The following is a 65184-nucleotide window of genomic DNA, read 5'->3' as shown; positions in this document are numbered from 1 at the left end:
CTAATCACAGACTCATAGTAACCCTAGCATGTTGTACTGATTAATTGTTCGAATTAAAGTGTTTATCTAACAAATTGTCAATTCACTAATTATAATGTTGTATTGATTAATTGTTCGATTTAAAGTGTTTGTCTAATTAACAAATTGTCAATTTACTAATCAAAACCCTAATCACAAATCCATAGTAACCCTGGCATGTTGTGGAACCCTATTTACAGATTTACTTATAACCTTAATTACAAATGTTTATGAACACTGACACCGACTTGTATGGATTATTTTTCAACTTATTTACAAATCAATATAAACCATAATTTTTTTCCCACAAAATAATTGCAATTTCAGTGAATATCGAAATGTTGAGAACATCATAAAAAGTAAATGAATAATGGTCAGAACATGTCACAACATGTACTAAATTAAAAAAAAAAACTTGGAAAATATGTCAAAATTAATCCGAAACTAAAAACAAAATATTCCAATAACATGTTGTCTTAAAATTATTTTATCCAGAATGTCATATGAAGCAATATCTTTTGTAGAAAAAAAAACATCAATAGGTCAAGTTGTTATCCGAATCGTTATCTGAATTGTCGGTTGGGTATCTACTTATTTTATGTGGACTATTGTACATGTTTAAAGTAAACGATATTCTTGCAATTACTGATTATTCCTACAAAAAAGAAAAAAAAAACAGTTACATAAATAATGTTGGTACTCATATATGTTCAGCAAAACCAAATGAATTGTTAATCTCATTCGAGCATAAATTATTGCTCACATTACTCAATGGTGCGTTGAATTCCTTGCCCAATAACATTAATATGCACACGTATAATCCATAGTCATACCTTTTGGTATTTAATTGTGAGTTTGTACTATACTGAAAAGTATGAAGGAAATTCACATTGTCTTAAGCTTACGTATTTGGTTGAATGGGTACTCAATCTGCCTTTTTCATAATGCGCTTGTGTTGAATTGAATTAATTCGTCTTTACCTCTCCGATGTCCCATTTCAACAACATTTTTTATAGTCTTTTTACTTGCATTATTAAGGAAACGATTAATTATAAATGTACGGTTGTCAACAGAGTAACGTGTCAACAGTAACAGAACCGTACATAGAGTTATGTCGTAATTACCAAATTTGTCACAATGTTCATCCGATGCGTATCTGATTTTGTTGTAGGTAGAGAATCACAAATAGACACCGTATGTGTGTTAATATCTATCATCACACAAAACCAATGATCCAAATTGTCATTAATTGGTATGTGACATTCTTAACAGCGACTAAGGAACAAATGAAAGTTTTATCCTTTGAAAAATATTTGTCAACCATATCTTCAACGCTCCAGCTTGTGTCTTCCATCATCATTTGTTGAAATACAAAACAATTTACATATTTTTAGTTTATTTAATTTCGTATTTGAAATGAGATGTAAATAAAAATCACGTTACTAAATTATTTTCAGCAAATACGTACGAAAAATTTACTAGACAAGTACCAATAAGTACGATTGTCTTCTTTTTCAACCATTTGCAGCGTCCGCATATACGACACACAACGATTACCTAAATAAGGTAAACAAATATAGTAATTAAAGATGCTTTATCAACTCGATAAAAAAAAAACAAATAAGGGGTTGTCTAGGGTCCGAGAGGGGTTGTACTACTCGGACCCAAACGATTGAAAATCAACCAATAAAAATGTGACACGTATGATTTGTACGAACCCCACAAAAAAAGTACGATACCTACCTTATAAGTGAAATTACATAAAAACCCTATAACTAAAAATTAAGTAACAATTAATAATAATTAATAATTAGGGTCATGACAAGGGACTTAAATGCACATTGGTCCACATAAACAACAATCTTTCAAATAAACCCATCACCATGTCTTTACTCTAAAATAGCCTCCATAATATATTTTTTATCAATTTCATCCATTATACTCTAACTTCCTTAATATTACACATTGACCCCGAATTGAAACAAATATATCACATTAACCCCCATTTTAATATTTTTTTGAAAAAATATTTTTTTTTTAGAAAATTAATTTTTTTCTGAAATTTTTTTTTCCGCAGATTCCGGCGTTGACCTGGCGGGCGTTGTCCGGCATTGAATTTTTTTTTTTGAAAACCTTTTTTTTTCTGAATTTTTTTTTTCCGGCCAGTCAACCGCAGTTGACCGCCGCTCTCCGACGTTGACTTTTTTTTTTTTAATTTCGTTTTTGAAAAAAAAATTCTTAGATAAAAAATATTTTAATTAATATTACTATATTGCCTACTAAATTACTGTTTCATACAGTAATATTACTGTTTTAGACAATAATATTATTGTTTCGGACAGTAATATTATGAATATTATTTCCCGAACCGTAATATTACTAATATTACTGTCCCAAACAGTGACATTATTGCTTGAGACAGTAATATTACGGTCGAAGACAATAATATTACAGTCGAAGACAACAATAATGCAGGCCAAGACGATAAAATTAATTAATACAGTAATATTATTGTCTCAGACAGTTAAATTACTGTTGGAGACAGTAATTTTGAGTCAAGACAGGTATATTAATTAAAATATTTTTTTAAGAAAAAAAAAAAATTCAAAAATAAAAGTCAATTAACAGTTAAATTATTGTATCCGAAAGCTAAATTACTGTAGCCAAGACAGTAATATTAATTAAAATATTTTTTTTAAGAAAAAAAAAAGTCAATTAACAGTTAAATTACTGTCTCCGACAGTTAAATAACTGTGGAGACAGTAATTTAGCAGTCAAGATAGTAATATTAATTAATATGTTTTTTTAAGAAAAAAAAGGTTAATTAACATTAAATTACTCTATCCGACAGTTAAATAACTGCTGAAGACAATAATTTAACAGCCAATACATTAATATTAGTTAAAATAGTTTTTTTAGAAAAAACAAAATTAAAAGAAAAAAAAAATCAAAGCCGGAGACCCTGCGATTGAGCTACCGGAAAAGAATTTCAGACAAAAAAAAAAGTTTTGAAAAAAAAAAAGAGTTAACGCCGGAGACCGTGGGTCTCTGGCGGTCTCCGGTGGTGGCGAGTCAAAATTGGGGTCAAAATTGAAATTATGGTAAAAAAATGGTTAATTGGTGAAATTGGGCTAAATTAGTTAGTCGAGGTATGATCGTGGAATTTTTTTTTTATTTGGGGGGCAAAGTTAAAAAATGACCAAAGTTAGGGGCAAAGTACAGTTAACCCTACTTTTAATTCTCTGGTTTAATAATGTAAGGTTAATAAAGTAATTTTACATGAAGTACGATGGAGTACGACCTTTGTACGATGTATTTTTACTGGGTTCGTACTTTAATTTATAAATTCATAGGTTCGTACTGGATCGTACTAGTTCGTACTTTAAATCAACGACTATAAATTTTTACTAAATATTTTCTACGCACCAGATTAAATCGTTTGGGTCCGAGTAGTACAACCCCTCTCGGACCCTAGACAACCCCAACAAATAATGTTCGACTTACGACCCCACTAATGTTAGCTGCAGGGAGCAAGATCAACAGTTGTTGCCTATTAATACACCATTTGCCAAAATCCAAAACAATCTGACCACTGTACAAAATAATAGTACATTTCTTTAGCGCCAATGAAATAGGATGTAAGATTATTATATTATTACAATAAGAATTACCCTCACCTCACATCAGAATGTGTGGCGAAAAGTTTTTTAATAATTGTTTCCCTATCTATAGGTTTTTTTGGTACAGAAGACTCGGATTGGTCGTCGTTTCCAACGTAAAGTACCTCACCACCATTAATATTGTCATCATCCCTAATCAGATCAACTGTGTCCGAGGCATCAACACTTTTGTTAGCACTTTTATTGTCACTGCCGTTGACATTCAAAACCTTTGGCAATAGCGATTCGTTTCTAGACAAACTTATTGATTTGGACAAAGTCCACCCCCTTTCCTCACCGTTTTGCTTTGTGGATTTCGAAGTATATCCCCGATTATTGAGAGATGGAGTGTGATCCAATTTCCGGGATTGTCCAATCAGCAAATTTGGCAGTGTCTCGCGAAATTCTACCATTTACGGGATCTTAGTTGGACTTTGTGGATATCCGCAGCAATGGTACTAAATTCCCCAACTTCCCCACTCGTGATGTCGTACCACTACTCGATAATATTGCTTGCATGTCCTTCCTCAACTGTAAAGATGGGGCCCATTTTGGCAGGCCTGGGCTGGGCCTAAGGAAGTGGGCTAGAAGAGGAAACACGAGCTGCGCCGGAGGAGTTTGTACGAATTGTTGGCCCAAATTAGGCCTTAGCTCGTATAACAAGGCGCGAACTGCATGGGAAGACTCGAAGAAGAAGGAAAGAAGATATATTATACAAGAAAAGGAGATAAAATCGAATAAGTTATAAAGGAAACATTTAATTTAGAGATAATTGGCTGATTAAATGCTTCTGGATAAGAGGAAAATATCTAGAATATTAACTCACCTATATAAACACATGTAAAAACTCTCATTAGCCTTACGTTTTTAATACATCAATAATATATTTCTTTACTTTTTCTCTACGAACTTTATTTTATTCTTTATACATCTAGCCACCGTTGCCCGATCCGGCTAGTAGTGGATTTTTCGGCAACGCTCAAAGTAGGGATTCATAGAAGGTCTTGAGGGTGCGAAATTCAAGCACCATCAAGTGGCGCCGTCTGTGGGAAATCGAATCAAGTTGAGACATTGAGTGCTAAAATTATCACGGTTGAAACGAAGCGCATATTGTTACCGATCGTCGACAAGTATTTCTATTTTTAAATTTTTGTTAGAACTAATTTGCATAATATTTAAAGGGTTTCTTACTTCTCACAATGTTAGGGTTTTGGAATCCCCATATATCCTTATTCATATTCTACGAAATTTTTTATGATGTATATTTTATGCCATAATTGTGTATTAGATATTATAACTGGAGTATGCGACGTGAGCATATTTTTTCTTATTTGCTAGCAGATTCCAATATTATGAATATTTAATATTTTAATATTTTTCGGTAGAGTAATTGTTGATTATATTATTTATGTGAATTGTATGAAGAATGAACAAGAGAGGAATTCTTCCCCTTTGCATATTTTAATATCTTCTCATTGACATATTTTGGTTATACTATTTATTATTCCACTTGTTCTGCATATTATCTCTGTTAATTGTTTCACTTTTTAATGGGTTGCCCTGATTTATTTGTTATTTGATTATCAATTTCCTTGCCCAAGATGATTGTTTCTATAAACTTTAAATATAAATTATATATTAAACAAGGGTTGTTTCATTATTATTTTTACTAACATTTGCAATTATCTTGCAATAGGGTTTATTAGACTTTGTCAATGCATGTGTCTTAGTGCATGAAATAATTAAATTATACAAGGAGAGATTTCTATTATTTGATCAATAATTATTTTAATCAGCCGGGTGATACCAACTGATGATAATTAATTCTTCTATCTACCTAGTGCTCTTTTGAACAGGAAATTAGTCGTGATGGATAATCCACAGAGAGTGAAGGAGCTATTTCGCTATAGTCTTTAGCTACGACCTCGAGGCTCAATTTTTTGTAGCTCGCATTAATTCTATAGAGCTCGCATCAATCCCTTAAGTTTCGAACTCATGAAAGCTCGTTTCGCCATATGCACAAGATAAGTTTTTCCTTTAGCCTCAATATTCTGCAGAAATTCTTATAAAATTCTTTCTACATTTAAGTTTGAAATTTGCATGATATGTGTCCTCAATTATTAAAGAAGATTGCATTAAACAAGAACTATATGCCGAATAGCTTATGTGATACCTATCTTAAACAAAATTATAAATTAAATCGGTTGCTCGCTATACGACTCAATACTAACCCTTATAGCATGGATCTATTGAAACTTGAATTTATTATCGATCTCACATTACTAGGGCGAGTATGCTTCAATGTGACTTCTTATGAGGTCGCATTTGAGTTTGGTAACCCCCGTTTCTTTAAGGATACTCACATTTGTCTTTTTAAAATTACAATAAACTACAATAAATGCCTATTTCTCTCAAGGATTCTCCTGTCATGAAACCTAATGAAGCATTGCTATAAATTATTGATTATACCATCCTTTCAGAATTTTACTTCACTATCTTAGTACACGACTCCACGAATTTGAATTTGTTCGCTGATGCTTGAATTTATTTATGCTCGCCTTTATTGAAGTCCAAATTATCTAAAAGTGTCTCGGAAAGTTATTATATGCTCGCATATGTCTCTAAAAGTTTGCAGTTATCTGTCAAAATTAAATTCTTGAAGAATAAATTCTTTTGATTCAATTTATCTGAAGCGCAATCATCTATTAGATGTCATCATGCATGAGCTCGCATATGTATCTTCATTATATGTTTTATATTAAAAAAAATATGAGTTCGCTAAGAGTTGAAAGACCCCTGCGGCTTCGGCCCAAAAGATAGTTGAAAGTGTTTAAAAGGGTTGGAAGATCCCTGCGGCTTCGGCCGAAAAGGTAGTTGAAAGTGTTTGATAAGGGTTGGAAGATCCCCGCGGCTTCGGCCCAAAATGTAGTTGAAAGTGTTTGATATGGGTTGGAAGATCCCCGCGGCTTCGGCCCAAAAGGTAGTTGAAAGTGTTTGATAAGGGCTGGAAGATCCCCGCGGCTTCGGCCAAAAAGGTAGTTGAAAGTGTTTAGAAGGGTTGGAAGATCCCCACGGCTTCGGCTTGAAAAGTAGTTGAAAGTGTTTAAAAGGGTTGAAAGATCCCCGTGGCTTCGGCCCGAAAGGTAGTTGAAAGTATTTGAGAAGGGTTGGAAGATTCCCGAGGCTTTGGCCCAAAAGGTAGTTGTGTTCGCCCAATAAGTCAGTTATGAACGTTCGCACAGTTGAGCTCATTACGCTTGTTTGAACAACATATTAACCACTTATGGTTATGAAAATCAAACAAAAATAAAAACAATAATACTTCAACAATAGCGTGTTTCGAAAACAAACATAAAACGTAAAGGCTCCGCGAAGAGCGGAAACAAATAACTTAAGCTAAAAGCAAGCGAAAATAAAACTGATGGTCGATTTCTGACTTTTCATATTCTCAAGCGAACCACTTCGCTAGATTCACTGGAGAATCGGGAGGAGTAGATGATGCGGCCCATTTTGGCAGGCTTGGTCTGGGCCCAAGGAAGTGGGCTAGAAGAGGAAACACGAGCTGCGCCGGAGGAGTTTGTACGAATTGGTGGCCCAAATTAGGCCTTAGCTCGTATGACAAGGCGCTAACTGCATGGGAAGACTCGAAGAAGAAGGAAAAAAATATCTTATACAAAGAAATGAGATAAAATGGGATAAGTTAATAAGGAAACGTGTAATTTAGAGATAATTGGCTGATTAAATGCCTCTTGATAAGAGGAAATATCAAGAATATTAACTCACCTATATAAACTAATGTAAAAACCCTATTAGGCTTACGTTTGTAATACATCAATAATATATTTCTTTACTTTTTCTCTACAAACTTGATTTTATGATTTATACATCTAGTCACCGTTGTCCGATCCGGCTAGTGGTGGATTCTCCGCCAACGCTCAAAGTAAGGTTTCGGAGAAGATCTTGAGGGTGCGAAATTCGAGAACCATCAGTGAAACTTGTTGTTCGAGTAACGTTATCCGCGAAGTCAAGATTGATGGCGTCGTTGCAATTTTAGTAGCCTGATTTGCGTTGCTCGTTAGGGATGACCCTGATTTTGTACAACTATTGAACGCATAGATGTGTGATGTACGAACACCGTGCAATTGATTTTCAAAGTCCTTGTTGTCCTTAATCTTGGTTGAATTAGCCGGAATTGATGATTCAATGAAATTCATTTTAGTTGTCTCAAACGTCGTAAGCTAAAATTGAAATTTTGGTATGCATAATAATTTAGTTATTGATGAAACATTTTATGAACATTGTCATCTAAATATTTTATGTCAAAGTTATAATGTTTTTACCATTGCACTGTTGTAACCGTCATTTGACATCAACTTTCGCACAGTGATTTGGATCGCACCTTCAACAAGTATTGTATGAATGTGACTTCTTTGATAAGATTTAAGGATTATTTTGAACTGCTAGTACGTACTCTTCTCAAGTAAATCGCCTTCATCATTGTCAATTGATGTTAGTATTGTAAATCATTGTTTGAACTTGATATGAAGAATTAAACGTAAAAACAATAATATTATCTACAGCAGATATGCACATCCACCAACAAATTGTGTCTTTGCATTATTTCTCCATTCATGTATTCCACATTTTATTTTCTCAATAACTAAGGAAACCCAATTCATTTTAGGTGTTTCAATAATATATTAAACTAGATTGTGGTAATGGGACGGAATGTCATATTGGTTACATGGGTAAAGAAAAGCACCGAACAAAAAGATGAAGTACAAAATCTTAAAAAAATTGTCACTACCGATGTCTTTAGACTCAGCCAAATGGGACATGAGATCTGTCTTATCCAATTTGGAAATGCCATTACCCTTTTTTTGGAAGAGTTTACTATACATGATGGTGCCAGACTTGATTGATGTAAGGTGATATATTTTATCGCCTTCATATGGAATTCCAACAGCCTCGTGCACTGCGTAATCATCGAACTGAATTTTTGTTTCCAACAAATTCATAGAATTGGTTTCAAGGCAGTAGTTGTGTACAATATACTCCAACAAATCACGGTTCATTTCATCGCAATCTCTAATTCTCGCCAAAGTTCCAAATCCTAACTCGTCTATTATCGCCAACTAAGATTCATTAGATTTACTCGGACCAACTTTGTCAATGAACACCTTGTACCAAATTTTTTCGTCGGCGTCCACGAAAATAGGTGTACAATTTATGGCAAATTATCCGTATAATTTAACAAAATTGGTAATACTAACATATAAATTCACTATGCATTTACCGTAAATTGTTTGAGGAAGTCATCCATATGGCAGTAGAACGCATCAACACCTCTTTTAACAAATTTCAATTTTCTATTCTGTATGACATCGTACGCAAATAAAAAACAATGGCACTTTACAAATAAGCCCATCAATGGGTACTTATTCATAAAGAGATCCAGACTATAAACTTCTTTATAAAAAAATTCCACACATGGTCCAGAGGTTTGTAAAAGACTAAAATAGCCCCTCACATGTTAATATGCTCCAATTTCATCATTTAATTTAATATAACCTCAATTTGACCCTAAATTTTACAAATTATTCAATTTTGACCCAAAATACAATTTTATGGACAATTTCGTCCGTCACGGCCCTTAACTGCAGGTCTCCGACGTTGACTTTGTTTTTCCTTCTTCTTCCTGATTTTTCCGCCGGTCTCTGACGTTGACTTTTTCGAATTTTTTTTTCCTGATTTTTCCAGCATCGGTTTCCGGCGTTGAATTTTTTTAACATCTTTTTGCCCCCGTTTAAACAACAATATTGTTGTGGTTGACAGTAATATTAACTATATTACTGTTAAACACGATAAAATTAACCATACTACGATTTAACATAGTAATATTGCTATATTAATCTCTAGCACAGTAGTATTAACACATCAAAAGTCATTATTATTGTGTAATAGAGTAATATTAATATGTTGAACGTTCAACAAAGGTAAACATAATAAAAATCGAAAATAATTAATATTACTGTGGTTGACAGTAGTATTACTATAACAACAGTAATATTACCGTCAAGACAGTAATATTATTGTGTTTACAGTCATATTATAATAAATGACAGAAATATTATTACGTTACTCCATCAGTAACTCAAGCAAAACAAAAAAAACCCAAAAAAAAAGTTAATATTGATGTGGTTGACAGTAATATTATTTTTTTTATAGTTATTTTACTGTTAACGAGAGTAATATAATTACGTTGAATTGTCAACAAATCAAACAAAATGAAAAAAAACCCAAAAAATAATAATATTGTCGTTGACTTTAATTGTACTGTCAACGACAGTACAATTACGTTAATGTACTGTCAGTGACAGTATAATTACTATTATTTTCAGTACAATTACGGTCGACGTTTAGCAGCGAGCGTAAAAAAATGGATAAAAATTTTATCAGAAAAAAAAATCACAAAAAAAAGTCAACACCGGAATCTGACGGTGGAAAAAACAAATTAGAAAAAAAAAATTAAATAAAACAAAAAAAAAAGAAAAAAAAAGTCAATGCCAGAATCCGACGTTGGAAAAAATAGACCAGAAAAATAGAATTAAAAGTCAACTCATGAGACCGGCGACAAAAAAACAATTTTTTAAGAAAAGAATGATTAAAAAAAATCAAAATTGATTAAATTGGGGTTACAATATAATTAAGAATTAGGTGTAAAGGGTTGGGGGTAATTTTGTCATATACATTAATTTTTCCTTTATTTATAATAAATATTAAAGAGATGAGTTTATTCGCGAAATAGATATATCCCCTAAAGCTAGAATAATAAAGATGGTTGGTCAGAGATTTATGCACAAAAACCCCATAAGAAAAACAGACAACATTTAAAAAAAGTATGTGAATATACTTGTCATTATAACATCAAAGAAAAACATTGAACTAGAAACAGACACTCACCACGTTGGAGGTATTTGAGCATTCAATCTTCCTCTTTCCTGATGTTCATTTATCCCTCCACAATTTGTAAATTAATTAATACATATGATAAAACATAGAAACAACAAACTGTATGCAACTACTACTGACTTAAACATGTCTAATTTGCAGTGGTCTGACAATTAAAAATAATTTACATATTCGCAACTGTAACACCCCGCGTTTCCGATACCCGGTTTTCGTATTTTTCCTCTCGTCTTCTTTGCATGAATATGTGTTGTATGTGCGAATTTAATTAATTGCTTTTCAATTTGCTATATCTGCTATTTATGTGAATTTATGTGAACTAATGTGCATTATATGTCTACATGAATATTTTTGATTTTATTCTCTATTTGCGCAACTAAAATGTATTTCATGTGTTTAATATAATTGAACACGTGAAATTATGTGATCTACGTGGATTTAGTTTTAGTAAAATAAGAATTTACTTTCTCACACTAGAAAGTTTATATGCTTAATTGATAGTAATTTCCCCTCTTTAAATTGGCTAGGATTGTATGTGTTGCATGCATACACTTATTCCATGTGCATTTTCACTTGACTTTTCATTTAGCATTATTTTTAAGATAACTTAAATGAAATTTCCTAGAAGTCCCTCTAGATTATTTCAAGTTACTCCTAATTGCAAAAAGACCCCTCTTCATACTTACTCATTAAGAATACAAGCCTCTTCAATTCTATAAATACCACCCTCTCCTCTTCATTTCCTCACACCAAAAATCAGCTAAGTCTCCTTCTCCTTCCCCCTCTCCATCGATCAAAATAGCCCCAAGTAGAAGAAGAAATCTCTTCTTCTAATTCAAGCATTCCCCATTAAATCTCTTCATTATTCTTCTTCTTCTCGTTTTTCTTTCATAAAATTCCTAGCTAGTATAGTTCTTCATCTCCAAAAGAATATTCTTCAACCAAGGAAGGGATTCTCTAGTGGGTTTCAATATACACAAAGCCCTTCAAATTCTCACAGACCCTAAGGTAAGAATCATGGAATTCTTGCTACATCAAGCTAACATCAATAGTATTTCCTTCTCTTCTCTTTTGAAAAACTTCCCTTCTTGATTGTTTGAAGAATCGAAAGCTTATGAAAGAAAGTGCTCATAGTATATTATATGTTTAGTCTCATGCATGTTAAGATCCATGCTTGAATCCTTGATATTTGATGAGAAAAACGATGATGTTTTGATATGTTTAATTTCATGTTTAAAGCTTTGCATGTGAGAATCTAACTCTTGATTCTTGATTCTTGAAAGAAGATCGAAAATTGGTGAGAAACTCGTAATTTGATGATGATATGCTATGAAATTTATTATCCTTATGTTTCTATTCATTGCATGTCAATATTATTGATTTAATAGTTTTGATCTTATATGTTTAAGGTTTGGATTTGAGGCATCTAAGTTGATTGAGTCTAGAATCTTGACATAGATGGTTATGTGTAAAATTTACAAATTCATAGGTATGGATTTTAACCCATGTTTCACCAATGAGTTTATTTACGAAAACTACGAAATTTTATATAATAATAGATCTCTCTGTTATGGTCATATTGATATGTGATTTGTAATTTTTAGAGTAGAAATAAATAAGTTATGAATTAGTTACTGAAACTGTACAAAACCAGAGTTAGTTTAGAATTAGTATTGAAATCTAATGTTTTCCTCTTTCAAATTTATTGATTCCTCTTGGAACGAAACCGCCACTTAGAGAACTCATTTGAGATAATATTGGGTAGTGTTTGATAAAGTATAATTTATAGAAAATGTTTGAAGTCCCCTCCCATGTTCTGCGTTTTAAACTGCACTATTGTACCATTTTACTTATTTATCCTAATTTCATAAGGATTTTCTTAAACTGTTTTTCTGGGGTATATGGGACGTCTAATAGTATATGTTGTTAAAATTGCAAAATGTTTTAATGAACGATTAAAGAGTAATGAATTTTTAAAGTCACTCCCTCTGTTCAGATTTCAAAACTGTACCACCTTAGAAATTTATTTATATCTTATATTCGGATAATGATTTTTATAAACTGTTTCTCATTGATTTTAAAGACATATAAAGGAGTATGTTGTAAAAATTTCAAATGATTTTGATTTGTGGTGCAAGAGAAATGATTTTTCAAAGTTCGGATTTCATAACTGTTTGATTTTCTTAAGATGACTATTTTTATCGAAGTATTATTTTCGATAATGGTTCTAATATCCACAGTAGGACAAATAGGTTAGTAATGAAGGTGAAAACTCTAATTTATGTCCTAATAATCTAAGTTTAGGCATCTTGTTGCATGCTAAGAAAGAATTAGAGTCTACTGGCCTAGAACTGTGTTATATGAATCAAGAGTAAGATTTAGAAATATGATTAATTGATTTCTATGATGAGTTAGAATACTTGATTGTTTTCATATATTATTTGTTATGATATGTGACACTTTTGAAATAAAGGTGTATATAATAAGTGATTAGCGTAAAGTAATTTCGTATGTGATAATTTTCATAATTCATGATATGAGTGATATTGATTTGCTATGAATGACATGGTTATATGATTATGTGATTATAATATGGTGCTATTATGTGATATTAAATGTTTATGTGTACTTATGAAATGTAATGTGAAACAAAAGTGTTATGTTCTATATGATTATGTGTTCAATGATTTGATTAAGGATGTGAAGTATAATTGTTGTGGTATTTGTTACTTTATGCTTGTTTATGTGAAAATGAACATAGATAGATCATGTAAGCATTATGTGATTCATTAGTAAGTCTACGATGCATAAATCACGATTTTTCAAAGTTAAAAATGTTTGGAAATTGGTTGTGGATCTAGGTGAATAAGTATGGGATACGGGGGGCTAGCATTTCGTTAGTGGTTGATAGTTGGGGTCCACATAGGGGCCTGTCCACATAGGGACTGATTCACATAGGAATCGGGATTATAAACCACTAATTCGGCTATAGTAAAGTTATAGCCGTGACTATATTCCGGTTAGTGGTTGATAGTTGGTGTCTACATAGGGACCTGTCCACATAGGGAGTGATTCACATAGGAATCGGGATTATAAACCACTAACTTGGCTATAGTAAAGTTATAGTCGTGACTATAGTAAAGTTATAGATCACAAGCTCCAAAATACACGGCTTATTGTCGAACTCCACGATTGTTTTTCCAAACGGGCCCAATGTTTTCCAAAATACACGGCTTATGTTTTATTGCATATTAAAGTAAAGAAAAAAAAGGGTGTTAAGTACCCGACTTTTGCATATTAAAATAAAGAAAAGAAGGGTGTTAAGTACCCGACTTTTGAAAGAAATGAAAGGGTGTTAAGTATCCTTGAAAGATTCAAATGAAAGGTAAAGGTAAGGTATAGTAAGTGTAAGCTTGAATGATCATAAGTTTATTATGTGTTTGTGTATGTCTATATATATGTGTGTATATATAAATTATGTCTAAAGACTTTTTCAAAACCTTGTTATTACTTCCGGATTCTTACTGAGTCTTTTTAAAGGCTCATATAGATGTTATCTTGGTGTAGGTAACTCATGAACCGAATCCGAGAAGCAAAGTTGAACCAAGTTCGGGGAAAACCGAGGGATCGAGCCGTATGGAATTTATGTGGATTTTAATAAACTTCCGTTTTGGTACTTAAATATTTTAGTGGATTGTAATCCGTAGTACTTGAATATGTTACCGGGAAATGATTTTAACCCTTATGTATAATATAATGTTTTCCGACTAGTCTTGGTATAATATATATATATATATATATATATATATATATATATATATATATATATATATATATATATATATATATATATATATATATATATATATATATATATATATATATATATATATATATATATATGGGGCTGGCAATCGGGCCATTTGAGTCTAGCTTGGGTCGGCTCACGCTCACATACCATCGGGCCTCATTAGTATAGGCTCAAGCTCGGACATGTAATTTTTCGGGTTTCGGGTTTATATCGGGCCCCATTACTATATAATTGTAATGAGTAAAAAAATTTATAAAAATAAGTGATGAACAAGATTTACTTCCAATGAAGACAATCCAAAAAAAAACCTAAACGATCTTTGCATGTTATTTCAAAATGTTGATAATAAGACTGGAAAAAAAAAAAAAAAAGATTAGTAACTCTTATTATTGGAAACGTTTTATATTATCAAATCTCGCTGATATGTTGCATTTGATTCATATTTAACTTATTGCCACCGCCACTACTTAATTCCTTTTATTTTGACTTTTTTCTTTACAAAATCAAATAATCTTATACATTCATAACTTGTATGTTGATCTATGACATTCTAATAATAAATATATTATATATTATTATTATTATCCAAATCGGTCGGGCCTTATTCTGGTTGAGCCATAGTAAGCTCAAACTCGGCTCATGAATAAATCGGGTTTAGTAAAATGGCTCAAACTCGGCCCGACAAACTAAAAAGTAAGCTCGACTCAAATATAATCAGGCCGAGCCATCGGGCTTCGGTTAGGCCCGGCTCAATTGCCGGACCTATATATAGATATATTCAGAAATAAAATCGGATCGGAAATCTGAATTTCCAATAACTTTATATGTGATTCCAATTCCGTTCCAAAAATAATCGAAAAAATAGGAAATCACAATATCAGAAATAGCAATGAAAAAAATGGTTCAATTCGGATATTATTTTATCGGAAGTGACGGAATTCAGAAATTCCGTTCCGATTTCCACCCCTATTATTTATAATTAATGTTTATATTTATACAAAATATATTACAAATTCAGTTATATTGCAAATAGTGTTTAAAAATACATTTAAAATAAGGAAATGTTAAGATGAATACATAATATTAGGGAATTCAAAAAGGTGTAATCATTATAATTTTGGGTAAATCGACGGTAAATCTGCACAAATATTTTCATCTCTAGATAATCGTGCAAATCTTATCAAATACTACTCCCAATCTTCTTCAACCGTCCCTCTTACAGCATAATCTAACCCCAAACTCTAGTCTTTTCCTCTTCTAAATAAAAATCTTACCCATTAACCCTAGTTGTATTCTATAAATCTCTCTCCCACTGTCTTCGTCTCCCATTTTTAATCTTGATTTTCTACACAAATTCAGACGTTCATATCCACGGTCAAATCCTTGATCTCCACATTAAAAAAATGACTGGAAAATATGATCTGACCAACGATTGTGCATAAAGCAGCAAGAAACTCAAGATGACATATGAGTCCCTGTTTCGGATTCTTACAATGAAATAATGTTCGACGATTTCCTTACAACACTGACGTGGCTGGTGAGTTTCTCTACTTTAGTCCGAGGGTAAAGGTTTTGGGGGAGACTTGGCCGGGTGAATTTTTTGATCAAAAGGCCGATAGACGATGACAATTTCATAGATTGGGGTGTCAAACAACTGTTAAAGGATAGGCGCTTATGGGTACTGTCAGGATAGCGAATATCCGACCAGATTTAGGTTTGAGATAAACCTTGTCCGTGAGTTCTATGCCAATCTGGAGAGGGCTGTTGGGGACCAGTTATCTTGCCTTTCTGGACAAGTTTATGTTTGTGGCAAAGTGTACGAGTTCACCCTTAGTTGCTCTTTAAGTTGTTGAATAAGATATTTGGCACGCATGATAAAGACGCATTGAGATCAAAAGTATCTCACGAGGATTTCACAAAGGTCATGACTGAAGAAGATCAAGCAATAGCATGTGGTTGGTCTAAAGTGTACTCATCTCACGAAGCTATATGCCATATTGCATGAGATAGGATGTTCGAACAGGTTCCTGAAGTTGACTTCCAATCTCGTCAGTGGATCAAGCTCATTTCCTATATGCTGTCAGATGCGGAATTGAAATCAATATCGGCGAATTTACTTTTCGCTGGATATTGGAACAGACGGAGCGTGTTTCTGATGTTCTAATATTTCCTATTCTAATATTTATTTGCTTTGTGAGCAGAAATACGTTGTGAGCAGCAATGCAACTTGTAACAGTGTTCCCGCTAAGCCTATCGTGATTCCGAGTCCGAAGACTGCATTCCATGCAATGTTGCAGAGACAGTTGGATGTAAGGCGTGATGAAGTCGATATATATATATATATATATATATATATATATATATATATATATATATGGATTAAAATTATGATATATGATAAAGGTTAAAGTTTAGTGAGTGTATTAAATATAATGTAAATTTTTGTCATATTGTATAGTTCATAATTGAGTTTATTTGGATATTATGTAATGTTTTAAATTTAGTTGTTATTATTACTACTAATAGCATAGTATATAGAAGGTGCTCATGCGTTATAAGTAGGGCTGAAATGGCTCGGATTGAAATTAGCATTTTCGGAAAATTTCTAAAAAAATTAGAAAGTACAAAATCAATCACAATTCCAATTCCAAAATTTTCGATATTCAAAACGTCATTCCAATTCCACAAGGCCCTGAAATTTCGGAGTTTCGGAAAAAAATCGGAAATCACCAGTGGCGGATATATATATATATATATATATATATATATATATATATATATATATATATATATATATATATATATATATATATATATATATATATATATATATATATATATATATATATATATATATATATATATTGATGATACTAGAAATAGATCACCTTAAGTAGTTACGATAGAGAGAGTTGGAAGAGCAAAGTGGATCACTGCATACGTGTTAGATGGCTCTGAGATACCTGCGAACAGAGAACACGTGAACTAGGCCGGGGGTTGATCCGGCTGAAACCTCTCCGACGCACAAGTCATACGTGCGGATTGTAGAAATAGTTCAGAGAATATGGGGCCGCGCATTTGATGGAGGAGAGAGGGTATGGGGCCGCGGTTTAATGGATGAGAGAGGGTATGTGGCCGCGCGTTTAATGGAGGAGAAAGGGTATGGGGCCGCGCGGGCATTACATGCGCGGGAGAAGGAGTGAGGGCGCGTGCACTGCACGCACGAAGAGAGAGAGAGAGAGAGAGAGAGAGAGAGAGAGAGAGAGAGAGAGAGAGAGAGAGAGAGAGAGAGAGAGAGAGAGAGAGAGAGAGATGTTTGGCGTGTGCGATGCACACGCGAAGAGAGAATATGCGCTTTAAAGCAATGCGCGTGAGATACACACGCGAACTGGGCAAGCCCTTTTTTTCTCCTTTTTCCTGCGCATTCGCACGGACCGAGGTGAGTGTTTTGGAAAATCGCGCGTGCTGTGCGTGCTTTTGTTTTTTTTTTTTTAATTATATATTTTTTGTTTATTTTCTTTTTCTTCTTTTTTTTTTCTAAATAGCACGTGGCCCAAGGGGGGCGGAATTGTAGGTTCTTCATTTTTTCTTCATACTTGGAGTATATGGGTTTGCCCACTACTATTTCATTTAACGTTTATATTGTATGAAATTGTCATTGGTTTGACGCGTTGCTTGTATGTGTTTACATTTAGCATTATGCATGATTTACTTGATGAGGGGATTAGTCTCTCAAGATTTTTTTTATGGGGATCGTGCCCCTTGTCAGACCTCATGGGTCGTAAGTATGTTAGGACTGTGGCCACGTTTTAAATATATAACCCAATGAAGATAAATAGAGATGTTTATTAAATCAAGTTGGCCAGACTATATAGATTATCATAACATCTCTAAGTGTTCCCAAGGTTAATGTTGACTTGAGCTAATAATTATGTAGTGGTAGAGCAATAACGAGTGTAAGGGAAATAACTTGCTTTAGTCATTGCTTGAAAATGTGAAGGTTACAAGCCTACTAGAGGCGAATGTAACTAAACAAGTAGGGAGTGAATCGCTCAAAATAAATAAACTTGTACTAAGTAGATGATGTAGGTGTTTCGTCCAATTGATGTAGAGAGGTGATAGGATGCATCATCCTTAAGGTAGGATAGCCCCCCAGTTTAGGATGATAAGATCACTAACAATGTTATGGGCTCGAGAGACTCCAAGTGTCATTGACATCATTGGAAGTCCAGAGATGTAGAAGGAGATTGTCAATGAGATGTGGACGATTGTCGTCGGCCATCTTGTCACCGGGTGTTGAAGTGATCTTCATCTCTTTTCCTTTTGGGACGAGGGAGGGCCGAAGCCTCTTCGATGTGCACGTGTTTCTCAGCATGACTTAGTAGCTCTTCCACAGTGGTTGGAGGGCTTCCTGCAATAGATCCCTTGAATCTACCTTCCTTCAAGTTTTGTTGAATGATTCCGGAGAGCATGCTTCCTCCATGTGAGGAGCATCGTGAGTTGCCTCGACAAATCGTTGAATGTAGTTGCGTAGGGTTTCGCCCTCTCTCTGGGTGATAGTGAAGAGGTACCCCGGAGTCTTAGCGTACTCTTTGTTGATAGAGAAATTGTGGGTGAAGCGATCCGTTAGTTGGGAGGAGCTTCAACTGACCCAATGGGCAAGGAGTTGAACCAGCTCAATGTTTGTTCGGAGAGCGTTGTGCGAAACATCTTGCTTATCGCCGCGTCAGTTAGGCCATATAGACCTGCCATAGCGTAGAACCTTTCAAAGTGCTCATGTGGTCGCTAGTTCCATCGAACTGCGGTAGACTCGAGACTTTTACCCGTTGAGGTAGTATCTCATTGATTATTGCGACAATGAAGGGACTGCGCCTTATTGAAGGTATTGCCCTTCTACCAATGGGATTACTTATGTGGGGAAGGTGATTTTAGCAAGATACCTGTTTGTTAATTTAATCCTCTCCACCATTGCGTGGAGGAGATCGTTGGCAAGAGGCGTTGCCTCTTGAAGGTAAACGTGGGTCTTGTCATCCAGTTCGTGTATCTTGGCGATGAGTAGATTGTTGCATTCAAGATGCGCTGGTGGTGGAGGTTGTTGTGGCAGGGGTGGAGATGCAAGGGGAGTGTTGCCTCCTGTTGTGGCGATGTATTGTGCCACTGCTTTAGTGGCAGCATGAGCTGAAGATTCCGCAATCATGTGTTGGAGGGGCTCTTCGTTATCTGCACCGTTCGAGAAGCTGGGAGTGGTGGATCCTGCGGGGGATTTATCTGGACCTCATGAGGTGGATCCTGATTACGAGGTGGATCCTGATTACGAGGAGGAAGTGGCAAGCCAGAGTCTCAACGAGGTGAGAGGTTGTTAGTGTTGGGAATCGGACACGTGTACGCAGCGGAAAACAAAATTTTTATGCGAATTTAAACAAATTTAAATCACATAATCACATGCCCGATAATTGTAAACAATTAATTGCGTACCTTTGCGCTTCTAGCGAAATTAAAAACAACATACATGCTATTTATTTAATCGACACTAAATCAATCAGCATGCTCGTATTAAATCAATTAACATGCTCGCAGTAAATTACGAAATTCAGATAATCACATAAGACATGCAAATTCATACAACTAACTACGATACGAACATACATATTTAATCTTAATTAAATCAAATATCGAACGACTACGGATTCTAAACTTTACCTCTTGAAGCGTGAAGTAGGCGCACGAAACGAAGCAAGATTGCCACGGAAATAGATCCGTGCAATCTGGGAGCGACGACGGCGAAGCGGCGGCGGCGAAAGCGTGAACAATGGCGGCGCGTGAGGTTCACGCGCTGTCTTCAGGCGGCGCGTAGGACCGCGTGCGTCGTTGGCTCGGTGGCTGCTCCTCGATTCTTCGATTCTTCGATCTTCCTCTTCTCCGATTTCACCTCGTATACTTCGATCTACTAAAACGTGGCACTAAACACGAAATAATTAGAATAAAACGGAAGAAACAAAAAGAGAAAAGAACTAACAAGACGATCGGCCAAGGGGAGGCCGATTCCGGCGAGTTGACGGCCGTGGTGGCCGCGGGAGAGATCGGCCGAGAGAGGGATGAACGGCTAGGTTTTGTATTAGGGTTGTGTGTATGTGCAAGATCTATAAATCAAGTATTTATAGTGTCTTCCATAAAAGCCCTAACGAGCTTAAGTTGGACCGGGCCCAACAACTTAAGTTCGTTAGTTCTTTACTTGCTCGTTTCTCTCAATTCAATGATCTGAAAATTGTAACTATTAAATTTTCGGAATCATTATAATGTCCTCGTCATTAAGAGTGCCAATTCTCGATTTCCAACTTTCTAAAAGTGGAAACCTTAATTCAGTGCACTTTCTAAATTTGGAAACTTCCCGATTTACATAGTCCACTAAGATGTTCGCCTATTCTTTTCCTTTTCTTATTCTCATTGATAATTCCAAATTACGAATTTTGGACCCAATCATATTGACTTTCAATCATTCAAAGATAAAACATTTTTATCACTGACCGTTTATTCAAAGATCTAATGTGCACGAGCAGTGTAACCCTCGATGGTTCAGGTGTAAGCTAGTCGTGGGCCCACAACCCTTTGTGGTCAAAACTCGTCCCTTAGAGTTACGATTAAGATGAATCTCGTTTCACCTTAATCACCCAACGAATCAATATTGGCGTCTAGCAACTACGCGTCATGATTCCCTAGATATAAATGAAGTGCCTGCAAGAAATTTTTGATATAGTTAGCGTACAGTACGATCCCTTCGATTCATATATCCCGATTGAACTAGATGCATTGGTTCATCGAGACCTCCTTAGTAGTTCAATGACCGTGCGGTCGTTCTAAGTGTTGTAATCGTTACATGCATGACTTAGAGAATGGAATTTTCTAATCATCACTTAGTCAGCTCTGGGCAAAGACTTAGAGATTACAAACTATGGGAACGCACAGGACATCCAAGACTATTCTTGCGATCGAATTCCCAACTATAGTGCACAGACTTCCCACTAGATTTTGGACTGCACGAACACTGGCCCTTGGGATGTCCTCGGTGGAACTCAGGGACAGGTCACGATACAACATGTCTTCTAGTGAAGTCACGGTGATGTCTAGGTCATAAGGACTAATGGTATACAACTATACCATAAATATCTCTACTCGATTATTAAGAACCACTTAGAGATTTCTAGGGTGAGGGAGTTCAGTGAACTCTTCAACTTACGAGCACCCACTTATACATGTCGATATCACAATACCGTTTACTGATGAGATGCAGTACACATATACTAAGTGCTAGTCTCTTAATGGGAAAGGTCGATATCCTCATTGGTGGCGTAACCCTTCGACTAGGAACACGTTTAATAGTTATAATACTAAAGTAAATATCTCACGATCCTAACGATCAATTGCTAGTACTTGTTATAACTGTAAGGACTATATCTATGCTTGTGACAAAGGGACAAAGATATAAAATGCCAAGGTGTTTTTATCTTTCACACGAAAAAGGTTTGTTTATTACAATAATAAATGGAAAGACCATAGTCACAAGTTGGCTTGTTGGTCACCTACTCTAACAGTTAGCATTGGCATGTTCTCTCTAAGTAGATGACTCAGGGACATCATGCGCGCTACGTGATCTTGTATGCCCTCTCACAGACGGCGTCATTATGATGATGCTAGAAATAGATCACCTTAAGTAGTTGAGATAGAGGGAGTTGGGAGAGCAAAGTGGATCACTGCTCACGTGCTAGATGACCCTGAGATACCTACGAACAGAAAACACGTGAACTAGGCCGGAGGTTGATCCGACGGAAACCCCTCCGACGCTCAAGTCAGACGTGCGGATTGTAGAAATAGTTGAGGGAATATGACTCGTAGTATTATTCAGATAATAGGGTATACCTTTAATAAATGAACTATATCGTTATTTATACCTTGTCGATTGGGTTGTCATTAATTTGTTCGGCTCAAACCTTATTTGAAGGTGATTGGCCTTTCGTAGTAGTGTTCTTCTAAATTGGACTCGTGGCCTAGTATGTAAAGAAATAGTAGGCTACTTTGGTTGACCCAATTAGGCATATCATTCATATATATATATATATATATATATATATATATATATATATATATATATATATATATATATATATATATTGGATATGTAGGTACAAGTAAATCTTGTGATTTATTTTGGTTTCAATTTTAGGAGGACTTTTGAATCTGAACAAGTGTTGTTTGGATTCTTGTTATTAATTTTTTTTGCATTATGTATGTTATTATTGATTTGCAGATACAAGTAAATCATCTGATTTATTTTGGGTTCAATTTTGAGAATCATATTTGAATCTGAACAATATTATTTTGATTCTTGATATTATACTTTTAGCATTATGTACCTTATTGTTGAATTTGAAGGTATAAGTAAATCATCTTATTTACTTTATGTTAAATTTGATGAGAATTTTGAATCTTAACAATTTTGTTTCAATTCTTGTGATTTGATTTTTGTATCGTATATGTTATTATTGAATATGCATGTACAAACTAGTCGTGATTAGTTTGGGTTCAATTTTGAATCTATTCCACGTTTTTTTGGATTCATATAATTGGATTTCTATAATAGGATTGTTATTAAGTATATAATTTTTTGTGTATATATTGTGACTTGTAAAAAAAACTTTGTTTTCATATTTTATATAGATAATCTGGTTATGCTTTATTCTATTTTTTTTTTCATTTTGTTGTCTTAAGTTGCAATTATAATATCATTTTTTTATATACATTTTTATTTTTCCAACTTCAGTCTTTTACTAAAATCCCGTAGATTAGAATTCCCTAGGCTTTGATTCCTTAGTATTTAAGACTATGAAGTTAATATAAAAATGCATAATTTGATACCACTCATTTACTTCTATAAAAAAACAAATTTAATTCGTGATTAACGTCAAGTTAATGCAGCATGAGCAAGTGGAGGGTGGATCTATTCATTAAATGAAACAAAAAATTTACTTTATTTGAAAAATTATTTCATCAAACCCTAGTGCAGTAACCAAATAAATCCACTGTAAAAACCTTAATGCAGCATTATCTAATAAAACCAGTGTAAAAGGCATGTCTTATAGTGAACCAAAAGGAAATCAATTTTAATACAAATGTCTTACAGTAAATTAAATGATGCTTAATGAGTGGTTTATTTTATTTTAGGTACAACTTGACGATTTGGAAGTTCCAGGGACGAAACAAGCCAAAAAAGGTCAAAAGCGGGCAAAAACGGAAGAAAACAAAATATGCTGAAAATTGGCTGAAAAGTGCCCGCGCGGCCGTGCCAAATTTAGCCTATTTTTGGCACGGCCGTGCCAACTGCAGAAGTTGGGCAGAAGGTTTCGGCGATTCTCGTGCGCCCGTGTGAGAATTACACTGATTTTCGCGCGGCCGCGCCAAAACACGTTGGAGACAATTTTGGACTTTTAATCACACAAGGAAACCTAGAATCATCTACCAAGTTAGGACATCTATTTAAGGGTAAACCAAGCACGGATTAAAAAACTTTGAACACAATCTTGGAGGGAGAGAACGAAGAATCGAAGACGGAGAATTGACAAATCTTCATCATAATTCTTCATTTATCTATCTTTTCTTAATCTATGTCTTTTTATATTTTTATTATGTTTTTCGTAGCGAACATGAGTAGCTAAGTTTTTAATCAAGGATTTTGTTGGAACCCTATGTGGGGATGGTGAACCCATTTTCTTGAGATTATGCAATTATGATTTTATGATTATTTCTTATACTTGTTATGATTGTTAGTGCATGAACTTGATCAATTTATGTGCTTTATCTGTGATTATGGAGATTGACTCGACAGAGCTATTTTGATAATTAGACGGTAAGTATAAGAACCTTCGAGTAGTTTTCACCGGATGAGTGTGTCAATTGCATGTGGTGTCGTAAACATACAGATATCACCTTAGGTAGCCATTTACGAGACTTGTTAGTTAATGCTTTATTCATAATTTGGTTGCATAGACATATAGTGAACCGTTTATGAATAATAGACTCATAATACACGCGACAACAGGTTATGAGTAAATTAGTGTCTCGGGTTAATAATCATGAATCATATATTTCATAATTGAGGGGTTTTAGGTGAGCAATTCTTGCATAGGGGGAAGATAAAATCCTAAGTCCGTTTTTTTATTGATATTTTCTCGTGTTTTATTGCTTTGATAATTAGTTTAATTAGATTTGACAACTTTGCGTAGGCTGGATAAAAATCATAATTGTTAGAGTTTGGTACTTAGGATTAGATAATTTGAGTATTTCATGTGGGATCGACATCCGACTCTCACGGGTCCACTTTTACTACTTGTTTGCGATACGTACACTTGCGTGTTAGGCATTTAGCCCCAACAAGTTTTTAGCGCCGTTGCCGGGGAATACGGCTAAATATATCTATTTTATTTAATTATTTTATTTTCTTATTTTATTTTTTATTTTTGTTTTAGGTACTTTTTATGCGAAGATGACACGACACGAACTTGCTACCTCTTGATCCCGAAATTGAGCGAACGTTTAGGCATGCCAAGAGAAATCAACGGTTAGCTCAAAACGTTCCCGCAACAATGGAAGAAGAGATTAATCGTAGGGGAGATGACCAAGGGCGCCTACCGAATGCGGCAGGAAATATCGTCAACAAGCAAGAGCAACTTCAGCTAATTAATCCACCACCTCGTCAACGAGCATTGCATTAGTACACCGTTCCAACACTCAATGAGTTTCAATCAAGCATCCAACAGCCCCCCATTGAAGCCAGCAATTTCAAAATTCGAACGTGACTCCTTACTATGCTCCAAAACAATGGGTTGTTCAGCAGATTGGCTCATGAAGATCCACATCTCCACTTGGTCAACTTTCTCGAAACGTGCGATTCACATAAGATGAACGGAGTATCACCTGAAGCACTGCAACTACGCCTGTTCAAGCACTCGTTACAAGGAGCAGCCCGAGAATGGTTACAAACTCGTGCACCGCACTCCATCTCGTCTTGGCCCCAACTAGCACAACTCTTCATGAACACATACAACTCCCCGGCAAAAACTGAGAGAATCCGGAGAGAAATACAAAATTTCATACAAGAAACGGTAAAGCGTTATTCGAGACGTGGGAGTGGTTCAAATAATTAATTCGGAGATGCCCGAATCACGGCCTTCAAGAGTGGCGCCAACTGCAAATATTCTACGATGGATTGCAAGATAATTCGAGGACTGTGCTCGATTCTGCAGCTAAAGGAATGTTCATGAGTTTGACATATGACGAAGCATACGAACTCTTGGAGCGAATCGCTAGAAATAAATACATGCGGGCATCAGACCGGTCAAATAGCGGAGCCGTTAAGACGGGAGGAATTTTGGAGTTAGACGGGGTCACCGCAATCACTGCCTAGTTAGAAAAGCTATCAAAACAAGTAGCAACTTTGCAGACTCAGCAAGTCCATGCAGTGCAAGGTCCTAACCAGTGCTTAGAAGAAACGGAGTCATTAAATGTACTCCAACACTTATAATCCGGGATGGAAAGATCACCCCAACTTTGGATGGGGAGGAAATCAGCAAGGACAAAGGCAAGCACCACCTCAAGGTCAACCTCCTAATTATTCACAACCAGCTCCCGGATTCCAAAATCCGCCTCAAGCTACACCCCAAGGTGGAGATCTCGCCAACATCTTAGCTCAATTTATGACATCCACCTAAGCTTCCATCCGAAATTTGGAAACACAGATGGGTCAACTTGCAACCCAGCTAAACGCGAGGCCATTGGGAGCACTGTCGTCGAATACGGAAGATCCTCGAAAGAGCAACATCGAGCAGTGCAATGCCGTAAGTTTAAGGAATGGGAGACAATTGGAGGAAGCCCCAAGAAAAGAAAAGAGAAGCGAGGTAATCGAGAAGCCAAGAATGATTGAAGAAAAAGAAACAATTCAAGAAAAACCATTGTCGACAGTGACTTCAAGAGCCCCTCCAATTCCATGCCCTCAAACGTTTCTCAAGAAGAAGCTTGATGCCGAATACCAATGATTTTTGGACAAGTTGAAGGAAATTCACATAAATATCCCTTTTATCGAATCCCTTTCAAAAGATGCCAAAGTGGGTGAAATTTCTCAAGGATCTCGTGACAAAGAAGAATAAATTTCAAGGGAACGAGATGATCCAACTCACGGAGCAATGCAGTGCAATTCTTACACGTCCCCTTCACAAAAACTCGGCGATCCAGGTAAGTTCACTATTCCTTGTACTATAGGAGGTAAAAATTTTAGATCGCTCATTGATTTAGGCGCTAGCATTAATACTATGCCTTATTCTACTTATAAAAATCTTGGGTTATGTGAGATTGAACCGACGGCTATAACTCTTCAATTAGCCGATAGGTCTTTAGTTTACTCAAAAGGTATTTTAGAGAATGTGCTAGTAAAAGTGAAAAAAATTATCTTCCATGTTGATTTCGTTATACTTGATATAGATGAAGATAGGGAGATACCTCTTATTTTAGGAAGGCCATTTTTAGCCACGTCGAAAACTCCAATTGATTGTGCTAGTGGTGATCTTACAATGACGGTGCATGATCAAACGATCAAATTTAATGTTTTTAGTGCTAATAAAAATCCATGTGATAATAATGATTGTTTTGCTATTGATCTTATGGATTTTACAAATCATGAAAATCTTGATGTTTTGATCTTGGACCATGGGAAAGCATCTTTGAGTGCAGGAGATGATGGCGAAAACGGGAGTCGGAAGGAGCAAGTTTATTTTATGAACTCAATTTCAACTCTTCCGAGAGATAGTCAAAAGAGTTGGGGTTTTAAAGACGATGTTGGCAAGCCTCATGACATCAAGAAGAATAAGCGAACCAGTCGAAAGAAGAATCAGATCTACCCATTTATTCAAGACTTCCTCCAAAAGGAAGTAAGGAGATGGGTTCAAAAGCTAAGGAATTGAAGAGCAGAAACAAAGTCTGGTTGAAGACTATAAACTTAGCGCTTCTCGGGAGGCAACCCGAGATTTTCGTTTTTTTTTTCTTGTTTTTTTTTCTTTATTTATTTTATAAGCATGCAAGCTAACAATTTAAGCATATTTTTAATTTTCAGGTCATGAGATTGATGCTCTGGAGCTCATACGGCCGTCCCAAAACAAAGCCAAAATCTCATACGGCCGTGTGGCAATCGGAAAAAGCTACTGCCCAATTTTCACTTTGCGCACGGCCGCGCGAGAAAAAACACTATGATCTCACACGGTCGTGCGAGAAACAGACAGCTACTGCCCCAATTTTGCAATTTGCACGGCCGTGCGAAAATCAGTACAAAACTGACATGGCCGTGCTAGATGGACAGACGCACAATTAAAGGCGAAAATTTCAGTAGCCCAGACATGGCCAAGACGACTAATTCAGGTGTATTCTATCTTTAAACTTTGTACTAATTACATTGAGGGCAATGTAAATTTTAAGTTTGGAGGTGGAAAATTACTTGCTTTTATGCGGAAAATTACTTGCTTTTATGTGCTTTAATTTTTTAGTTTGCATGCCTTAGTTTTTTTTTTATATTTGAGTTATTTTATTTTAGTTATTTATTTCGTAAAATAAAATGTTTGAGATAAATGCTTTGATGAATCATGATGATGAAAGATGGTCGATGTTTAATGATGAAATTGCTTGCTTTATCTTGATTTTGATCGAATTTTGGTGAGCTTTTAATTCAAAGTGTCGTAGGAAGGAGTCATTGTTAGGAATCACGAATTATGCCTTGCTTTGGTTGAAAGTTTTGTTTTTTAAAACGTGGAATTAATTTATGCTATATCATATGCTATTCGGTTTTAGAACTTGCCTTACGACTTTACAAAGTGAAATATTAAATTGTTGAGCAATTTGTGAAGTGATCTGGGCCATCTTTGAACCGTTTGAGCCTTTCAAGCCTACTTTTAAATTTTTATCATTCGAACCTTGATTGAGCCTTGGAGAAACTGTGTTCTTTCTTTTAGTCAATGTGTATAAGGTAGAATAAATGGAGATTCTTGAAAAATTACCCTTTGGAGTTCGGTTGGAAAATTTTATAAGGTCATTCTTCTTCCTCTACAAAAAAAAAAAAAAAAAAAAAAAAAAAAAAAAAAAAAAAAAAAGAGAAGGAGAAAGAGAGAGAAGAAGAAAAGACTAGAAGGGAGATGGAAGGACTAGTTGTTGAATTTTTGATTGAAAGCTCGATCCATAGTATTAAGAGCAAAAGTGGAGACTTTTGAACTTATAAAAATCGAGTTTATTAAAAGTCCTTAGAGGTGAATTTATTGTTTCAAACGCTTATCTTTCAAAATTTGGCGTAATCACCTCAATTCAAGAAACATAGCCACATATACCCATATTTCCTACCTCGAACCAAAAAGCCCAACATTTGAAAGCCAAAAAGTCCCAATGATCCCAATAGCTCAATTATTTGATACTAGCCGAGTAGAGAAATTTGGTGAGTCTTTGGAGTTGAATATTATTATGTAAGTATAAATTTTCTCCATTTTTAATTTGCAAATATGGGATACTTGAAGCGATAGCATGGTTTGTGGTTTTTGGCAAAGGGTGAGTGAATACGTATCTTTGAATTACGAGCTTGTAAATTTTTGAGAATTGTCATGATAATTGCAAGTTCTGAAAACATGAAATTGACCATTAATCTATGTGATGAGAGGCATTAGTTGTAAGTGTTGCTTTGAAGGTTCCTAGTTTTTGCTTGAGGACAAACAAAAGTTCAAGTTTGGGGGTGTGTTGAGCGTATATTTTACTCTCGATGTATACTTTCGTACGAGGATTTTTGTATACTTTTATTGATTTAATGATGCTTAATGAGTGATTTATTTTATTTTAGGTACAACTTGACGATTTGGAAGTTCCAGGGACGAAACAAGCCAAAAAAGGTCAAAAACGGGCAAAAACGGAAGAAAACAAAATATGCTGAAAATTGGCTGAAAAGTGCCCGCGCGGCCGTGCCAAATTTAGCCTATTTTTGGCACGGCCGTGCCAACTGCAGAAGTTGGGCAGAAGGTTTCGGCGATTCTCGTGCGGCCGTGTGAGAATTACACTGATTTTCGCGCGGCCGCGCCAAAACACGCTGGAGAGAATTTTCGACTTTTAATCACACAAGGAAACCTAGAATCATCTACCAAGTTGGGACATCTATTTAAGGGCAAACAAGCACGAATTAAAAAATTTTGAACACAATCTTGGAGCGAGAGGAGCGAGAGAACGAAGAATCGAAGACGGAGAATTGACAAATCTTCATCACAATTCTTCCTTTATCTATCTTTTCTTAATTTATGTTTTTTTATATTTTTATTATGTTTTTCGTAGCGAACATGAGTAGCTAAGTTTTTAATCTAGGATTTTATTGGAACCCTATGTGGGGATGGTGAACCCGTTTTCTTGAGATTATGCAATTATGATTTTGTGATTATTTCTTATACTTGTTATGATTTTTATTGCATGAACTTGATCAATTTATGTGCTTTATCTGTGATTATGGAGATTGACTCGACAGAGCTATTTTGATAATTAGACGGTAAATATAAGAACCTTCGAGTAGTTTTCACCGGATGAGTGTGTCAATTGCATGTGGTGTCGTAGACATACATATATCACCTTAGGTAGCCATTTACGAGACTTGTTAGTTAATGATTTATTCATAATTTGTTTGCATAGACATATAATGAACCGTTTATGAATAATAGACTCCTCATACACGCGACAAAGGGTTATGAGTAAATTAGTGTCTCGGGTTAATAATCATGAATCATATATTTCATAATTGAGGGGTTTTTGGTGAGCAATTCTTGCATAGGGGGAAGATAAAATCCTAGGTTCGTTTTTTATTGATATTTTCCCGTGTTTTATGGCTTTCAGAATTAGTTTAATTAGATTTGACAACTTTGCGTAGGCTGGATAAAAATCATAATTGTTAGAGTTTGGTACTTAAGATTAGATAATTTGAGTATTCCCTGTGGGATCGACATCCGACTCTCACGAGTCCACTTTTACTACTTGTTTGCGATACGTGCACTTGCGTGTTAGGTATTTAGTCCCAACAGATTCCACCTGCAAAATTTTAAAATTGTTGACGTTGAATATTTAAAAAAAGGCTAGAATGTGATCCAACATAATCTGGTGTGACATATTGCGATGTGCTTGACGAACATTGGACAAATGAGTCATCGGTGACCGCCTTACCATAATCATCATTTTCTAATGGGTCAATACTTGCTGAAGGTTTGGTATTAGCCCTTGCACGAGAAACTGAGTTTTGTTCAAATGTTGTGATTCTGTGTCCAAGTTTTCTTCAACATTTGCACAATTAAATTAGTAGCAAATATAGGATATGAAATTTAACTAATATTGACAAAAAAAAAAATATACACCAACCTGCATAATCCGCATAAATGCTTATTCGCTCTGGATCCGCCCTCAAGAACAATCTTAGCGGGATCACCGACATGTGGGATGTGTTTAACATTTTCAATTGGTTCCGCATCATCATCACCTTCATCACTTTCATCATCACCATCATCATCAGTTTCATCATTATCATCATCATCACCAGTATCATTAACCAAATCTTTCTTCAATACTCTGTAATCAATTTTCATTTTAGCATCCAAGTATAAAAAACGAGATGTGAGGTTCTTGCCAACGTCAACACACCGACGAGGATGGGTACTCTTAGCAGGAAATTCAGTAAGTGTCAAATTCTTAAAACCACATATTAAATGGCGACAATGAATGCCATCAGATTCGAGCTTCTTACATTTGCATTGGAATTCTTCATTGTTCAAATCGATTACGGTGGTAAATGTACGAGGCATTGCCTTGCTATGGTCTTAAAAAATGAATGTGTGCCGTCTATTAACAGGTACACTCTTGTTGAGTATAATTATGTTTGCCTCCTCCTTCAGTTCCTTTTGTATATAATCGAATATGGATCTAGTGCATATGCAACCGGCATGGTTCTCAAGACTGATTAATAAGCATGTACACTTCACTTCTCTGGGTGGATTCTCAGATTCCTTCTGCAGTACGTGAAACCTCTTTCCAATCCTTATTAAGAAACTATTGATGTACTACCTAACAAAATCTGTAAGGCTAAAACCAGAACGCACTTTCTATTTCAGTGAAGTGTTCATTGACCATGCACGTTCCGTGCTCCTCATCATAGAAAAGAACTTGCCTCGAAAAAATGCTTCTGCCCATAAATGTCGTTTTGAGTATATGTCATGTATTCATGGATGGTCGGCAACAGCAAATTTAGCAATCTATGTATGCCATTTAGCTTCGAATTGGGCCACACAGCATGTACTTTTCATTAGCTTTGAATAACATGCTGAGAATCCTGGAATTTTCATATTTGTTTCGGCATTACGTGAAATACGCCAGCAACAAAGACGGTGAGTTGCTTCAAGAGACACATCCCTAATTGTTGCTCACATTGATGCGTCATAATCCGTCAAAACAACTAGGGGTGCTTTTCCTTTCATGGATTTTTGAAACGTTTGTAGCAACCAGGTGTATTGTTGAGTCGTCTCCTTGTACATAATAGCAACTTCGAAAATACATGTGCACAAATGAGAGTTGACTCCAGATAACAACACTACAGGAAACCTATACATGTTGGTCTTATATGTGCTATCAAATAGACATCACCAAACTGTTCGTACTCGGCTCTCGAAATCCCGTCACACCAAAAAATTCTTGTAAGTGCACAGTTTGCGTCGACACTGTGCAGGTACTTAATGATTTATCTTTTACCTTCATGTCTTTAAGTAGACCCAACAGAGTGTTCGCACCCCCTCTTTCAATCCTTTTCAACCTTTCCCCATTCACGTAGTTGTACGTGTCCTTCTGATTAAATAGATGTGTTTCACTCCCTGCACACGCTTCATCTAAAAATCAATAACATGATTGGGTTTCAACCCAACATCTGTCATTAATTCCAACACATATTTTGTTCCTTTGCTCAATAATCTGCACGCAATATGTAATCATGTAAGTATACAGTGGATTCAGTTTATAGTGCAAGTTTGGGACATAAAAAATATATCATAACATTACGCAAGGATACCAATAAAAAAGTAAAACTGGAATGATTAGATTACATATTGCCACGTAGAATATGACTCGTATTGGGAGTTTCAAGGCAGTACCTGTGAGCGGGATTGAATGTAGTCACTTTGTATCTTCCGGTAGAATGATCAAGTGCAATACATAATTTGGCATGGCATCCACACCGCGTCTCGTCTTTCGGTGCACGCAATCGATCATAATCCTTAATGTGTGTCACGATACCCAGCTCGAGAGCAAACCCAAACCCTATTCATAATGATGTTTGAATTTTTATTTTTTTCTTTTCAAAGAGTACTTGAGAATGTCAAACCCTGTTAACTGACCGTACCTAAAATAATATTGATGGGCTTCATGTACATCAGTAAAGATTAAAGACATCATGCGTTTAATTAATTTCAGACGATTATCGTTCTCGTCAATGTCTCCGGTATTGCCCGTAAATTGAAATTCATAACACTTTCATTTTCGTATTCAAGATTCCTTTGCGAATCACAATTTGAAGACCTTCGATCCTTATTAGAATAAAAATATGGGATTAAAGGAAGAAAATATTAAGGATTTCGACAAACCCTTATTATTGAAATACAGGTAGCATACTTAATTCTTCGGAATTAGACATTCTTGAATAAGCTATATATTCTGAAGAAATAGTGTAACGATGCACTACTTCAAATTTGTAGCAAAGCAAGAATAAATTAATGGATCGAAAAAAAATGATGAAGAACTTAATTAATCGTGAAACCGTAAGCCCAAATTTCGAAGATGAAGATGGAAAACGTATTTTATTTGAAAATAGATTAGGGGATAAATCAGCATTATTAGAAAATAATATTAATTAGTTTTTATTACGTTTGTGTATAAGGGTGTTATGAACTTTAAAAAAAACATTAATAAATAAATTAAAATTTTATAAAAAATATAAAGGCCAAAATTGACATTTCGTTAGGAATTTATAATTGCCGATTATTGTGAAATAATAACTGATCAAGGGTATTTACGACAATACATAAATGAGGAAAAAATAGGTTGTGTTGCTAGGACACGTGTCACCGTTTGGAGGGGTATCTCATATAAGTCGTGTTGTTGGGATTTTACTGTAGACAAGCCCAATAATTTAATCAAATATGCGGTTCAAATCCACTGGCGTGTAAATAACCAGGTGTAACATCTAACTCTTCATTATATTATGAATTGTTATTATTGAAGTTAACAGGTGCAATCAAACGAGAAAGGTTACAATTGGTATAGTAATGCATTTTTGTAGATGAATTAATTTGCAAACTACTAACAAAAATTATTGGAAATAAGAATCTTTAATTTCTCATTCATCTTAATAAAACACGCATCTTTCTCCCTCCGAATATTCCACATATTCCATCTTTGCGCTACCCCCAGTAGAGTTGCTGCATCAATATAAAGTTATAAACAATATGAATTACATAATTAATTAATTAATTTAAATGGCGAACAAATTCAAATTAAATCACACCTGCTGTTGTCCATGTCAGCATCTATAGCATCTTCGCCTTGGCCATCTTCCTGCGGCAACGATTTACGACGGGCTAAATTTCGTTAAAATTTTGTGAGTTTTACGGAAATAAATTTCAAAAAAATTTAATGAAGAAAATAATATTCTCGTAATGACGAACCTCCGGTAACCGAGTTTCCGGTGGCCTGTCTTGAAACTGTACACTAGGAGCATGCTCGAGTCTAGAGAGATTATCGAGGATTCTCACTCTTAGTTTATCGATCATTTCACGAGAATTTTTATTGTCCATGATACGTTGAGGCTCGTGAAGTTTGAAATTCGGTCCGAAATAGTCAATATTTTTATCAGCTACTGGTAATTTATCATCAATCTCAACTCCAACCGCTACTCCTGTCTGTGAAAACCGAAAAAAAAAATTCGTAAAAAAAATTCGAAAAAAAAAAAAATCGAGCAAATATATAATAATATATATATAGTTAAACCTCTATAAATTAATACGGTCGAGACTAGCAAAATTCTATTAATTTAGCGAATTATTAAATTATTGAACTAATAATTTAGTAGGTTTTTGCCGAGTCGGGATCAGAAAAAACTATTATTTAAGCGAGGTTATTAATTTAACGAGGTTCTATTGAATACCTCATAGCACCAACATCGAGCGACATTACGTAAAGTGTAACCACCGCCACCGAGCAAAAGAAGTGGTACATTATAAGATCTCATATACTTAACACACTCTGCATGGCCTTTAACGGTGAGATTAAAGCGCCCTAATCGGTCTCCCGATAAAGAGTCGGCCCCACATTGCAACACAACTGCTTCGGGTCTATAAACTTCCATTACTTTACTCATTATCGGCTTAAACAGCAACTGGTAGCTCTCGTCGTCGATTCCCTCGTGTAACGGAATATTCACAGAATAATATTTGCCCTCCCCGTATCCAATATCTAGAATATGTCCGGTGCCGGGAAAATAGTTTCCGAATTTATGAAATGAAACAGTCATCACTCTGTCGGTTGTGTAAAATGCCTCCTCCACACCGTCGCCGTGGTGAACGTCGATGTCGACGTATAAAACACGCTGCAATTAATTAGTAGTGTTACGTAAAAATCGAATTTCGCAGGTAACCGAATACAATTAGTAGTGTTACGTAAAAATTGAATTTCGCAAGTAATCGAATGCAATTAGTAGTGTTACGTAAAAAATAATTTCGCAAGTAATCGAATGTAATTTGCAGTCTTACGTAAAAATTGAATTTTGCAAGTAATCGAATTTTAAGATTAAATAACCTCATGAAAATCCAACTCTATTTTTATCGGAGTAACCAAACAACATATATAGTTCAATTATTTAATTAATCATGGCTAATCTTACCAACCGAATGTTGCCTTTAACTTCTTATCACCAAAACGGTGATTCTTGAAAACGTTACAAAAAAAAAAGTCTCAACAGAACGAACATTTTCAACGACACTAACTGGCCTCGTAATAATAGGCGTAAATTTTTCGATAATAACCTCAAAATTAGGGAAAACCATAATATAACGTACCTGATGATTTGCGAGGAGTTCAAGAATCGCCAGCACAATGTCGTTCACATAGCAAAAACCCGAAGCCCCGCATTTCTTGGCATGGTGCAGCCCGCCCGCCCAATTAACTGCGATATCCGAAAGCCCGTTATTCAACCGAACCGCTCCGGAAATCGACCCGCCCGCATAGCTCCGGCAGTAGGAGTAAAGGCCGTCGAAAACAGGGCAATCAAACGCTCCCAAATTGAACCTCTTCAGCTGCAATAAATGCTCCTTCTGATTTTCCGGAGTGACTCTTTTCAAGAAATCCACATAATCATCGGCATGGAAACTGTGAAGATCCGTTTCTCGAGCTGGAACGGGTTTGAATACTTGCATGTGTTGGAGTAAATCGTAATTTTTTAGGAGAGAGAAAGTCATCGCCGTTCTGTATGGCCTCATCGGGTGGCCAATTCCGTAATAGTAATTTCCGATATCGGGATCGTGGAAATAGCACACTTTTCGTTTCGACCCGTCTGGTCCGGACGGCAAAGAATTACCGCCGGTATTCATTTTTTTTTTTTTACTGTTTCTTCCAAATGTATAACTTTTACCAGAGAAGATCAAAACTGAAAAAAATAAATCAAAACAAATCCCAAAAAAGAAGAATTACAGAAATACCATAAACAATATTAGGGTAAAAAAGGTTCAAGAAAATTTAAAGAAAAGGAGATGAATACAAACTGTATTGAACTACTCTTGCATCTGAATATCAACTCTTGCATGCGCATGCAATCGACAGAAAAAGTTTTCGATTCCTAACGGGAAATTCAGAGGAAGCTCGATTTTTTTCTGGAAAAAAAATAGAAAAAGAAAAAAAGAAATGGAGCGAAAATCAAACAGAAAATCTAAGTATACAAAATATGCTGATTCAAATAACGGTAATTAGTTATAGGTATATTAAACATAAAATAGAATTCTTCACATGAGAGATTTGATATTTCATAACTACATTCTTGTTATTAATTATTTAGCACTTTTAATTGAAAACATCTCTCTCTCTCTCTCTTATATATATATATATATATTCATGGGATATAATGATTTTTTAATTTTTTTAATTCAAATCTTACAAATGGGAAAAAGAGGGAGGTTTTAGCAAGCGCTACCCATGTGAAATGACTAATTGCCGGATAAACTCCTATATAAAAGCAATTGACATGGACCGCCCTATATCCCAAAGTCAGAGCCGCTTGCCCCCCTATCGCCAAAAATCGTGTGATGCACGCGCATTTGGTGCGGCTTGTTGTTATTTTTTTGACATTTATTAGCATGAAAAGTCGGATATATCCCTCACCTGTCTTATTTCTACTCTCCCTCTCACCATTTCTCCTATGTATTCTTCATACTTCTGAAGATAGAAACCGGTCTTCAAATTTTCCCAATTTGGAGATCTTTAATTTTTGGTTCAACACTAGAAAATTTGTCGTCGTTTTACTGATTAAAGGGATTAGGGGCCTTGGATTTTCCCCAATTTCTAAAACTTGGCATTTTGAGAAATTATGTCTTCTCGCACCTTAGCAGCAATATGAGAAGCAAAAATTGCAAGCAACATATGGATTTGAGGTATCCATTCACGCCACTCTGTTCGTGCAAAATGAAAGCCACTATAAGGGTTGTTGAAAACCCAACCAAACTAACAACAGGTTAGTTGTATTATTCTTGCGAGTTTCGTCGATGCAATTTTTTTCATTGGTGTGTCCCGGATCGAGCAACTTGGGAACCTATTGGGACAGCCGTACATTATCGAAATTGGGAATATGTTGAGCAAGATTTGCCGAATGAAATTGACGAGTTTGGTGAAGTTATTTCAAAACGATCCAATGTTGCTACAAATAATGAAAATAATTAATATTATCGAATTATGTTGCAAATCGCATTGGTTATATGCGTAGCTTTGTTCGTCATAATATTGGTTCTGTTAATGAAGATTTGAAGTGGGATGATTGGGATGTGCATTGTTTATATGCGTAGCTTTGTTCGTCATAATTTTGGTTCTGTTAATGAAGATTTGAAGTGGGATAATTGGGATGTTTTCTTAGTTTGTTTTCTTAGTTTGAGATGTTGTACTGTAGTATTGTCCTTCATCGATGTAATATTGACAATGTTGTCATTTGTTCAAACATTATTGGTAATGTATCAATTTAGTATTGACAATGTCATGTTATTTGTGCAATTTATCAATGTCATTTTCATAATTTTTTTTTCGTTTTTTTGCAACTTTCTGTATATCTTCCCCTCCACTGTTTTCAACCACAGATGATCCAACAATCAATCAACCACCAACAATCCAACCAGTTCAGCAAGTAACAACAATTAAGATCCAACCAATATTCACCAACAACAATCAAAAGATTCAATACTTAATATGTTCAAAAGAGACAGGCAGCAATATTTATCATGAAAAGGCTGTTACAAAATTTACTCAAATAACAATTTGAGCATCAAAACATGTTCACTGTTCCAGCATTCTAAAAACAAAAACAACATTAATATGTTCAAAAGAGACTGTCAATATTCATCAAAAAGCTGTTACAAAATGTACTCAAATAACATTCTGAGCATCAAAACATGTTCAAAAATATTGTTCTAACATTTAAATCTTCCACATTCTTTTCTTCTTTGCCTCCTTGATATTGTTAATGACTTTGGATATTTGAGGCTTCCTTATTCTTTTACGTGCGTTTCCACCTGAAGGAGCAGAGGGTGGTGCAGATGCAAAAAAGGTGCTGAAGGAGCACATGGTGGTGCTAATGGAGCTTAGGGGGGAGCTGGTGGCTTTGACCTTGGTTTGTTGAACTTCTTACATTTTCCTAACAATACTTCATTTCTTCTTTCAACATATACCTAAATAATAATCAGTAAGGTAATATTAATGTTGCAAAACAATAATAAAGTGAACATGAGTTGCACTTTATTTAAAAATTTATAAAATTAACACTAATTGTAACCTTTCCTTCTTGTGGAGGTGCAGCAGATGGACCTGCAACAAATGGCATTGTTCTTGCATTTGAATTTGCAACAGATGGACCTGCCCTTACACTTGATTGTGCAACAAATGGAGTTGGACTTGACCTTACCCTTAGTTGTGCAACAAATGGAGTTGTCCTTGACTGTGCAACAGATCTAGGTGTTGTTTGATGTACAACAAAAGGAGATACATATGGAGGTGCAGAAGGTGTTGTTTGACTGGAAAATTGAGGAGCATTTTGAAAATTTTGCACTTCCTCATTTCTAGGATTTTCCTGTCACAAACAAACAGACACACACATTAAAATCTTGTTGTAAGAATTATAAGCATATAAAATCACAATAACTACATTTACCTTGTACAACTTGGACCTTGGATTTGTTTGATTTTTACGTGATCCCCGATTATGACCTCGTTCTAGGCAATTTTGATAAGTATGTGTTAGACCTTTTCTGTAAGAAGTCCTATAAACCTCATCTGGTGCTTTCCTTCTCAATTTTGTTGGTCTCCCAGCCTTCCTTTTGTACTTTGGAGCACCAAGTGGCTCATAAGAAGTTTTGATGTAATCTTTGGGTCCATGTACAACATGTATCATGTAGTTATGCACCTTCAAATATGTTTCCTTCTTGTAACAAGAGTCCACATAATCTTCAACCCTATACCTTCTTTCAACAATGCATGCCCATGCATGATGGCATGGATAACCATTCAGCAGAAACAGACCACATGTACATGTTTTCTTGCCCAAGTCAACAACATATCTATCTGGAAATGAATCAACTTCAAACTCTTCCCTTCCACAAAACCTTGGAAAACAGTTTCTGGATAATTTTTTGCTCTTGTTGATTTTCTTTAAAATATTAGGACAAATTTGTCCTTCTATTTCTCCATTCCAGCTCTCTTTATCTGAATTCTAGTGGTCAATCTGGTCCTGATCCATTCAAACATGCTTATGATGGGCTTATCACTGGCTTCAAGTACGTAGTTGTTGAAGGACTCACACAAATTGTTTACCAACGCATCAGTATTGCCATTTGTTGAGAAATGGCTTCTAGCTCAATGACAAGGGGGGTATATTTCTCAAGTACTCTGCTGCAGATATCTCAAGTTTTGGTATTTGAAACATATATGACTCAAACTCATTTATGCCCAGTTGAAGCAGCCTTCCACAACATGGTTTTCAAGTCCAATGAAGACCACCTTTACTTGAAGTTCTGATAGATGTGCCTCACACAAAATCTGTGAGCACAACCAGGGGCAAGATCCTTTATAGTCTCTAGGAATCATTTTTTCCTATCAAAGATGAAAGTCCACTTTTGTTCTTCAACTCCTCCAATTTCATCAAGCTGGTTCACCTGTACTTGCAATTTATTCTTCATAAATTACTCCTTCACTTGCAATTTCACCTTCAAAAGTTTCCCTTTCACTTGCAAGCTCCTCTTCAAAGCTGCATTTCCCTTGCCTTCAATTTCCTCATCATATTCTGGTTCATTTGTCCTTGCATTTTCTTCATTTTCATCACCAGCCCTGCCATTTTGTTGAACTTCATCCCCATCCCATGCATTTTCTTCAAATTCATCCCTAACCCTTGCATTTTTTCTTGTATATAGATAGATAGTAGCACAATTCACATTCTACAAATTTCACACTTATAACTAGGGGTGCAAGTTTTATTCATTCCGACTTCTGAAATTTTGATTTCCCGATTTTTCAAATTTTTTTGGATTCAAATTGGAATTATATAAGAAAAATTTAGAATTTCCGATTTCCGGTCCGATTTAATATCCAAAATTAATTCCAAAAAAATCCGATTATTTTCCTAAAAATACACCTATAAATAATATATGTTATATACTACTTATTTTAAGTTTTTTTTTATGAAATAATAATTAGATTTATATTGAATTGTTGTTAGAAGTTTTATTGGATATTATTATGTGGTTTATATTTATCTATTTTTCAACTGAAATTATAGTTAATTAGTTTTACTTTGTCGACGTGGATGTTCTTATTTTTTAAAATTTATGAAATTTTCAGAAAATTTCCGCTAATTTTCAGAAAATTTCCGCTAATTTGAAAATTTTCAGAAGACTTGTGTGATTTTCGAAAATTTTCCAAAATTTCTAGGCCTTTTAGAATTGGAATGAATTTTTAAATTGCGAAAATTTTGAAATTGAAATTGGAATTGATTTGTTCTTCCGAAAACTTTTAAAAAAATTCCGAAAAAACTAATTCCGATCCGACCCATTTCAGCCCTACTTATAACGCATGAGCACCTTCTATATACTACGCAATAACAGGTACTAAATTTACATCATTACATAAAATCCAAATAAACTCAATTATGAACTATTCTATATGACAAATATTTACATTATCTTTAATACCACTCACTGAACCATAACTTTTATCATATACATATATATATATAATCTCAAACAAACTCCCCCTTTAGTTAGTTACACCTTAATTTGCAAATAAAGAAATGACTATCTTGCTTGTGACAATTGTATAGCTTCTTGATCATGAGTAGAATCTTCACCCCAAAGAAACTTGTGTGGCATTATTGAAAATTCTTGAATCCTCACTTGTTCAAGATGCTCCCACTCTGCCCACCTCTCAGCCAAACCAACTCCCTCAAGCATGCTCACAACTTCCGCCATTCTCGGTCGATCTTCCGGTGAACTTTGCGTGCAAAGCATCGCCACTTGGAGTATCGTCTCAACTTCTTTCCCCTCGTAGTTTTTCAAATTACCATCCAATATGTCCTCGATCCGCTTCTCCCTCAGTAACTTCTTGATCTAAAATCACATAAGAATTAGAAAAAAATTAAATTAAATTAAATCGGTGAACAAGCCTCGGTTTCGGTTTCAAATTCAGGTTTCGGGTTTCGAGTTTCGAATTTTCGGGTTTCGAACTTCGGATTTTCAGGTTTAAATAATTGAAATTTATTTGATGTTTGGTTAGTCCAATGTAACTTTCATATCGGCCTAGAAATTGGAAAATTGGGTCACGAATAAGATGTCAAATATCATATTTCGTTAATTTTATTTCAGCAACCAAACGAGGCTTAAGAGTAACCGCAAATAGTCCTAAAAACGAGACAAAGTTGAAACTTACATGATCAAGAAGAAGAACATCCTCCTCTTCTTCGAGTCGAGAGAAGTCTATTGCACGTTGTCCCGTAACTAATTCAAGAAGTGTTATACCATAACCAAACACATCCGTTTTCTCTGACGATTTTCCAGTAGACAAATACTCGGGGGCAATATGTCCCATTGTTCCACGTACTTGAGTCGTCACGTGGGTCACTTTCGCGTCAACTAATTTGGCCAATCCGAAATCTCCAAGAACAGCTTCAAATTCATCACTGAGAAGAATATTTGCAGCCTTCATATCACGGTGAATGATCTTCGGTTCGCAATGCTCGTGCAGGTACTCTAGGCCATGTGCCGTACCGAAAGCTATCCGTTTTCTCGTTGGCCAATCGAGCCCTTTCTCTCCCGGTTTTAAATCTGCCGAATTCAGGAAAAACAAATATTGGATAATTAAAAACAATATAGAGAAAGACACACAAAATCACATATATAGTAATGTATCCTTAGTTATTTTCGGGTTTATTGCATTTAGCGCCCATCCGTTTATTCTAACTGTTAAAAAAAAAAACTCCCGTCTTATAAATATTAGCGAAAACCCCCTATGATGCAATTTCTTTTTAGGGGTTGTGTGCTAAAAAGGTTAATGGTTTTCGCTAATATTTATAACACGGAGAGTTTTTTAGCAATTCGATATAACACAGGGTTCTGAAGGCAATAAACTTAATTAGATGGTTACTTGAAAATAGACAATTGTACCTCTAAGGCGATACGCAACGCTGAGATTCTGCATGAACGGATAAACGAGAATTCTCTCGGTCGAGGTCGTACAAAATCCGATCAAACGGAGGAGGTTCTTGTGGACCGCGATACTTATCAAGTGAACCTCCCTCATAAAAGCCGCCTCGCCTCCGGGACTATGGTAGTCCATGAGGCGTTTAACCGCAACTCTAGTGTTGTCCACCAACACCCCTCGGTACACTTTACCGTAACCCCCTTGCCCGATTATGTTACTTTCGCTGAAATTATCCGTCGATAGCTGCATTTCGCGGAACGAGAACCTTCTTATCTGTCCAAACGAAATCTTGCACTCATCTTCCCCTATAATCCGATTGTGAGTAATTCGCAATTATTTATTAAAATCGAAAACGTTGAATTAATTAAAAAAAAAAATAGGAAGTGGAGATGACATTTCGTAATTTACCGGCCACATCGACGAATACATCTTGCTTGAGTTTATGCACGCGATGGAATCGGTATCCGAAGAATGCACCGAGCAAGAGGAGAGAGAATGCGCCGACGCTTGCTATCGTAACAAGAATTTGAACTTTGGAGTTTCTTTTAGAAACTGCATTAATATACATCAATTGATTTAGTTTCTTTCTTTTTTTTTTTATTGTTAATTTTTTGCAATTATTATTATTATTAGTAATCTATAAGCAAACCTGGAACAGAGGAGCTTGAAATACAGGGCTGCTTTAAATTGTTGTCGCACGTCAGATGAGTCGCCGTAAAGCTGATACGTTAAATCCCGATGAAAAAAAAATAATCACAAGATTATGCTTAATCACGTTGAAATCGACAAGATTAGATACATTTGAATGAACTGAAATAAGCCATCGTACTTGAAAGTCGGTATCGAGAACAGCTGTTGAGGAATTTTTCCGGTGAAATCATTGGACGAAAGGTCCCTGCATGTAATAAAAAAAAATCTCGAGACTTATAAACACAAATAAAATAACCGGCGAAAACACGTAGATTAATTACAGAATTAATAATTCTTACAATTCGATTAGGCCAGTTACGTTTACTAGTGATTCGGGTATAGATCCGCTTAAGTGGTTTCCTCTCACAACCCTAATGCAGATATTCGTCACTTAAGTATATAAATATATACGTCGAACGTAAATACGAATTACGAATTTCATGCAACCTGTTCGATAGTTGTAAGAATGAATATATTTTGTTTTCTGGACTTACAAATGTTTAAGGTTGGAAAGTCGACCCCACGAAGATGGAATAGAGCCGTTGAAATTATTGTGCGCCAAATTCAAATTCTGCAGATTCGACATGCTGCTTAGAGAATCGGGTAGGCCGCCCGATAGACTGTTATGCTGTAAATCCCTGAATGCACGAAAGAATCTCGTCACCTTTCGAAAATAGTAATCTTGTACAAATTTCGACAAACATTATTTTTTTTTTTCGAAAAGACTAATACATAAAATTAAAATTAAAATTAAAATTAAACGTCTCGCTTCGCATCACATACAAGCTAACGAGAAACTTCAATCTGGTAATCGATGGTGAGAGTGTGCCCGTAAATCCGATGGACGGAAAGCTTCTGCAGAAGTCGAAGCATCGATAAACTAAATAATCAGAAAGTATATGTACTTGATTCATGAGAACTGGAGAATTAACTATAGAGTATTAGTTTTCATTTTTTTTCGTTTTAGGGTAAATTACGAAAATCCACCTGGACTTAGGATAAATTACAGAACACACCCCTACCTATCCTAATTACCAAAATTTCCGTCTTACACCGACCCCCTTACGGTATGATTGTTTACGTAATCTGTTTGATTCTAGAAAATATTCCCCCAAAAATGCCGATATAAAACTGCAGACGTCGACATAATGAAGGTAGCCATGCACATTGTTTAAAAAATTGCATATATATATGCTATGATGCTTCATTTATAGCAATCGAAGAAGTCTGACTTCGAAGAAAAGAAGTTATTGTAGAGGATATAACAAGGCCACTTAAACTTAAGAGGCTCTTAGGGGTAGAATCGGCATTTTTTGGGGAATATTTTCTAAAAACAAAACGATCACGTTAAAAATCACACTGTAAGGGGGACAGTGAAAGACGGAAACAAACGTTTGGGGGGTTTTGGTATTTACAGATAGGTGGAGGTGGTTTTCGTAATTTAGTCTAACTTCAGGGATTTTTTGTAATTTACCAAAAAAAAAAAAAAGAGAAGCTTAGAGAAAAATGGAAAGAGGATACTAACAGTGAAACAACACTTCCATTAATACAAGTAACATGAGACCAACTGAAACAAGGGCTCACAAAATGACTATCCCAATCCTTTATTTTATCGTTCGAGTCTTTCAGAGCTGTTAGAAACTCGATTAAAGCCTCACCTGAAAATTTAAAAAAAAACATCAAGAGAAATTCGACCAATTTCTCTTATCTAAAATCCTATCGTATGTATGATTCATTAAATAATAAAAAAAAAAATTAATACGAAACCTTCAATATTAGGTTGATTTGAGGCACCACAAATGAGAGGCAGTAGTAACACGAGAAGACGAAGAAGAAGAAGAAAGTCGATCGATGAATTGAGAGAGAGACGAGTGGCAGAATCGGCTTTAGCCATGTTATTTCCTCTGTTTTCCTAAGCAAATACCGATTGAATTCTTTCAGGTGATTGTGAGTATTCAAACCTTAAACACGAGAAGAAAAAAATAAAAAATTGATGTGAAGTGCAAAATGTAGCAAGAAAAATCGATAGAGAATCAACAACCAAATTCGTAACAATTTCAGCACTCATTCGAATAAACGATTGAATTCTTCAGGGAAAAAAAATATATATATCCCCGATGTTCGAACGAGCGATTTTCATGTTAATCTCACGACAATAATACGAACCAACGAGTGTTAAAGACGATCATGACTATAATACGACCTTTTTTTTTGACAAACAAGAAACAAGAAGACAAGAGCAGCTTGCAATACTATAACAAGAACCATTACTCAGTATGACAAGTGCAACTTACAACATACGAGAAAAAAAAGAAAAAAAAAACGATCGAAGGAACATAAGTGCACCCAAAATCCGGAAAACCCGCAGCTTTAATACATACGCAAATGAAATTATCTGCTAAAAGTATCACACAAGCATGCAAAACCCTTCATACTCTTAGTAGAGTTGTTACTTAAAGAATATAAAAAAAATTAAAGAAGAAAATAAAACATGCTTAAATTCTTGAATACATAGAAAATAGAAAGAAAGCTGACCTTGTTTACCAAAATTTATTGAAGAATAGAATAAGACATTAATAAATACAAGGAGCTTAAGACAAAAGGCCAATTACTAGAATCAATAATTATCCAACAATGCTAATGTCTTAGTGTTAAGGACCTACAAAGCATTCATTAAAAAGGCAAGAGATGGGAAAAAAAGAAGGTGCTTTATAAAAAAGCAATATATATATATATATATATATATATATATATATATATATATATATATATATATATATATATATATATATATATGGGGGAAAATTGAGTTTCGTAGATGCTACACGTTATGAAATATATTGGATGATTTGATACAATCGATTTACATATATATACACTTAAACCTCTATAGATTAATACAGTCCTTACCAGCTATAAATTCAATTAATTTAGCGAAATATTAATTTAACAAAATAGTTTTTAGCACGTTCCTTCGAGTCGGGACCGGAAAAACATATTATTTAAATGAGGTTCTACTGTACATGTGAATGTGTGCAGAATGTGCAGTTAAAGTTATCAATACGCGTGTACGATTAGATCTTATCTAATAAAATTTATCAGGTGTAGCATCGAACATAGTTGATAATTCAAAATTATTGAAAAGGGAAAAATTGAAGGGAGTGTAATTGAATTGTTTAGTGGTGTGGTGAATGAGAATCCCACTACTAATACACAAAAATAAATTAAATGCTATATTTCTTTGTTCTCCAATATAGACTTTCAATTACAAAGATAAGATGCTTTAGAAGCAATCAATGAGCATAAAATTAGGCTCTCTTTTTGCCATGACTGTATTATTCCATGTTTAGAGCACATCTACTTTTCTTTTATTTTTTTTTTTCTTTTTTCTTTTTTTTCTTCTTCTTTTTAATTGGATAATGATCAAGTCATACAATGTAACTATACATGAAAACTTATGTGTGAAGATTGAAGCCATTATGTGAATATACTTACAATTAAGGATCAATGGTGTAATTGCAAAACCCTATCATGTGTTTTTTTTTATTGTTTAAAATTTTATGGCAAATTTCCTAGCATCTTATTACATTCACAAATTTAATTTTCTAAAATTTTGAAATGGAATTTCTTTTTGAATCACCGAAAAGTTTTTGTAATTTTAAAATTTATATAAATTTATATATATCTCCTATTAGTTTCAATTCTATAACTATTGTGTATTTTTTTTCTCTTATAAAAAAATTATTATATTTATTCGGTTGTTATAATTGTTTTGAGGTAGGATAAGTGTACAAGTTTGTACATACAAAGTTACAAGTATTTTTTTAGATTTTTACATTCATTTACTTTTTAATAATTTTTATATTATCTTTTGGTTTTAAGTTTCTTTAATATTTTATTAATAATTTTCATAATTTGTTGATTTGTTCAAAATAAAATAACATTTGTAGTGTTTAGCAATTTGTAAAAGTATAGAGAGTTTTACAACTCACTCAAAATGATTACTTGTCATTTCTATTTAAAAAAATGCATAAAAAAGTCAGATCCAGTACGGAGGCTTATTTTAACTTACATCTGGTGAGATATATCATGTATAATCTCACTGTACACGTGTATTATGGCCATTTATTTTTAAACATATGTACATGTTTATGTATGTGATTATTTATAGAGCTAAGGTCATGTAACACATGTTAAAATTCACTAGGTATAGGATCTCAGAATCCGTGCTAGAGGTACAAAGTTTGCTTCAATTGATCTTTCTAATTTGACTGCAATTGGTACTAGATTTTCACTACTTCATTTGTTCCTAATTAACTATCGCTTTTCAGTTTTGCAAAAAAATTAAGAATATCAATAACTTTGTCTCGATTTTAGGACAAACACATTAAAAGTACTCAAGTAACTTTGATCATTTACTGATATGATATAAGAGAGCTAATACTTAGAGTTGGATTAATAATGTTAAAACATGAAATCATCCATTTAACTGACTAGTAATATGAAATAATTTTTTTCTTCTTCTAAAAAGACAGTTATTATAGAACTTAGACAGTTATTATAGAACAGATGGAATAATAAACATAACGGTAAATATTTTCTGACCCTTTGACCAACAAAGAGGTACTCAGAACAATAAACCAATATTCGATATCTCAAATATTGGACCGATTGTCTCGCAATCGATCGGTCGGACCAAATTAATTTCTTTTTATATTGTATATATGAATAATGAAAAATATCATATTTTAAAGTTTATAAATAACTACATGTATATAATAAAAATTACATGATGTTGGCACACAAAATGTAGTATGGGTGATGGAATCATCTACTCCTGCATATGGGGGTGAACCAAACCAAACAAAAAGATTTGAGTCAAAAGGAAAATTGAAGGTAGTGCGGCAAAAAAGAAAATTGCATGATCTATAATATAATATTTAATTAATCAAAAGGCATATTTTGGTGCTTCCAAAATTCTCAAGTGTGTGTAACAATTGGGGGAACCGAAAATGAGAGCCACTTTCTTCAATTTGCCGTCACTATTATATTCACATGCAACTTGTATTTTATTTTTAAAACCTTTTGACTATGCTTCGAATTAATTAATTAAATAACTTACTTTCATAGGATTGGTTGATTAAATTAAATTTTGTTAGTGACAAATTAAACGTGGCAACTTGACAAGTATTTTAATTATTAATTATTTGATATTGCACCCAGGAAACACACAAGGTGATATTAACTGTTAATCTGATCATAATCACACACATACCTATGCGCATGTATGTTTATTAGGTGGTTATTTAACCGTATTCATGATTAAAAATCACCCGATGGTATAGCATCTCAATAACAGTAGTTTTTGGCCCACATAGCGTCAATGCCAGCATGCCTGGTATTAGACATATCTGCGGGTCCCAACATGCTAGGACACAGGTCCGATCGATCTACCAGGTCTTGGGTCCCCCATTCATGAGTGTCGGGTCGGTTCTTCCGGCTCCTGGATATTATCTTTTTTTTTTCTTTTTCTTCTTTTTTTTTTTTTTTTTTTTTTTTTTTTTTTTAATTTAAACAGTTCAGTTTTAGTGGGAAAATGCCCAATTAGCTTAGGTCCAATTCAAAAAAATTAAAAATCCCAAAAACCCGAAAGCAATTTGCAAAACCACAATCATATTAAATTCACATGAATCATTTACACTATACTAATAAATTAAATATTAGTAAAAAAGAAAATTGTTTTTTTTTCTCTCAATAATATATACAGGAGAACCTCCATAAATTAATACTCGATAAATTAATAACTTCGATTAAATAATAGTTTCTCCTGGTCCCGACTCGGTGAAAACAAGTTAAAATATTAACTCGATACTTTATAGAGGTTTAAATGTAGTTTATTATTGACCTAATTAGAGTATTATTCGACTATTTTAGTGTGCATGTTAGCTATATATATAATTTTGGAAACAACTAAAAATCTTACGATTTACGATTTGAATTTTTGATAAATCGATTCGCAACTTGATTTTTGATAACTATTCTACCTAGTCGTTTTATTTTTAAATTGTTTGGTTGTCAAATTAATTAATTGATTTGTTTCCGCCCAATGGTTAGGGCATGTTCCATTCACCCATGGACCTGGGTTCGAACCCCAACAACACAATTTGGGGCCTACATTGGGTGGTCTGGGTTCAACGGGTCGGGTCGGTGGGTTTAACGAGAAATACAAATAAATATTCCTAAAAATAACACAAATCAATAAATTTTAGAGGGATGGTACGCATCTAAGAAATAATGCCAAACAACGAGATATCGGCGGACTTGGCCCCCACCTCGACCGGCTAGAGTTGTGAGGCCACCGGGACTACCAATAATTCCCCGGCCACCACGACTCGTGCAGGGCCGGTCCGGCATATTTTGAGGCCCTGGGCGAAATAATAAAAGTGTCATTAAGTAATACGGAGGTTCGGAGGCAGCGCGCTCGATTTTTTTCCCGATATTTTAATGTGGATAAAGATTTATTAATATATGTTTCATTATAGAATAAATATATTGCATATTTGGATTAGAATTTATTTCTTTTAAGAAAAAAATTTAGAAAAGTATATAATAATTTATTTAATTTTAAAAAACATATTCATAAAAACTATATTTATTCTATTGATAAAATTAAAATAAATATTTTAATGTCATATGCTATAACTGTTTTACTAATTATTCTAAATTTTAATTTTGAGAAAACATATTTAGCAATTCTTTTGTACGATAATCTCATATTTATGTTATATATTCAATAATATTCAATTCTACTATTAATAAATGAATTTTTTTCTTATTATAAATATTATTCAGCTAGTAAATTTAATTATTTTTGGATAAATTCAACATGATAATAATTAAATTTATATAAAATAAAATAAGTAACATTAAAAATATATATAATATATATGAAAAAATTCAGATTTTTGGGCCCTTACTAGAAATGGGCCCTGGGCGTGGGCCCTGCTCGCCCCACCCCAGGGCCGGCCCTGGACTCGTGTTGTGAGGCCACCTAGCTCGCCGGTATCAAAAATTTATATCTATAGTGGGGGAAAAGAAGCTTGATTTGATTGATATTAAATAAAAGAAAAAAAAAAAACTTATTAACCTAATTATATGTTGCCAAAATTTTAATTTAAAACAATAAAGTAAGTTGAACTATTGCTCTAAGTTGCATTATGAGGTATAGTAAAAAAAATCCTTTGTTTTTTTTATGTACCCCTGTTAATGTATTTAGCAGTGTTCATTCGATAAAATCATAATGAATTTTACCGAGAACTCGGTAATTTAAAAATTTCATACCGATTTCAAGTCAAGTGAATCACCTTAAAAATCATGTTGTTTTTTGGTTTAGTCATAGTACGATATCTCCTCCATGGAAAATAGTCTAATTATATTCTCATTCACGTAACACAATTTCCATATAATTAATTAATTATAAATAAGATTACCTGGGTAAGCCCAATTGTCATTTTGGCCCAAGTCCAATAATAGACACTTAGCATATTATAATATTAAATAATTCATAAGTTCAAATCAAAGTTAATTTTATACAACTCCTCACTGGAGATGACTTTTCTTTTAGAGACGTTGAGTATCAAAGCGAGTCTCTAAAATAAAATTTGAAAACAAATTCTACTAATTGCTTCATTTAGCTTGCCCCAACTAACGCATGCATTCAAGATTCATCATCGATTTTACGATATTCAACACATGTACTATCGTCTTCATCTCTTTCGATAAAATTTCTCATAGTACTTACATTTCAGAAATTTTGGGGAATAAGGAGAGGGGGTTTACTATATAACCAAATCGTGTTCTATAAAAGAAAACAACAAAGAGGATGAAAGCGAATAATAATTTATTTTTGAATCAAATACTAATGATAAATTTTTTTGAAACAACAAAGTTATTTTTTTAATCTTATTTAAGAAATAAGGGCTCAAAAATAATTATGTTATCTTTATGTATAAAAGTAAGAAATGTAGGTAACATAAGAAATTCTAAAGGCATATTTATAAAAAGTTAAAATTCATTATTATTATATTATTATTTTTTTCATCTCTTAATTTCCATCCTTTTTTCTCCAATGGCATTCATAGCAAATCAGATTTGCAAATCAACTAAGAAAATCCTGATCCAGTCCGATAGTTTTTTTTCTTTTTTCTTTTTAAAATTTTGCAATTTCTTTGTAAACAATTTATTTTGTGGTTAACATTCACTTAAAATGTTAATTATTTCTAACGAATAAAAAATAAATGGAAAAACGTATCAACATTTATTGAAGTCGGGTGATTTGATTAATTTTTTTTTATTATTTAGTATTTTCTTTTTATTGGAATTTGTGTGATCGTAATTTCACAACTAATTATTTCAATATTGTGTAGTTCTTTTAATGCAATTCCATTACTATGTATTTAAATGTTCTTCATTTTTGCAATGCTACCCGTCGTCCGTGCATCACACGGGAATAAATTATTAGTAAAGTTAAATCAAATAAATAATAGCAGTGTATAATAAATAGTAACAAAATTGTTTGGGCGTTAAATATTTGCAGGTTGGGGACCATATATATAATTATATATGCCTTTGTCGTGTATCTTCAGAAATAGCCTAGTGTTAGTGCATAATTGTATATACAATGGCAACAATTCTTGTAATTGGTAAATTAAGATGATAATTATTACTGATTGAATTGTCATGCACATACAATACTAGTTACTTATTAAATAATAGATATAGGTAAATTCTAAATCATTGATGTATATAGTATTTTTTGGATTTATATATATTGTACGATTAGAATTGTTTGAATCCAAAAATTATGATAATAATTGTGGGATAATTTTTTCCAACTAGTGAATTTTCCCAATCAGAAAATGAAAATGATGTTTTTAGCCTCTTCATACTCCACTTTTGAATATCTTCACATGAATTATTAACAAGAGGCAAAAAAATAAAAAAAAAAAAAAAAATAATCTTTTTTTGTTCGAAAAAAATATTCCCACACACAAAATGTATTTCCCAAAATTGTTAAAAATTAAAATGCTTGTTGTTATCTCACTGAATTCCTCGGGAAATTCTATGCTACACCTGGTGAATATAACCGGACACCCTAATTAATAAGATTCCCACTACGGGTTCAGTTATGACCCAATGAGTTTTAGAAATAAAATTATAAAATAAATAAAAAATGACACATGTCAAGAAAGAAGCCACCCGGTGAAAATCACCGGGTGTAGCATCGTATTCCCCGAATTCCTCTGTGATTTAATTTAACGGGGAGTAATAAATAGTAGTTATGTGTGTGTGTGTGTTTGTTTTAATTTATATTATTTTAATTAGAATATACATATACATATAAACATATACTGATATACATATACATATAATATATGGTCTTTTCCTTATGCTATTATTTTATGGAATAGATCATAAAATAATTTAAGGGTTTACAATGCTATCCAAATCCCTCGTAAACTTTTAGCCAAGATTGGTATTTAATTTTGGTTCTAACACTGCATATATTTGCTTGAATAATTTGTTTATTATTTACTTTTTTGAGAAAATATGCTTGAATAATTTATAAATGTTGCAACGATCACAAAAGAATAAAAAGTGAATACATATGAGTATATTAACTGAAATGTTACATGTCGTTTCAATTTTACTAATGTCATTTTGACTTCAAACCTGATTTTGACATATTTCTATTTTGATTTTGGCAAAATTCGAAACACGGAAACTGTAGTCTTTTGGTTTAGCTTTCTAATCGAATTTAAATCCGTTAGATTGGATGCCGTGTGACAAAGGTTATACATGAATGAGTCACATTTTGAATTTTAGATACCTCAATACATCAAAGTTGTGGGCAATATCCATTGATTTATGTATATCTTTCTCGTCCGACATCCAATTTTGGTGATTCAAGTTGGATTAGAAAATTAACTCAGAATACTACAAATTCTATTTTTCGGGTTTTGCAAAATTTGGAATTAAAACTGATCAAAATCACGTTTGAAATTGTAACGGTATTATTAAAGCTCGAACGACATTTATCCCATCCGGTATATTAATTATACATAATTATTTTGCTCCTTCAAACCTAATTATTTTATTTTCTATTGCTACTCTCTATATGGTGACAAGTGCCAACCTAACTACTTTCCCTTTTTGTTCCTCGCTAAAAATCATTTATTCCCATTTTTTTTTTTTTTTTTTTTTCCACACGTATTTACTAAAGAATAAATAAAAGTTATATATGTCTACAGACTACATCTTGCATGTATATATTATATAGCAGTATGTAAATATAGCACTCGTGGTTGGTAAGCTAATTATATTCAATCTACCAAATAATTGACATAATAATAGTATACTGTCTATGATTACATATATTAGGTAAAATAAAATAAAATTGAGTATTTATATATATATATATATATATATATATATATATATATATATATATATATATATATATATATATATATATCTGTAGCACTAGGTTTACTTGATATAGTTTCAACAACCATCCCGTGACTAGGGTTAAGCCGTGACGCAATATTGATTATTGAAAAATGACCTAATTCTTTTGATCATTTTCTATACATTATTGGAAATATTATTACACATCTTTAATTTATTCAATTATGTATCCTCACATAGCTATTGATATAATCTCTCTATATAAATACACAATTCACCCCCATAGTGAAATATCCATAGCAAAGCACTAAATACAAAACACACACACACACACACATGCACAATGTCTTCATCTCACCATAACAACTTCTCATTCTCTTCAATGGCCATAACCCTAGTTCTTGCCTTCTCAATCCTCTTCGTTTCTCCATCCGTATCCACTTCCCGGACCTTACTCGATCACCCCGATGCGAAAACTGGCTTTCAGGTAACCCTAAAACACGTCGATCACGGCGGCAACTTCACCAAACTAGAGCTCTTACAACGTGCGATGAAGCGAGGAAGAAAGAGGATCGAGAGGATCCATTTGATGGCCCTAGCCTCATCCGATGCCACCATCGACGCCCCCGTTCATGCCGAAAACGGCGACTTTCAGATGGACTTGGCGATCGGAACCCCGCCGGAAAAATACTCCGCCATACTCGACACCGGAAGTGACTTAATTTGGACACAATGCCAGCCTTGCACGGATTGCTACCCCCAACCAACCCCGATTTTCGATCCGTCGGATTCGTTCACCTTCTCCAACGTCTCGTGCACTAGCCATGTCTGCCTTGCTCTCCCTGAGCGGTCTTGCAGTGCCGACTCGAACTGCGAGTATGAGTACGCTTACGGCGGTGGTGCGTTCACACGAGGCGTTATGGCGACAGAAACATTCACGTTCGGCAACGTTTCGGTCCCGGACATAGCTTTCGGGTGTGGACATGACAACGAGGGCTACTTCGACAACGCCGCCGGGATCGTCGGAATGGGCCGGGGCGAATTGTCGTTGGTTTCCCAGCTCAACGAACCCGAATTCTCGTATTGCCTACCGTCATTTGGCTCGACCAAGACTAGCACCCTCTTGATTGGGTCTCAAGCAAATTATCAAATCAACAAAACAACCCCAATGATCAGAAACCCTAAAATCCCTACTTTCTACTATCTTTCACTCGAAGGGATAACTATCGGCGACAAACTTTTGCCAATCGATCCATCAAATTTCGCACTAGGAAAAAATGGGAGTGGGGGGATGATAATCGACTCGGGCACGACTTTCACTTTTCTCGAGCATACCGCTTTCGATATAGTCAAGAACGAGTTGATCAAGCAGATAAAGTTGCCGGTGGTCGATCCGAGAGAGACCGGCCTCGATTTGTGCTTTAACATAACGTCCGTGGGCCCCGATTTCAAGGTGCCTAAGTTCGTTTTCCATTTCGAAGGTGCCGATTTGGAGTTGCCACGCGAGAATTACATTATTGCTGATTCGAGTGGTACTGTGGCTTGTTTTACTATGCTAGGATCATATGGGATGTCCTTATTTGGTAATGTGCAACAACAGAATATTCTAGTGATCTATGATCTTGCTAAAGAGAGTATCTCGTTTGTACCAACTCAGTGTGACAAGTTGTGAAAATAATATTAATTACCATTTAAATAAAAGAAATTCATTTCGTTTATATTTGCTTATTCTGCCTCAAATTTATTAAAATTAAAATTAAAATTATATTTTAAAAAAATAGATTTTTAATCATTTTTTTTGGATATGGACTTCTCTTAAAGAGAAACTGGATAAAAGTTGAAGCTTATAAAAAAAATAATAATATAGAAATTATATTTGCGGTTGGATTTTAAATTTCAAAATATTATTAAAAAATCGGATTAATTTACCAAAACTATAGTTATATATCAATATTAATTCATATTTATATGATGTATTTAAGATTTATGTGAATAAATGGACATGATTTTATTTATAGAATGAGAAATAAGGAGATATGATTAAGAAAATATTTCATAACTCTCGAAGTTTTATATTTTATAAAGATAAATGCTATTTTTTTTTTCGAAAAACGATTGGAGTTTTCAATTTGTTTTTGAAAATATTGAAATTATATGAGAATATTGAATTAGTTATTTGTTTGTAATCCAAACTGAAATCGATCAATCGGTTCCAAAAGAAAAAAAAATAATGGAGTTTTATGTTTTTTATCCGATTTCAACCCCGGCTGCTCTAACTTAGTCAACAAGATCATAACGAATAGGCATGACCGCATGACTGCTACTCATTAGCAATTTTTGGGAAATATTCACCCGAATGAAAAAGATCCTGTGAAAAATCACACCGTAAGGGGGTCGGTGTAAGACGAAAACAAACGTCGGGAGGATTTTGGTAACTGCGGATATGTGAGGGAGTTTTTCATAATTTAGCATAAGTTCAGGGTTTTTTTTGCAATTTACCCAAATAATTATGTTTTTTTCCTTATAGTCATTGAAACGTATTTTCACTTTTTACTATTTAATGTAATAATCTGAATTTGTTTAGTCTTGTATGTGTTCAATTTTTTGGTTTTTAAGACAGAAACATATAATTTATTCTTCATGTTGTATATTCGACCAATCCGAAAAAGCTATTTCCATGTTATAACTTATAAGTTAAAATTTCTTGTCTTTATTAAGTTCTTCAATGTTTACTCTCTCTCTCTCTCTCTCTCTCTCTCTCTCTCTCTCTCTCTCTCTCTCTTAAGTTGGAATATGAACTCAGGAAGAAAGAAAAATGTCTTCGATTCCAATACCGAACGATGATGATTGATGGGGTACTTCTAATGCGCGTACGTACAGCTGAGAGAAATGCTGCAGAAAATAACGGAATCAATGAGCAAACATACCGTAGATATGCATGGGGGATCGTGTCTCTGACCTACTGCGTTATGGTGAGGGCTAGGGCTGAAAGTCATCGATCGGATCGGAATTAGCATTTTCGGAAAATATCCAAAAAAATTGGGAAATACAAAATCAATTCCAATTCCAAAATTTTCGGAATCCAAAAATTGACTCCAACTCCAAAAGGCCCGGAAATTTCGGAATTTCCGAAAAAATTCAGAAAACACATAAGTTTCAAAATTTCAAAAAATAAGAATATTCACGTCGATGAAATTAAAGTAATAAGTACTAAATTTCAGTTCAAAAAAATAAATAAATAATAAACCACATCATAATCCGAAAAAACTTATAACAACAACCAATATGTCAAAATTCTAAAACAAAATTTAAATCAAATCACGGTTTCATAAAAAATAAAAAAATAAAAAACTGAAAGTAAGTATTATATAATATATATATTGTTTACAGCCCGTACAGGTGTATTTTTCGGAAAAAGGTCGGAATTCATTTAGGAAATTAAATCGGATCGGAAATTGGAAATTTCAATTAATTTTTATATGATTCCAAATCCAATCCAAAAAAATCGGAAAAATTCAGAAATCGAAATTTCAAAAGTTGAAAAAAGTTATTCCAAAATCGGAACTTTTTGGATCTGAACCGGCGGAAATTGGAGTTTTCGTTCCAACTTGCACCCCTAGTGAGGACTAACGTCGACAAAGTGGGCCCCTACCCGAAATTCGTTCGGGCCCGCCAAGAAAATGATCTCTCACGATAAGCATGTAAGAGCGTACGTCGAAGCGGTGGGCCCCCACCCCGAATGAGTGAGGGCCCACGTTGTAATAATGAGTTATCCGGAGGTATTGAAGGCCCCGCAGAAAAAGTGACGGCTTACTTGGAAAGAGAGAGCCCGTCATCGGAACAAGTGATCATGGCTTGCTCCGAACAAGAGAAACGAGTGATGGATTGCGCCACGAGGTTGAGGGATTACCTCGTGCACATGAGGGATTACCTCAAGAAAGTAAGAGTTTTGGTCGATCTTTAGATGGGCCCCACAGGTTACTTATAACCTCTTTAGCATCATCAATTCTCCCTGCCTTCGGAGAAAGAAAAACATAAATTGTTGCACCCATTATTTCCTTCCATTTTCCTTTAATTACAAAATAAAAATAGATTCAAGGCTACTTGGTTCAAACTCGGGAAAGGTGGTGAGTTGAACCGGTCCAGAAAATATGGTGAGTTGAACCGGGTTTGAACCAAGTAACCTTGAATCTATTTTTATTTTGTAATTACAAGAAAATTGGAGGAAAGAATGGGTGCAACAAGCAATTTTTTAAAGATTGACATGTGTATAATATAATAATAAAAAGGCATTGAAATGAAAATGTGATGGCTGATTTTATAATTACAGGAAAATGGGAGGTGCACGCATTATTTTAAATATTTTCAGGTGTATAACATAATAATAATAAAAAGGGCTTGCAAGTAGACACGGCCACGGGGCGGTTCCGGGCCGGTTCATACCGGTTCCCGGTTCACTTTTTCCAGAACCGGAACCGGCCCGTAGTATGCACGGTTCGGCGGGCCGGGTCGGCCCGCCGGTTCGAGCCGGTTCCGGGCCTATCCGGGCCGGCCCGGAAAATTTGATTTTTTTTTTGAAATATTTGATGAATAAGTAAATTATAGGAAAAATTGGGGTGTGAGGGCCGGTTCACGGGTCCTGGGCCGGTTCACAGGTCGGCCAGTTCGTCAACGGGCCGGTTCGGGCCGGTTCCGGGCCCAAAACCGGCCCGTGGCCGTGTCTACTTGCAAGTTCCTCCATGTTGTGAATGCGAGTCACCGCACCTCAGCTGGCCGGAAAACTGGAGCTTCTTCGGTGGGAATTCCTCGCTCCAATTCCTTCGATTTTTCGCTGGCAATCGACGAATGCCAAAAAAAAAAAAAAAAAAAAAAACAACAACAACAAAAAGTTTTCGTTTAAATATTTTATCTCCTCCCATTTTGTTTTTAATATCTATTTAATATCTCATCTCTATCTCTTAGTTTTAAGGAGTTATTGGTGTTTAGTTCCATAAAACATAAATTATTAGTGAATTAGTCACAACGGACAAGTGTTTGACAAAACTCCAAAATTATAGAGTAAATTTGGATATCCAAAAAATGCCAAACCTGCCGATATGAGACCACAATTTGTTGCAACGAATGAGAGGTACGTCGACGTGAAACATCCAAATTTGCCTTTTCAAATGAGGAGGTACTGTCTTTGTAACTTCAACATATGGCTCAACAACATATTCAACTTGTCTCAAGATGCATCGTATTGGAAGGAAAAAAAATTCAAGTGATGATGAAACGGAACATCTAACCATTTAACAGAGTGCTAAATCCTAAAGCATGATATGATATCTTTGTCTTTTGCTACACATTGATATTTTAATTTATGATCTTAAGTAATTAGAGTTGCGCAAAGTTTATGATCATAATTAATTAGATGTGCAAGTTCGAAGAATATTTCCAAGTTAAACTAGAACTCGAATGTATAAAAATAGTGATAAAAATATATCAAACATAGTACAAAAAGAAGATAAAATAGTTAAAAATAAAATAAAATAAATAACATAAGGAAAACCTCTTCCATATGTCCCAACAACTCCTCTATCTCCATGGGATTCGAGGAGATAGAGCACAATTATTTATAGCCCTAGGGGTATCTTTCGTAAAGCACAATTAACTTTTATAATTATTCATACCTCCTACGTTTCTTAAGCACATGTATTTAGTTTTTCTCCATTATCCTCATTATTTTGGACGTTTCCTTGGCCGCGTAAGTAAGTTCTGTTTTCTTCCTAATTTCTTGCACACGATCTGTTAGTTCTATTTTATTTTTTTTATTTTTTTTCCTTTTGTTTTTTGTCTGTTTCCCATTTATTTTAATTTTACCTCAAGTTTTGGCCCGCCTTCTATGTAGACATAAACCGTAAACCTCCGTTTTCCTCCCGCTAGGTTCTGAATTCTTAGGCTGTTTTCATTTTGCTATTTCTTCACATCTCAAAACGGTCAGAATAAAACCGCACACCATGTACGCTTAACTGCAATACAAAATTTGAGTACTTGTATAAGGGTCCATTTGATATACACCCCTAGAATGGAAAATATATAGGGATAGGTCCACCCGTAAAATTCATCCTTTGAGATAGCCTCTGGAGATGCAAAAGTACTATTGTGCCTTTAAGTGCAATTTTCGCCCAACTGCATTCAGTATTTTCACCCCTACATTCAGCATAATGTTGAACTGCATTTAGAATTTCGGGCCTGCATTTATCATTTTCATATATTATTTTAATAAAAAATATAAATTCTTATTTTATTAATATGTTTTATATATACCGTATTTTGTATTTTTTTAATTTTTTTAATTTTTAATTTTTTTAATTTTTTTTTAATTTTTTTTCAATTTTTTCATTTTTTTAATTTTTTAATTTTTTTTTAATTTTTTTATTTTTATTTTTTGAATTTTTAATATTTTAATATTTTAGTTTTTTTTTTTGATAAATTTACTGTACTGAATTGACTATATATGACTATAGTGTACCAGAGTCATGTATAGTTATATGTAATCATGTACTGTCTTTTTACCCCAAAATTAATGCACCAATAGGGCTGGCAATCGGGCCTTGTGAGCCGAGTCTAGGTCGGCTCAAGCTCATATACCATCGGGCCTCATTATTATAGGCTCAATCTCAAATACCATCGGGCCTCATGCCTATAGGCTCAAACTCGGCTCACGTATTTTTTCGGGTTTCGGGTTTATATCGGGCTTATATCGGACAATAAATAAATTACATATTTTACAACTTTGCAGTCGAACATGTTAAAGGAAAACAAAAAAACTTCACAGTCTAAGAGAAAAATCTACACTATTCATTGAAAATCAAAATAAGAAGAAAAAAAAAAAACCATAGTCTGGTCATTAAAACAAATAAAGCTTAATGTTGTAAATATTTAAGGCTTAATTAATTATATGAAAAAATGCATCTGACTCCAAAATGTAAAAAACATAAAATAAAATAACTAGAAACAATTCTAAAATTCCTCCTAACTCTTTTCGAAAATCTTGAGACTAGAAAAAAAAAAAAAATATATATATATATATATATATATATATATATATATATATATATATATATATATATATATATATATATATATATATATATATATATATATATATATATATATATATATTAATTTGGTCGGGCTTTATTCGGGTTGAGCCATGGTAAGCTCAAACTCGGCTCATAGTTTAATCGGATTTAATGAAACGGCTCAAACTCGGCCCGGCTCAAAGTTAATCGGGCTCAGCTCAAATAAAATCGGGCCGAGCTATCGGGTTTCGGGTAGGCCCGGCTCAATTGCCGGTCCTATGCACCAACAACAAAATTCACAATTTAATCTTGATATTATAAATCAACTAACCCAAGAAAAATGAAAAAACACAATCACATGCATATAATCTTCAAAACATGAACACGCATTACTATACATTAAAAAACACATAACATACATATAAATATATGTTACTACACGTGACTATAGTTATATATAATTATCTATAGTTATTTTAGTGGCATAAGTCTGGAGTACTGTAGCATGAATCCAACTTCACAAATGCACTTCATCGAATTTTATTCTCTGCATGTCATAAAATTATAATAAAAGCAAAACCTGCGACAAAAAAATACGAGTTAAATAGCAAAATGGAAAATGCGAGTTAGATTACATGAAAAATACAAAAAAAAAAAAACATGATTGTTTTTTGTTGATAAATTTACTGAACTGAAATCGACTACAAATGACTATAGTATACTACAAGCCCTATAGTCATGTATGACTATATAGCCATGACTATACATGACTACACATGACTATACATGACTACATATGACTGATTATATATGACTGTATATGACTAAATATAACTGTATATTCACTTGACTCAAATCACCCATGTAAGTAACCACTACTGGTTAAATATCTATTACAGACAAACAAAGCTCTCACACTTTAGGTATTTCGAATCAACTTCAAATAAATACAAAAAATAAATCACATATGATTTATAATAAAAAATCAAATTACATAAAAAATACAAAAAAACATGATTTTTTTTGTTTATAAATTTACTGAACTAAAATCGACTACAAATGACTATAGTATACTACAAGTCCTATATATAGTCATGCATAGTTATATATAGCCATGACTATACATAACTACATGTGACTGACTATATATGATTGTATATGACTAAATATAATTGTATATTCACCTGAATCAAATCACCCATGTAAGTAACCACTACTGGTTAAATCTCCATTACAGACAAACAAAGCTCTCACACTTTAGGCATTTCGAATCATCTTCAAATAAATACAAAAAATAAATTACATATGATTTATAATAAAAATCAAATTAATCCAAAGAAAAATATTTTAATATTAATTGTTCACATATCTTCAAAAACATTGTAGATCTGGTTTTTTTCTTAAATAAATGCAGTAAATATATACAAATCGAACACCACCTATTCATATATGAAATTCACCATTAGATCTGACTACACATCTTCGGATCACAATTAAAAATTTTTGAATTCTGTTGGTTTTCATAAAAAAAAACAATAAAATAAGGTGAAATACTGATAAGAATTCAGATCTTAAAAAAATTAATTAAAAATGGATTGGCATTCATAAATTAAAAAAAAAAAATAACTTAAAAAAGTGAAGTGAATGGTTTAGTACCAAGTTCAAGGCGGTGGGAGGAGCAACGACGGCCGACACAAGGCCGTGGCGGGGCAGCGGTGCAAGGCGGGGAAGCGGAGACACGACGATGGGAGGTGAGAGAGAAGAGAAGAAGAATTTTGAGAGAGAGAGAGAGAGAGAGAGAGAGAGAGAGAGAGAGAGAGAGAGAGAGAGAGAGAGTGAGGGAGAGGGAGAGGGAGAGCCATAAAGTTTTACCATAAAGTTTTTATGAGGTCACGGAGAGAGGTCCGGTCACGGGGCTCCCTCATAAAAAATTTCGGGTTATTTTGGTCCAAAAATTGGCGCCCCCTCAAGTAGACGGCCACGGGCAGGGTTTGACCCGGACCCGCCCCGGCCCCATCATGTTGACCACAGACCAGGACCCGGACCCGCCCATGCACAGGTTGGTTGCGGGTCCAGAATATCTAGACCCGAGACCCGACGGGTCTACCCGGCGGGGGGGCCCGAGGACCCGGACCCGAGGACCCGTCGGGTCAACTCGAATTTCGGGTTATTTTGGTCCAAAAATTGGCGCCCCCTCAAGTAGACACGGCCACGGGCAGGGTATGACCCAGACCCGCCCCGTTGACCGCCCCGCCCCGCCCCGACCCCACCCCATTGACCACAGACCAGGACCCGGACCGGGACCCGCCCAAGCACGGGTTGGTTGCGGGTCCAGAATATCTAGACCCGAGACCCGATGGGTCTACCCGGCGGGGGGGCCCGAGGACCCGAACCCGAGGACCCGTTGTGTCAACCCGAATTTCGGGTTATTTTGGTCCAAAAATTGGGCACTGCTGGATTCGAATTCGGGTTGATGGGACTCTAACCAATGGTGGGGCAACGAACATATTTGATAAAATGTAGACATTAAATATATATAATATAAAACGCTAGTGTAAAATGATAAATATGTTATATAAATTATTAATTTTCATATTAATTTTTATTAGATAATTTTAATTAAATTATTAACAAATGCAATATAAGAAAATTTTAAAAATATATATAAAATCACGGTTCAATACTTCAAAACATCTATTATTAATTACTATATCAATATAATCTCAACTATTGAAAAAGATAAAGTATTGAATCAATTCAATATATAAACAAACGCGTTGACTTAATACAAACTCACTTATGTTATTAAAATCGATAGTGTGAAAAATTCGAATGAAAAATAAAATAAAATGTTTATTTAAAAAAATAGATTATAACTCATTTCAATTAATTTAAATTGATTAACCTCAATTGTTGACAAGAACTTATTAAAATTATTTATTATTTTATCATAAAATAATTATTTAAAAATATAGATGATGTTTATTTCAACAAAAATAGATTATATCTCATTCTAATTAATTTTTCACTTTAAAAATAAAAATATATATGACGAGTATAATCAAAATATTATGATGTGATTTCTCTTTTAATAATTGGTTTAATTTGTAAAAATCGCAAGAATTGAATCGTAGGTCATATGATCTAATCATTTTTTTTACATTTACATTTTATTTAATTATTAGAATCGAATTGTAAGATTTAAATGAATTAAGCTCAAGTCCTTTCAATTTCTTTTATTTTTTTATTTATATTATATTTGTTTATAATTTAATTAAAATTATTTAATAATAATGAATATGATAAAGTGAATACATATTTAATTGTGAAAAATATAAAAAAAATACGTTTTAATTTAAAGAAATATTGAATTTTGATATTTTTTGTATTTTGAAATTTTGAAAAAAAAAAATCAATTATTACTTTCACTTATAAATACCCATAATTCAATCTTCACAACTTTCATTTTATTTAGTTTATGTCTCAAAGTCTTAATCGTTTCATTTTCTTTCTAAAATTATTTAGTATTTAAATTCAATTATTTTTTTAATTTTGAATTTAAAGTTAATCTCATGTTTTTTCAAGTTTCAATATAAGTTTTTTTTTACTTTCTTGTAAAAAAAAAATTAAAAAACCGGGTGGACCCGGACCCGAACCGGACCCGGATGGACCTGCCCCGGACCCGGACCCGGACCCGACCCGCCCCGTGGCCATGTCTACCCTCAAGTGCAGGCGAATTACATTTGAAGCCTTGCACTTGAAATATTTTTAAATGGTGGTTGTGGGATTCGAACTCAGGACCTTTCATTTGGTCTGACTCTGATACCATGTTGAATGACCATCTCAACCAAAAGCTTAAAGCTTTTATTTATTTATTTATTTTATTTTTTTTTGAAAAATTAAGCTATTAGTTAAATGTATCATTTAATATTAATATCTCCAATATTTTCATGGTGAATTGTTTGCTACTTTTGAGACAGGGTAGATGCATGTTTGCCGGTGTAGTCAAAATTTTGTTCTTTTGCTACAGGTTTGAGGAATTCTTCGTTAGCATACCTGAATAGTTTTCTCACATATTTCCAATTTTCAGCAGACAAATTTTGCATATTATTTTTTTTCAGGAATACGAGCTTATTAAATTTTATTCATACCACTTGGATTTGAAATTATACATAGAAGTACTATTTACCATAAAGTTTTACAACTTTAGAAGGAATAGCCAATTAAAATGATTTTTTTTTTTAGTTTGTTTTTATGCTTATGATTAATTAAAAGATTGTTTAGACTGGACAATTTAGTGATATAAAGGAGTGTTGTGTTCAAAATTTTCAACTTTTGGACGAACGATGTAGGACAAATTATTTTGAAAACTTAAGCTAATGAATTGGTCCGATTATCTTAAGACGTGTTTTTTGGTTATCATATTTGTTTTTTA

The 65184-nt window shown here is 34.2% G+C and overlaps 3 protein-coding genes, 1 long non-coding RNA gene and 1 pseudogene across 6 annotated transcripts; 2 read left to right on the top strand and 3 right to left on the bottom strand.

Annotated features, from left to right (window-relative positions):
* The first annotated feature begins 10859 nt into the window (after window positions 1-10859).
* On the top strand, window positions 10860-14416 carry LOC148766269 (uncharacterized). The gene is made up of 2 exons (XR_016034896.1): window positions 10860-11654; window positions 14214-14416. It is a non-coding gene; the product is annotated as an uncharacterized LOC148766269 (long non-coding RNA).
* A 19415-nt stretch (window positions 14417-33831) lies between these two features.
* LOC105972180 (histone deacetylase 19) lies at window positions 33832-36511 on the bottom strand. Its single transcript, XM_088826329.1, has 6 exons — window positions 36351-36511; window positions 35649-36235; window positions 34739-35179; window positions 34260-34493; window positions 34100-34149; window positions 33832-34013 (listed from the first exon to the last, which is right to left on the bottom strand). The coding sequence occupies exons 2-6, from the start codon at window positions 36177-36179 to the stop codon at window positions 33941-33943; spliced, it is 1329 nt and encodes a 442-aa protein (XP_088682455.1). The 5' UTR covers window positions 36180-36235; window positions 36351-36511; the 3' UTR covers window positions 33832-33940.
* Window positions 36512-38914: 2403 nt separating this feature from the next.
* LOC148766268 (uncharacterized) lies at window positions 38915-39646 on the bottom strand (annotated as a pseudogene).
* Window positions 39647-40959: 1313 nt separating this feature from the next.
* On the bottom strand, window positions 40960-45924 carry LOC105959880 (Leucine-rich repeat protein kinase family protein). Of its 3 annotated transcripts, none has more exons than XM_088826327.1 (12): window positions 45754-45924; window positions 44986-45179; window positions 44744-44876; window positions 44002-44073; window positions 43713-43856; window positions 43518-43589; window positions 43358-43423; window positions 43178-43248; window positions 42937-43080; window positions 42492-42833; window positions 41758-42152; window positions 40960-41438 (listed from the first exon to the last, which is right to left on the bottom strand). In XM_088826327.1, the coding sequence occupies exons 2-12, from the start codon at window positions 45110-45112 to the stop codon at window positions 41127-41129; spliced, it is 1878 nt and encodes a 625-aa protein (XP_088682453.1). In that variant the 5' UTR covers window positions 45113-45179; window positions 45754-45924; the 3' UTR covers window positions 40960-41126. The 3 variants fall into 3 exon arrangements, with proteins under 3 accessions (XP_088682453.1, XP_012839497.2, XP_088682454.1); XM_012984043.2 differs by having other exon boundaries at window positions 44986-45130; window positions 45754-45910; XM_088826328.1 differs by lacking the exon at window positions 43518-43589.
* Window positions 45925-53768: 7844 nt separating this feature from the next.
* LOC105959874 (aspartic proteinase nepenthesin-1) lies at window positions 53769-55403 on the top strand. The gene has a single exon (XM_012984037.2). It carries the CDS (start codon window positions 54029-54031, stop codon window positions 55355-55357), a length of 1329 nt encoding a protein of 442 aa, XP_012839491.2. The 5' UTR covers window positions 53769-54028; the 3' UTR covers window positions 55358-55403.
* The last annotated feature ends 9781 nt before the right edge of the window (window positions 55404-65184 follow it).

Source organism: Erythranthe guttata, chromosome 12 (assembly GCF_056151865.1).
Source record: "Erythranthe guttata isolate IM_541 chromosome 12, IM_541, whole genome shotgun sequence".
Classification (NCBI taxonomy): domain Eukaryota; kingdom Viridiplantae; phylum Streptophyta; class Magnoliopsida; order Lamiales; family Phrymaceae; genus Erythranthe; species Erythranthe guttata.
This window is presented reverse-complemented; position numbering and strand designations above follow the sequence as displayed.

Coding starts and splice junctions, on each gene's coding strand:
- LOC105972180 (XM_088826329.1), bottom strand. CDS start 36,179: ATGAATACCGGCGGTAATTCTTTGCCGTCCGGACCAGACGGGTCGAAA. Junction 35,180..35,648: donor AACTCCTCGCAAATCATCAG/GTACGTTATATT, acceptor AATTAATTGCAG/CGTGTTTTATACGTCGACAT. Junction 34,014..34,099: donor GCTGACATGGACAACAGCAG/GTGTGATTTAAT, acceptor ATATTGATGCAG/CAACTCTACTGGGGGTAGCG.
- LOC105959880 (XM_088826327.1), bottom strand. CDS start 45,112: ATGGCTAAAGCCGATTCTGCCACTCGTCTCTCTCTCAATTCATCGATC. Junction 43,081..43,177: donor TTCAAGCTCCTCTGTTCCAG/GTTTGCTTATAG, acceptor ATATTAATGCAG/TTTCTAAAAGAAACTCCAAA. Junction 41,439..41,757: donor ATGTTCTTCTTCTTGATCAT/GTAAGTTTCAAC, acceptor ATGTGATTTTAG/ATCAAGAAGTTACTGAGGGA.
- LOC105959874 (XM_012984037.2), top strand. CDS start 54,029: ATGTCTTCATCTCACCATAACAACTTCTCATTCTCTTCAATGGCCATA.